This window comes from Bos taurus, chromosome 11, assembly GCF_002263795.3.
Source record: "Bos taurus isolate L1 Dominette 01449 registration number 42190680 breed Hereford chromosome 11, ARS-UCD2.0, whole genome shotgun sequence".
NCBI classification, from domain to species: Eukaryota; Metazoa; Chordata; class Mammalia; order Artiodactyla; family Bovidae; genus Bos; species Bos taurus.
This window is the reverse complement of record NC_037338.1, coordinates 66770442-66842530: the sequence shown is the minus strand read 5'-3', so window position 1 is coordinate 66842530 and position 72089 is coordinate 66770442. Positions and strand designations below refer to the sequence as shown.

At 41.4% G+C, this 72089-nt stretch overlaps 1 protein-coding gene across 2 annotated transcripts; it reads right to left on the bottom strand.

Moving 5' to 3' along the window:
- Positions 1–27641: 27641 nt before the first annotated feature.
- On the bottom strand, positions 27642–54892 carry PLEK (pleckstrin). 2 transcript variants are annotated; one of them, XM_024998661.2, is made up of 9 exons: positions 45595–49801; positions 43540–43695; positions 43117–43298; positions 41196–41287; positions 39072–39256; positions 37305–37409; positions 31596–31679; positions 30694–30763; positions 27642–29360 (listed from the first exon to the last, which is right to left on the bottom strand). In XM_024998661.2, the coding sequence occupies exons 2-9, from the start codon at positions 43687–43689 to the stop codon at positions 29224–29226; spliced, it is 1005 nt and encodes a 334-aa protein (XP_024854429.1). In that variant the 5' UTR covers positions 43690–43695; positions 45595–49801; the 3' UTR covers positions 27642–29223. The 2 variants fall into 2 exon arrangements, with proteins under 2 accessions (XP_024854429.1, NP_001179425.1); NM_001192496.1 differs by lacking the exon at positions 45595–49801 and adding an exon at positions 54800–54892 and having other exon boundaries at positions 29106–29360.
- Between the last annotated feature and the right edge of the window lie 17197 nt (positions 54893–72089).

Genomic DNA, 72089 nt, shown 5'->3' with positions numbered 1-72089 from the left:
AGAGTCAGCAAAGGAGACTGAGAAATGAGGTAGAGGGAAAACTAGGAAGTGAAATGCTCTAAGGAGGCAGGAGAAATCAATGACTGCAGGTGCCACTGATAAGTCAAATAATAGGATGACTAAGACCATTGATTTTAACAATGTAGAGGTCATTTATGTGTACAAAAAGTTAACAAGTACCATTTATTGCATATACAGATTCAATTGGAAATATTGTTGCTCAAGAGTTGAGAAGATGCCTGAGAACTTGTAGGACACATTACAAGGAAATTTTCTAAGTGGTCTCATTTGACCTAGACTCCACAGATGCTTGATCTTACTTTCAGGACCTTTTTGTTCTCCTTCCACTCATACTTTGCCTTTTCTGTACTGGCATCCTTGATGTTCCTCAAGCACACTCCCACCTCAGAGCCTTTGTCCTTTCTGTTCCTTCTGTCTAGAATGCTTCTCCTTCCAGATAGCAACATGGTTCAATCTCTTCCCTTAGGTCTCTGCTCCAATGCCATCTTATGGAAGAGGATTTCCCCAACTCCTTTCACTAAAAGAGCACCACTAGGCACTGACCTTCAATCCTTTATTCCTATTATCTTTTTGTGTAACAATTATCATATAATTTATTTGTTTATCAAGAATATAAACTCAATGAGATTAGCAGCCAAAACAGTGGCTGACAGTGATTATCCAATAAATATTTTGAATGAACATTCATTAAAAAAATGAATGAAAAACAACTGGCCAGGATATTTTCAGAGCAACTAGATGCAACATAATTATTCATTCACCAAGAAGGGTGAAAACCCCAACTTTGGTTAAGGGACATATTTTTAGAGTCCACAAGGCAAATGTCTTGCAAATATCCCCACCCTCACGTTTATGTCTAACAAGATATAAATGGCTACCTGAGAGCATTCTCTTCAAAGCTCTAATGTGGATTCTTTCCTCTTCTCTAAATACCCTCCAGTAACAACAGTTTCTGAAGTTTTTTCATTCAATTTGGAATGAATAAAAAATATATACTGTATAAGCTTTTTTTTTTACACACTAGTTAGTAGAAGAATTATACAGTTCCCTAGTGGCTCAAGTGGCAAAGAATCCACCTGCCAACGCAGGAGACAGGGTTTGATCCCCAGGTCAGAAAATCCCCTGGAGAAGGAAATGACTACCCATTTTTTGCCTGGGGTATTCTTGCCTGGAGAACCCCATGGAGCCTGGCACAGTCCATGGGGTCACAAAGAGTCGGATATGACTTATCAACTGAACAGCACAGCAAATGTATTACTTTAAAGTTTCTTTCTTTATAAATGATAATTTTCTCAAGTTAGCTTTTTAATAAACTACATATACCATATTTTATTTTGAGGCTTCACTTTTTAACTTTAGCTTTATCGATGTTAGAAGTTTCAGGTTTGTTTTTTTTAAAAAAAAAACCTTCAAACTTTGTAAAAGAAAGTACACAAAGCATTCAACCAATTAGCATTTGTATCCAACAGCTTCATGTCCAGATGGAGCAGAAAAGATAAATAGGTGCTTCGTATGTGCACACCATATGCCACATGTACAGACACGGTGGACCTCAGTACAGCATCTCTGGCATTGATGCTTCAGGATCCCACTGAAACAAGTCATACAAAGGGACATTTACATCTTTGCTGACTCATTTGACAAAAGACAAGAAATTCATAGATAAATGCAAATGAAGAGTGAGGATAGAGAGGATATGGGATGGGGTGTGAAAATGTGCAAGAAACAGGATAGTGTTCACAATTTGAATGTGTTTTATTCTTTTGCCTTCCTGAGAATTAAAACCTGACCTAGTCATCTACCTGTGGGCTTCCCCAATGGCTCAGCTATAAAGAATCCACCAGCAATGCAGGAGTCACAGGAGACTCAGGCTCAGTCTGTAGGTTGGTGAAGATCCCCTGGATGAGGAAACGGCAACCCACTCCAATATTCTTGCCTGGAAAAACTCCATGGACAGAGGAGCCTGGAGGGCTACAGTCCATGAGGTCACAGAGTTGGACATGACTGAGTGACTCAGCACTACCTAGAGTCATCAACCTGCATGGGAAGAACAGGATGGAATTAGAACTGCCAATAGGTTGTAATAAAGCCATTAGGAGCTTACCTTTGTTTTATTTTCTCAGGCTTGCTGAGAGCAGCAATCAGCACCTGCTGAAAGACTGAATAAGTAGTACAAAGAAAAATGAACTTTCCATCTCAAGGAAGGAAGGCAAAGACTTATGGGCTTTCTTGCATATTACCCCAAAACAAGAAGAAGTGAAAGAAACAGCAATACAAATTGCATCTTCATTAAGACTACATGAAGATATGGTATGGTTGAGTAGGAAATGGCAACCCACTCCAGTATTCTTGCCTGGAAAATTCCATGGACAGAGGAGCCTGGCAGGCTACAAGAGTCCATGGGATCTCACAAGTCATACACAGCTAAGTGAATTTCACTTTCAAAAGAAAGAATGAGAAAGGAAAAACAATCATCAGCTAACAGTCACATATTCGGTTCTGAAGGACAACTGTTATTTGATACTGTTTTGATTTCTGGAGAAGATCACATTTTTTAGTACTTGCGTATAGGTTTTCTCCCTTCCTTTAATATTAAAGGACAAAGCTGAAAGAGTATTCTATATATCTATGAAAATTAAAGTGCATACAGGATGGGGAACACATGTATACCTGTGGCGGATTCATTTTGATATTTGGCAAAACTAATACAATTATGTAAAGTTTAAAAATAAAATAAAATTAAAAAAAAAAAAAGAAAAAGAAAGATGTGTCAACACTGCTGTGAGGCAGCAGTGCTGCTGTGTTTATGAACCCAGGCATCTATAAAAAGTGCTCTAACCCTAAAAAAAAAAAAAATAATAAAGTGCATACCAAATGAATATTCGATCCCACAAGGATTGATTTATTAGTATTTGCACAGCCTTGTGAAAAGTGCATGATGCACCAGGTCCCTTGGGGGCACATTCAGTTTCATAGAAAAGAGTAGTATTTTAAGGGTCAGGAACTGCGGTTTCATGGGGAGAAGTTCTATAACTGACATCAAAAATATTTTGGAAAACAATTATGTTCAAAATTTAAAAATAAATGGGAAACATATGCCTTAAAAAGACACAAAACCAAAGTCTACAGTCACAACATAAATCTTTGTTTGTGTGCTGTTTTTTCAAACAAATTAATTCAATGATGTGTAATAAAGATTTTCTCAAAGGGAAAAAAAGAAAAACATGGTATGGGAACAGAAAGTAGCTAGAGGAATGTGAAATGCTTTAGCAGAGGAAGAGGAGGAGGGATCTTAAGTGCCTGCAGGGGGAGATACCAGAAAGAATCTGAGTGAGAAGCATAGTGGAAATCCAGAATGGCTCAGAAATTGAAGGTACAATGCCTTAAGGGAGACAAATATAGAATTCCAGGTCAAAAATAAACTCCACTCAGAATTTTGAAGGCATTGATCCATTGTCTTACAGTTTCAATGTTGCTGTTGAGGAATCCAATAACATTCTTATTTCCAGTTCCATCTGTGTGCCCAATTTTTTTTTGTTGTTGTTTCTCTGATGTTCTTGAATTTCACAATGATGGGCCTAGAAAAATTAATACTACACTCTCTGTTTAAAATCTTCCATTTTTATACCATAAGCTCTTTTTTTTTTTTTTTTTTAAGTGTAAGTCAAATCCAAGTTTAGGATTTTTTCAGTATTCATCCCATTGCCTTATTTGTGATGAAACTTCATGTTGATTTTTTTACCTGTAAATTCCAGAGGATTAAAAAATTACCAGAAATTATAGAGGATTACAAAATTAGAGAAATTACGGAGGATTACAAAATTATGAGAAATTACAGAGGATTACAAAATTACCAGGTAGGGGACTTCCCTGGTGATTCAGTGATTAAAACTCCATCTATCCACTGCAGGGGGCAAGAGTTCAAACCCTGATATAAGAACTAAAATCCCACAAACGATATGGCCTGGGCAAAAACAAAACAAAAACAAAATTACCAGGTAGTTTAGCACCATCCACTCCAGCATCATAACTGCAGTGCTTCAACAATGGAATTTAGAGATCTTATGTAGTTAAGAGAATAAGAACTCACCAGTCAATCTTGTTTAAAATTAAAGTCATATAAATCACCTTACTTGATGCCTTGTCCTACCCAGAAAATATATTTTTTCTAAGTACTGTGTAAAATTTTGGAAAACTTTCCATGCATGCTGGATCATTACCACTGAAGAACACTTGCTGGACTGTTTCTCCAGGAGACAGGGGTAACAGGTAAAGTGCAGAACTCTCAGAAAACAAAGGCCCAATCAACACCAACGACAGAGCCAAGTTTCTGGGAGTGGTCAAGGCGGTCACACAGCCTCTGCTCCTTGAGGGGTGAACTGACTTTCGAGCTCCTTGAGAGGGAAGTCACAGCCGATTTTTTTTTTCTTTCTTGATATGTATTTTTCCATGTTTTTCCCCACAGAAACCTGCGTAGCTCATTCTTTACAGCTAAAATTTTTCTGTTATATTTCAAAGAATTGCCAGGACAAGAGATTGGATCATCATGAGGCATGTTATTGACATGGGAGCACTAGAGTCAGAGGACTCTTTTATCCAAGAGTAACTGGTACTGCGGCTGCTGCTAAGTCACTTCAGTCGTGTCCAACTCTGTGCAGCCCCATAGGAAAAGTCTATTTAAGGAGATGCCACTTGAAAATGCGATCAAATATGATAGTGAATAGTTAAGAAACTTTTTTGATTAGGACTTCATCTTGAAAACTTTAATTGTAAAGTAAAGAAGTTTCAGTCAGTTCAGTCAGTTCAGTCACTCAGTCGTGTTCGACTCTTTGCGACCCCATGGACTGCACCACACCAGGCCTCCCTGTCCATCATCAACACCCGGAGTTTACTCAAACTCATGTCCATTGAGTCACTGATGCCATCCAACCATCTCATCCTCTGTCATCCCTTTCTCCTCCCGCCTTCAATCTTTACCAGCATCAGAGTCTTTTCAGACGAGTCAGTTCTTCACATCAGGTGGCCAAAGCATTAGAGTTTCAGGTTCAGCATCAGTCCTTCCAATGAATATTCAGGACTAATTCCTTTAGGATGGACTGGTTTGATCTCCTTGCAGTCCAAAGGACTCTCAAGAGTTTTCTCCAACACAATAGTTTAAAAGCATCGATTTTTTGGCACTCAGCTTCCTTTATAATCCAACTCTCACATCCATACATGACTATTGGAAAAACCATAGCTTTGACTAGATGGACCTTTGTTGGCAAAATAATGTCTCTGCTTTTTAATATGCTGTCTACGTTGGTCATAACTTTTCTTCCAAGGAGCAAGTGTTTTTACTTTCATGGCTGCAGTCACCATCTGCAGTGATTTTGGAGGCCCCCAAAATAAAGTCTGTCACTGTTTCCACTGTTTCCCCATCTATTTGCCATGAAGTGATGGGACAGGATGCCATGATCTTGGTTTTCTGAATGTTGAGTTTTAAGCCAACTTTTCACTCTCCTCTTTCACTTTCATCAAGTGGCTCTTTAGTTCTTCACTTTCTGCCATATGGGTGGTATCATCTGTGTATCTGAGGTTATTGATATTTCTCCCAGCAATCTTAATTTCAGCTTGTGTTTCATCCAGCCCAGCATTTCGCATGATGTACTCTGCAGAGAAGTTTAATAAGCAGGACAACAATACAGCCTTGACGTATTCCTTTCCCAATTTGGAACCAGTCTGTTATTCCATGTCCAGTTCTAATTGTTGCTTCCTGATCTGCATACAGATTTCTCAGGAGGCAGATCAGGTGGTCTGGTATTTCCATCTCTTGAAGAATTTTCCACAGTTTGTTGTGATCCACACAGTAAATGGCTTTAGTGTAGTTAATAAAGCAGAAGTAGAATTTTTCTGGAATTCGCTTGCTTTTTCTATTATCCAATGGATACTGGCAATTTGATCTCTGATTCTTCTGCCTTTTCTAAATCCAGCTTGAACATCAAGAAGTTCATGGTTCACGTCCTGTTGAAGCCTAACTTGGAAAATTTTGAGCATTACTTTGCTAGCATGTGAGATGAGTGCAATTGTGCAGTAGGTTGAACATTTTTTGGCATTGCCCTTCTTTGGGCTGGAATTAAAACTGACCTTCTCCAGTCTTGTGTCCACTGCTGAGTTTTCCAAATTTGCTGGCATATTGACTGCAGCACTCTCAGAGCATCATCTTTTTAGGATTTAAAACAGCTCAACTGAAATTCCATCACCTCCACTAGCTTTGTTCATAATGATGCTTCCTAAGGACCACTTGACTTCACATTCCAGGATGTCTGGCTCTAGGTGAGTGATCAAACCATCGTGATTATCTGGGTCATGAAGATCTTTTTTGTACAGTTCTGTGTATCTTTGCCACCTCTTCTTAATATCTTCTGCTTCTGTTAGGTCTATACCATTTCTGTCCTTTATTGTGCCCATCTTTGCATGAAATGTTCCCTTGGTGTCTCTAATTTTCTTGAAGAGATCTCTAGTCTTTCCCATTCTATTGTTTTCCTCTATTTCTTTGCATTGATCGCTGAGGAAAGCTTTCTCATCTCTCCTTGCTATTCTTTAGAACTATGCATTCAAATGGGTATATCTTTCCTTTTCTCCTTTGCCTTTTGCTTCTCTTCTTTTCACAGATATTTTTAAGGCCTCCTCAGACAGCCATTTTGCCTTTTTGCATTTCTTTTTCTTGGGGATGGTCTTGATCCCTGCCTCCTATATAATGTCATGAATCTTCGTCCGTAGTTCTTCAGGCATTCTGTCTATGAGATCTAATCCCTTGAATCTATTTGTCACTTCCACTGTATAATCGTAAGGGATTTGATTTAGGTCATACCTGAATGGTCTAGTGGTTTTCCCTACTTTCTTCAATTTCAGCCTGACTTTGGCAATAAGGAGTTCATGATCTGAGCCACAGTTAGCTCCCAGTCTTGTTTTGTCAGAGTTCTCACAAAATGTGGTCCACTGGAGAAGGGAATGTCAAACCACTTCAGTATTCTTGCCTTGGGAACCCTATGAACAGTATGAAAAGGTAAAAAGATAGGACACTGAAAGATGAACTCCCCAGGTCGATAGGTGCCCAATATGCTACTGGAGATCAGTGGAGAAATAACTCCAGAAAGAATGAAGAGACGAAGCCAAAGCAAAAACAACATGCAGTTGTGGATGTGACTGGTGATGGAAGTACTGTCTGACGCTGTAAAGAGCAATATTGCATAGGAACCTGGAATGTTAGGTCCATGAATCAAGGCAAATTTGAAGTGGTCAAATAGGAGATGGCAAGACTGAACATTGACATTTTAGGAATCAGTGAACAAAGATCGACTGGAATGGGTGAGTTTAACTCAGATGACCATTATATCTACTACTGTGGGCAAGAATCCCTTAGAAGAAATGGAATAGCCATCATAGCCAACAGAAGATTCCGAAATGCAATACTTGGAGGCAATCTCAAAAATGACAGAATGATCTTTGTTCATTTCCAAGGCAAACCATTCAGTATCACAGTGATTCAAGTCTATCCCCCGACCAGTAATGCTGAAGAAGCTGAAGTTGAATGGTTCTATGAAGACCTGCAAGACCTTCTAGAACTAACACCCAAAAAAAGATGTCCATTTTTTAAATAGGGGACTGGAATGCAAAAGTAGGAAGTCAAGAAATACCTGGAGCAAGAGGCAAATTTGGCCTTGGAATATGGAATGAAGCAGGGCAAAGGCTAATAGAGTTTTGCCAAGAGAACGCACTGGTCATAGCAAACACCCTCTTTCAACAACACAAGGAAGCCTATAGGATAATAATTATGGTAGAATAACAAGCCTCTCAATTACATTCATATCCTATCCCCTGGAACATGTGAGTATATCAGGATACTTGGTAAGAGAGAATGAATGTTGTTAACCAACTGCCTTTGTTTTTCAGGTTTTTTTGCTTGTTTGTTTTGGAGGTTTTGGCAGGTAGTCCATACCACATAGCATGCAGGATCTTAGTTCCTCCATCAGGGATTGAACCTGTGCCCCCAGTGGAAACACAGAGTCTTAGCCACTGGACTACCAGGGAAGTCCCATTAACCAACTGACTTTTTTTTTTTTTTTTTAAACTTTACAATATTGTATAGAAACTCTACTGGATTATTCGAGTGGGCCCAGTGTAATCACAAGGGTATTAAATGGGGGAAGTGGGAGGCAGAAGAGTCAAAAACAAGCAGATGGCATCATATGGCCATTTTTGGCTTTGAAAATGGAGAGAGATTCTGAGCTAGAGAATGTAGGAAGCCTCTAGAAGCTCATAAAGGCAAAATAAAATACAACTCTCCCCGACTAGAGCCTTCAGAGGGGAGCACTGCCCTGCCAACACTGTGATTTTAGCCCAGTAAGGCCCATTTGGACTTCTAACTTTCAGAATTAAAAGATAATAACTGTGTGCTATTTTAAGTCATTAAACTTGTGGTAATTTATTACAACAGCAGGAAATTAATATAATAAATTTTTATTGAAATCCTGCATACAATTAAATTTATAAAGCATCAAAATTTTGTCTTCCACATATTAATACTGTCTGAGCCACCAGGAATGGTAAAGAATCTGCCTAAAATGCAAGAAACCCAGGAAGATCTCCCTGGAGAAGGGAATGTATTCTTGCCTAGAGAATTCCACGAATTCCATGAACACAAGATCATTCTTTTCAGTGTGAACTTAAGTTATTTTGCAGAAATCTTTGTGGCTTTAACATCTTGATCTTCAGATCATGTTCCTTTGAAGTGACTATCTCACATCACCCTGCTGATTTCTGCTTCTTCCTAGATAACCTTTATCATTGGCTTTCATATTCTTGGAGCTGCTATTGAAACACTTGTATTAGTCTCTTAGAATCCCACATCCTTTGGAATTCTTGTAAATTTTTTCACCCTATTACCAGATGTTTATCCCAGACAACATCGTGGCTACCAACAATACACTCATGTGGTGGCAGGACATGGGTATTCGTTTAAGTGGGAGGGATGTTTGAGAGGGGCATAGTTTTTTTTAAACAGTCTGCTTTTCAGTAAAAATGTTTGTGTTGAATTGGTTTTCTATCCAATAGAACCTTCTGGATTTGGTGATTGAAATCATTAGTGTTTGACTAAGGTGGACTCCCTATAGTTCATGAGTGTTCATTAGAGTTTAAGCAAGGGATGGTTAGAGAGGACGGCTGATATTTGTGAAATACATGGGATTAAATCCTCGAGTCCTTCATCCCAGGTGGAGGAGTTTAGAGTTAAAATATTTGACTCTGTACAGAAAATACGTTGAAGGGAGCCAATAATAAGGCAAGAAAAACCAGTTATGAGGTTTTGACAAAAAACAGGCATTCTTTTCCTATGGCTGAGGAGTATTCCATCATGTGTGTGTGCGGACTAAGTCACTTCAGTTGTGTTTGACTCTTTGCAACCCCATGGACAGGCTCCTCTATCCATGAAATTTTCCAGGCAAGAGTACTGGAATGGGTTGCCACGCCTTCCTCCAGAGGATCTTCCTGACCCAGAAATTGAGCTGGTTCCCTTGGTCTCCTGTATTAGCAAGTGGGTTCTTTACCACTAGGACTACTTGGGAAGACCCACATCTTCTTTATCCATTCATCTGCTGATGGACATTTGGGTTGTTTCCATGTAGTTGGCTATTGTAATCAGTGCTGCAAGGAACATTAGGATGCATGTATCTTATTGAATTATGGTTTTCTTCACACACATCTGTATTTCCCACTTCCAAACAGGTATACATTCTTTTTTAAAATCAGAAAAACATCAGATCAGATCAGATCAGTCGCTCAGTCGTGTCCAACTCTTTGCGACCCCATGAATCGCAGCACACCAGGCCTCCCTGTCCATCACCAACTCCCGGAGTTCACTCAGACTCACGTCCATCGAGTCAGTGATGCCATCCAGCCATCTCATCCTCTGTTGTCCCCTTCTCCTCTTGCCCCCAATCCCTCCCAGCATCAGAGTCTTTTCCAATGAGTCAACTCTTCACATGAGGTGGCCAAAGTACTGGAGTTTCAGCTTTAGCATCATTCCTTCCAAAGAAACCCCAGGGCTGATCTCCTTCAGAATGGACTGGTTGGATCTCCTTGCAGTCCAAGGGACTCTCAAGAGTCTTCTCCAACACCACAGTTCAAAAGCATCAATTCTTCGGCGCTCAGCCTTCTTCACAGTCCAACTCTTACATCCATACATGACCACAGGCAGAAAAACATAGATATATTTAAAAGTAAAATATGTTAATCTCTAAGAGATTAACAGATAACCATTACTGTATCTACTACTATGGAAAAGAATTCCTTAGAAGAAATGGAGTAGCCCTCATAGTCAACAAAAGAGTCCAAAATACAGTACTTGGGTGCAATCTCAAAAATGACAGAATGATCTCTGTTCATTTCCAAGGCAAACCATTCAATATCACAGTAATCCAAGTCTATGCCCTGAAGAAGCTAAAGTTGAATGGTTCTATGAAGACCACAAGAACTTCTAGAACTAACACCGAAAAAAGATATCCTTTTCATCATAGGGGACTAGAATGCAAAAGTAGGAAGTCAAGAGTTACCTGGAGTAACAGGCAAATTTGGCCTTGGAGTACAAAATGAAACAGGGCAAAGGCTAACAATTTTTCCAAGAGAATACACTGGTCATAGCAGATACCCTCTTCCAACAACACAAGAGAAGAATCTGCTCATGGACATCATCAGACAGCCAATACCAAAATCAGACTGATTATATTCTTTGCGCCCAAAGATGGGGAAGCTCTGTACAGTCAGCAAAAACAAGGCCGAAAGCTGACTTTGGCCCAGATAATGAACTCCTTATTGCCAAATTCAGACTGAACTAAAAGAAGGTAGGGAAAACCACTAGACTATTCAGGTATGACCTAAATCAAATCCCTTACGATTATACAGTGGAAGTGACAAATAGATTCAAGGGACTAGATCTGATAGACAGAGTGCCTCAAGAACTATGGTTGGAGCTTTGTGACATTGTATAGGAGGCAGGGATCAAGACCATCCCCAAGAAAAAGAAATGCAAAAAGGCAAAATGGCTGTCTGAGGAGGCCTTACAAATAGCTGTGAAAAGAAGAGAAGCAAAAGGCAAAAGGAGAAAAAGGAAAGATATACCCATCTAAATGCAGAGTTCCAAAGAATAGCAAGGAGAAATAAGAAAGCCTCCCTCAGTGATCAATGCAAAGAAATAGAGGAAAACAATAGAATGGGAAAGACTAGAGATCTCTTCAAGAAAATTAGAGATACCAAGGGAATATTTCATGCAAAGATGGGCACAATAAAGGACAGAAATGGTATAGACCTAACAGAAGCAGAAAATATTAAGAAGAGGTGGCAAGAATACACAGAACTATATATACAAGATCTTCACAACCCAGGTAACCACGATGGTGTGATCACTCACCTAGAGCCAGACATCCTGGAATGCAAAGTCAAGTGGTTCTTAGGAAGCATCACTATGAACAAAGCTAGTGGAGGTGATAGAATTCCAGTTTAGCTATTTCAAATCCTAAAAGATACTGCTGTGAAAGTGCTGCAGTCAATATGCCAGCAAATTTGGAAAACTCAGCAGTGGCCACAGGACTAGAAAAAGTCAGTTTTCATTCCAGCCCAAAGAAGGGCAATGCCAAAGAATGTTCAAACTACTGCACAATTGCACTTATCTCACACGCTAGCAAAGTAATGCTCAAAATTCTGCAAGTTCAACAGGACATGAACCATGAACTTCCAGATGTTCAAATTAGATTTATAAAAGGCAGAAGAACCAGAGATCAAATTGCCAATATCCATTGGATCATAGAAAAAGCAAGAGAATTCCAGAAAAACATCTACTTCTGTTTATTGACTATGCCAAAGCCTTTGACTGTGTGGATCACAACAAACTGTGGAAAATTCTTCAAGAGATGGGAATACCAGACCACCTGACCTGCCTCCTGAGAAATCTGTATACAGGTCAGGAAGTAACAGAACTGGACATGGAACACCAGACTGGTTCCAAATCGGGAAAGGAGTATGTTAAGGCTGTATATTGTCACCCTGCTTATTAAACTTCTCTGCAGAGTACATCATGCGAAATGCTGGGCTGGATGAAGCACAAGTTGAAATTAAGATTGCTGGGAGAAATATCAATAACCTCAGATACACAGATGATACCACCCTTATGGCAGAAAGTGAAGAGAAACTAAAGAGCCTCTTGATGAAAGTGAAAGAGGAAAGTGAAAAGACTGGCTTAAAACTCAACATTCAAAAAACAAAGATCATGGCATCCAGTCCCACCACTTCATGACAAGTAGATGGGAAAACAATGGAAACAGTGAGAGACTTTATTTTATTGGGCTCTAAAATCACTCCAGATGGTGACTGAAGCTTGCTCCTTGGAAGACAAGCTATGACCAACCTAGACAGCATATTAAAAAGCAGAGACATTATTTGCTGACAAAGATCCATCTAGTCAAAGCTATGGTTTTTCCAGTAGTCATGTATGGATGTGAGAGTTGGACTATAAAGAAAGCTGAATGCTGAAGAATTGATGCTTTTGAACTTTGGTTTTGGAGAAGACTCTTGAAAGTCCCTTAGACTGCAAGGATATCAAACCAGTCAATCCTAAAGAAAACCAGTCCTGAATATTCATTTGAAGAACTGATGTTGAAGCTGAAACTTCAGTACTTTGGCCACGTGATGGGAAGAACTGACTCACTGGAAAAGACCCTGATGCTGGGAAAGACTGAAGGCATAGAAGAAGGGAATGGTAGAGGATGAGATGGTTGGACGGCATCACCGACTCAATGGACATGAGTTTGAGTAAGCTCCGAGAGTTGGTGATGGACAGGGGATCCTGGTGAGCTGCAGTCCATGGGGTTGCAAAGAGTCGGACACGACTGAATGACTGAACCTAAGAGAGATCTTCTGATCTTCAGCAGAAACACACAGGTCTTATTTTTAAAGATATTTAACCTTTGCAAGCTCATTCCCCAGAGCAGCTTATTACCAATTGTAATATGCATAGGACATCATCTGATGAATCTAGTTAAAACTCATGCTCTGACTCAGAGATTTGACTGGAACTCCAGCTTCTGTGTTTCTAAGAGACTTCCAGGAGGTGCTAAGGCTGCCAGTCTGTGGACCACTCTTATAGCCATACTTTCACATCTCTGTCCCACAGTGAACTCACTCCATGTTGGCCTACATCATGAACCTAACCGGTTCCTCACCCCATCTCAGCACATATGGCTTTTCTGGTTACTCCAGACCCCCTGCTCAGATCCCATGCATGCCCTTCATCTAGTCTACCAACATGTGCTTGACCTCCTGCTAGTAACTCACCCAACCTGTGTGCCCAGGTTCATTTCCATTGGATTCCTCATTCTTACTTTAGGATCTTAGTGACAGAACTCCTGAAAGAGGTCAAAAAGACTTTCTTCATCCTTGCACTACATAGAGATGGATGCTCTTTATTCTCAACCAAGTCTCCAAAACATCTGTTCCAAACCATTCTCCTCAAGCTCCCCAAGAATTCCTCTCACTCAAACTCCCTTTGCAGTGACTTCTTCTCTTGCTTTAGAGAGATGTCAAGGGCAATCAGCATAACCTCTTCCCTCGTTCTTCCTCTCAACTTCTAAAGAAATCTATTTCTACGTCTGTCTCTATTTCCTTGTTCATGTTAGTGGTATCACTCCTGTTTCTCATGAAAATGTTCTGTCTGGCCCCATGATACAACCCTTCATCACCACCTCCATAACCTTCCTTCCTCATTTCATCCTTTCTTATCGTCTCCAACGTATTCCTATCCTCAGCCTACAATTTACAAAGATTCAGTGTTCCACTTAGAAACAAAAATCTTTCACTTGTTTTTGACCAGTCCTCTGGACCCCAGCTCTACTTGGATGACTCAGAACAGGCCACTGTGAGCAAAACAAAACCCCTGATGCTAACATCCTACCACACCCCACATCTGTACTTCCCCCAGGCTCCTCATATCAGCAAATGCTCTACCATTTGTCCAGTCACTCAGGTCAAAAACCTAGGAGTCATCCTTCATTTGTCTTTTCCTTTTATCCCAACTTGTTTAGCAGATCCTAATTGATCATTCTACCACTAAAACATATCCTCATTCTAACTCTTTCTCTCCATTTTCAGTGCTACCAGTCTGGATAAATCAACCTTACCCTTTGCCTGAATGAGTCAGCAACTTCCCATGTTCCCAAGATTTAATTCTTTCCTTCATAGTCCATTCTTGAGGAAGCCAAGGAGAATTTGAAAGCTGTCAATCTGAACATGTCACTTCCTTAAAATCCATCAATGATGTCCTCTTGCACTGAGAATATAACCCAAGTTCCTTCCTTGTCTCTCTGATCTCTCCTATCACTTTCCCCCTAGTTTATCAAGCATCAGATACAATGGGCCTGTTTTTGTTCCTTGATCATGCAACACTCAATCCTGCCTCCAGATCTGTGCATTTTCTCTTTCCACAGACTAGTATGTACTTATTTCTTGCCTTGTTTTATTTTCATCAAAAGCACTTTCAGTATCTGAAATTGTCTTGACTGTTTACATACTATTCCTCTACACTAGAATGAAAACTCCCTAATCCTGGGGATCTTACCTGCCTTACTCACCTAGCAGTGAACAAGCACTCATAGACTCTAATTAATGTGGGTTCATTGAACAAATAATGAATGAGTTAATGTGAGTTAGTATACTTCTGGAAGCTACAGCCCAACTGTCTACCTTATAACGCAATGTAACAAAGTTCTAGAATGAATCATCTGCAACCACTGCTTCCCTTTTTTATTAATACTACCCACCCCATTTTCACTCTGTTGTGACTTTTCCCCTCACCATCCTTTTGAAACTTCACCACTGTGTGCTTTCATGACCACACCCAACTGGCTTCTAGAGGCCTCAGCCTTCTTACCCACCAGGCACCCACCATGCCTTTGACACTATTGACCACTTACGTTTTCTTGCAGAATCGTGCTTCTCCCAAGGCTTCTGAAAGCCTTCTTCTGTTGACCGCATCTTGACCAACCCCTTTGCTGGATCCTCTTCCTGCTCCTGAACTCCATCTATAGGTAGTTCCAGTTCTTCAACATAAACCTGTGTTCATATCTTAATTCTACACGTTCTCCTTTGGGGAACCCATCTCCTAAGACTGCAACCCTTCTTTGCCTATAAGTCTAAGTAGACCCCTACATCTCCACTCTCTTTACAGCAAATTCATGTCCCAAACCCACCCTCATGCTATGATTTTCCTTTTTCTACTAAAGAGCTGCTGTTCTCAGAGGATTAAAATACTACAGTTCTAAGTACTTCTCAACTCTCACCACTTTATTCAGTCTGTACTACCTGTGGATCCTTCCTCTGAAATGGTTATCTTCATCCTTATTTCTACTGCCTACACTCTTAATACCAGCAATTCAAATAAACAAAAGTTCACTACCTAATTTCCTAGTCCGTGAGTCACCTTCTCCCAAGTTACCTCCATCCAGGACCCCTTGAACTCCCCATTGCCTCCAAAGAAAGATGGAAAGCTCAAATTCCTTACTTACTAATTCAGTATAAATAGAGCCACAAGCCAATTTTCTAGATTTTTCTTGATATGTCTGCTTTCTTACTTTTTATGGTATTAAGTTCAACTGTGGTCTCATCACAGGGATCATCTATACAGTGCACTCATGTTTAGCTTTATAAACAGACACTATGCCCCAGAGGGCATGATTGGGTCTTGACTTTTGTGCCTCTGTGAAGAGCCGGACACAACTGAACGACTTCACTGTCACTTTTCACTTTCATGCATTGGAGGAGGAAATGGCAAGCCATTCCAGTATTCTTGCCTAGAGAATCCCAGGGACGGCGGAGCCTGGTGGGCTGCCTCTATGGGGTTGCACAGAATTGGACACGACTGAAGCGACTTAGCAGCAGCAGCAGCAGCATGAGACCTAGCTCAGGAGTTGGTCAATTAAAGGTGGTCCAGCCAGTTTCTTTTGAAGCAGAAGTCTTCTGTGCCCATGTGCAAAACAGAAGAATCAGAAAAAGCATAGATGTAAATGAATTAATTACAATCATTAATAAAGGTTATTGGAATCTCTGCACATTTAACAGTATTAACACCTACGTGTACAATCAATTAAAATTTTTAAGTTATATTCTCTCACTGGCAAAAAATTTTTTCAAGTGTAGGTTATATTCAACTTTTCAACTCCATAAAGTCTATCTCATCCTTAAAGAGTGTTCTCTTGGTTTTCTCTCCCATCCCTAATTATCAGCTATTCATCTATTTCTCTACACTATCAAGAACCTTGAAAGAAGAGTCTAAACTCTTGTTTGTCATTAAAACACTGACCCAGATTGATCTCACAGTTCTTCAGTTACCACACAGTGGGCACACAGTAAATGTTGAATATATGAGTGAATGAATACATGGACTCATGTTCTCCCTTATTACTACAGCTTCAAATGCCCACAGACAAGTTCATGACTCCAAAACCTCAAACTCCACTTTGACCCTTCTTCTTTGCTCCAGTCCTGTAGATTCCTAATTCCTACTAAGCAGTCACTCCTAGATTCCTAACTAGGACTTTAAGTTCAATATTTTTCCATCTAAATGCAATATCCTTTTCAGGAACTAGGCTGCAGATTTTTGTATTTCTTACACTCATCAACAAAATGGTCATCAGAATTCCAGGTTGCTATGTCAGAAACTGGAAATCATATTAGATTTCTTAACGAAAAGATTGAGTCTTTCTCCTAAAAGTATCTGTCAAATCTGTCTCCTACACTCTTTGCCTTGGTAAATCTTATCCATCTTTCAAGGTTTCACTCAGTTATCACCACCTCCAGGAATTCTACCCTAAACAGCCCATTTTCCCTTCTTAATCTGCCCATCAGAACACTCAGCAGTCACAGGGTATTGAAATCATTAGTTCATGAGCTCTTTGAGGGCAGAGAGTAAGGTGTAGGTACTTCTCTTTCTAGCACAGATCCAGACATAAGATGCACCTTCCATAGATATTTATTCAACTGTTGACTGAAATGGACTCTCACCTGCCTCACCTTGATGGCTGTGATTCTGTTACCTTTCACCTGGATTACAGTAATGAGCCTTACTGCCACTATTCTCCCAAAGATGCTCAGTCAGCTCCAGATACTCACACTGTGGTCAGAATGACCTTGTAAAATGCTAATGCAAACCATTCACAGAGAGGCCTAGAGAGCCAGAGGAACAGGAAGGAAGGCATAAGAGAAAGAGCAACTGTTTATCCAACTGGATCACTCACTGTGGCAGGAAGCAAGTGACCAAACTGGGTCACTTGTCTTCCGTTTTTATGTTGACTCATTTACTAATCCAAAGACAACTGGAAAGTTATCTTCCCATGTGTCAAGATACTGCCAAAAAAGGAAAATCCACAGTGATGTTGGATCTGCTGTTCTCCTTTTGAATGACTACTAGAACAAAACGTAATGCAGTTTACTGTACAGCAGAAATTAACACAACACAGTAAATCAACTATTCTTCAATAAAATAAATTTTAAAAAACATAAAGCAAGTAGTATGTACATTTAAAATTTTCTCATAGTCATATTTTAAATAGTAAAAAGAGACAGATGAGATTAAGAATGTTTTCATTCAACCCACTGCATTCAAAATAGTATCTTTTCAACAAGTAATAAATGTAAGAATTTAGTGAGATATTTACAAGGATTGGGGAGTACTGAGTCCTTGAAATCTGATGTGTCTTTTACACTTATACCTCAGTTTAGCCTAGCCACTTTTGAGTGCTCAGGGGCTCCATGTGACTACACAGTGGCTACAGGGTGGATCTGGACACTGATAAGGGAAAAGAGAACCCTTAAAAGGCTTATACCACGTTGAAATGCTTAACCCAGAACCTGCCACATGACAACACCCAACCCTGAGGGACTGAAAAGTACAGTCCTTCCAGGTTTCCGGAAGAGAGAGAGTTGAACCGATAGAGTGAGCAGCCTTCAGGACTGCCACATATGCCTTCCAGGAATAACGTCTTCCTGTCATAACCATAGCTACTGTAACCATTATGTTGGAAAGCTGGTCTCCTAGGAGGCAATCATGATAAGCCCCAGTCCCATAACCCATTTAAATCAGTTCTCTGGGACTACATCTTTCTCCACTCTTGATGGACTATCAGGCAGATTCCATCATATTTTCAGTCTCCAGGGTAATGAAAAATCCTCCAGATACTTCAAGTCACAAAACCATCTCAACTGGGTAATTAAAATGCAGTGTTCCATACAGTACTCCAAAACTCATCTCGAAGTAAGGAGGCTGCCTTCACAGATCAGTCCTGGGGGCTTGAGAACTCTGCAGGAGAAAGGGTGATGGTGGATGAAGTCCTCTCCCTTTCCTTGCCCTGTACCCCTGGCCCTGCTTCCTCCAGCTCCTCCAGAAGTAAAAAGGGTTGGGGAAGGAAGGAAGCAAGGGAAGGAAAGGTTTCGCATTCTGGTTACCAATCTTATCTTGTGTTACTCTCCTCTCAACTTGTACAAGTTCAAAGCTGCCTCTTCAGGGAGGTTTTGGTGGGTTCCCAAAGACACTGCCCTCATAGACACCCCCAGCAACATTAAGATGAACTTTTCATGAGGCCTGCCACATGTGTTCCCATGGCTGTCTGCCTACATTTCTCCTTTTGCCCATGAGAATCCGATGGCCTATTCCAATTGTTGAGGTCATGTTCTTTCCATTCAGGCAGTCCTCTCTGGCAGAATTTTATAAAGCTCCACATGGCCTTCTCCTACCTGTGGCCCACACTGGGTAAGTTCTGTTCAGTTCAGTTCAGTCGCTCAGTCGTGTCCGACTCTTTGCCACCCCATGAATCCCAGCACGCCAGGCCTCCCTGTCCATCACCAACTCCCAGAGTTCACCCAGACTCACGTCCCTCGAGTCAGTGATGCCATCCAGCCATCTCATCCTCTGTCGTCCCCTTCTCCTCCTGCCCCCAATCCCTCCCAGCATCAGAGTCTTTTCCAATGAGTCAACTCTTCGCATGAGGTGGTCAAAGTACTGGAGTTTCAGCTTTAGCATCATTCCTTCCAAAGAAACCCCAGGGCTGATCTCCTTCAGAATGGACTGGTTGGATCTCCTTGCACACTGGGACACACTCATTCAAATAGCCAGTGCCCCAGCAATCCAGGAGCAGAGCCCAATTCCAGTGTAACCTTTGCTCCTTGCTTCTGCCACCAGGACACACCAGTCACAGCCTCTGGCCTTAGGCTATTTCCAGGTGTGATCTGCCATCAACTTCTGGGCTACACAGATTCCACCAGATTCAGGTCAAGGTGAGAGTCTTCTCAAAGCCTTTCACGGTCTACTTGGGGTGAAGGGAAGTACCCTCATGGAGTGAAAAAGAAAACTTCCATTGCACTGCAAGTGCTTTCCCCAAAGAAACAGTCTCCCTGATTTCCAAATGATATTTTAAAATTCTTCCTATTTAGATCTCTTAGATGGGAGAAGGACAAAGAGTCCTACATCTGGCTTTTGTCTATCTTTTGCAAGTCTAGCGTCGTTCTGACATGGGAGTACAATACCAGGACGTTTTAAGGGCATCACCCAAATAGAAAAAAAAGGATCCTATTTTAACATGTTGCTAAACTACTATATATTGACCATTCATGCCCACATAAGTCATTTCACTTCCATGGTCTTATTTAATTGTCATGTGAATGGTGCAACGTCAGTGTCAACCTCTCCACATTACAGATGTATATGCAAGGCTCAGAGAGGTTAGTATTTGGTGAAGGAAGTCTGGCATTTGATCTGCCTACTGACTATGGGTAAAATCCCTTTTTGTAGTAGGGGTAGAAAAATTCACAATTATTTAAAATTATTCAACTTCAGTGGGTTGATCTATTAGATGTGTGCTGTTGGGAGGAACTTCAGGCTTCCTTGTCTGATCATGAAGCCAAACACACTTCAATTTTAATGTGTGCTCACCAGCTAACTCAACATTTCTCTGTCATTCTGGCCTTTCTTGGGAGTGTGTTCAGCTTCAAGATTTGTGCACATCAGACAATCTATTTCCTCTGAACTGCCATTCAAAGGGAACTTGATTATTGAAATTACAGGAAAAATTGACTGAACAAAACCCAACTGACCAGAACTTCAAACTAACAGGAACTCTCTTCTATATTCCAATCTAAAATAAAGCAGCAAGCCACAAGACAGCAGGTCAGTGTGAGAGATCAGGTGCAGAGCAGGGGCAGGGGTACTTAAGAGAGTTTCCTAGTAGTTGCAGTGTGCGGGCTTTTCATTGCCGTGGCTCCTACTGTTGCAGAGTACAGTCTGGAAGTGCACAGGCTTCAGCAGTTTTAGCACGCGAGCTCAGAAGGAGTAGCTCATGGGCCCTAAAGTGTTTGGGCTTCAGTAGTTGCATCACAAGGGCTCAGTAGCTGTGGCTCATGGGCTTAGTTGCTCCACAGCATGTGGAATCTTCCCAGACCAGAGGTTGAGCCTGTATCCCCTGCATTGGTAGGTGGGTTCCTAACCACTGGACCATCAGAGGAGTCCAGTAGGTACACTTTTTTGTCTGGCTTTTTTCACTCACCACAATTTATTTTTACATTCACCCCATGTTGAATGTCATGGCTTCCCTCATAGCTCGGTCAATAAAGAATCTGCCTGCAATGCAGGAGACCTGGGTTCAATTCCTTGGTCAGGAAGAATCCCCCGGAGAAGGAAATGGAAACCCACTCCAGTATTCTTGCCTGGAGAATCCCATGGACAGAGGAGTCTGGCAGGCTACAGTCCTTGGGGTCACAAGAGTCAGACACAACTTAGCAACTAAACCAACACCACCATGTTGAATATTCATTTCTTTTTATTGCTGAGTAATATTCCCTGGTATGCTGCTGCTGCTGCTGCTAAGTCGCTTCAGTCGTGTCCGACTCTGTGCGACCCCATGGACTGCAGCCTACCAGGCTTCTCCGTCCATGGGATTCTCCAGGCAAGAACACTGGAGTGGGTTGCCATTTCCTTCTCCAATGCATGAAAGTGGAAAGTGAAAATGAAGTCGCTCAGTCGTGTCTAACTCTTAGTGACCCCATGGACTGCAGCCTACCAGGCTCCTCCATCCATGGGATTTTCCAGGCAAGAGTTCTGGAGTGGGGTGCCATTGCCTTCTCCCATTCCCTGGTATAAGTATACATAATTTGTCTCTCTATGAACCTTTTACTGTGTATTTGGGTTGTTTCCAGTTTTCGATTATTACAAGTAAAGCTGTTATGAACATTCATATGTAAATTTTGTATAGTCATATGCGTTCATTTCTCTTAAAATATATCCAGGAGTGGAATGGCTGGTGCATGTTCAAGTTTTTTTAGGAGCTCTCAAACTGTTCTCCAAAATGGTTGTAATAATTTTACTATCCCACCAGCAGCATATGAGAGTTTCAGTTCCTCTGCACTTTGCACACACTTGGAGTGATCAGTCTTTGTAATTCTGGACTTTCTACTAGAAATGCCTTGGCATCTCATTGCAGTTTTAATTTGCATTTCCCTAATGATGGTAAGCATCTTTTCATGTGCTTATTTGCCAACCATACATCTTCAGCACAATGTCCCCCCTTTTATTATATTTTGAAACTGCAAGTCAGTCAGTCGTGTCCAACTCTTTCCGACCCCATGGACTATACAGTCCCTGGAATTCTCTGGGCCAGAATACTGGAGTGGGTAGCCCTTCCCTTCTCCAGGGGATCTTCCCAACCCAGGGATTGAACACAGGGCTCCCACATTGCAGGCAGATTCTTTACCAGCTGAGCCACAAGGAAAGCCCAAGAACTGGAGTGACTAACCTATCCCTTCTTCAGTGGATCTTCCGGACCCAGGAATCAAACTGGGGTCACCTGCACTGTAGGCGGATTCTTTACCAACTGAGTTATGTTTTAATTTCTTATTATTGGCAAAACATGGCTTTTGACCACATAGCAATTTTTCATGTGCATCCACCCAGTGATATCAGTAGTTAGGTTTAAAAACTTTAAATAGGCACATAAGCATACAAATAAATATATATACTGCATATGTGTCCATATATAGGCGCATACACAGTAATCAACTCGGGAAATGTTTTGCCACATGTAACATTAAGAATACAATCCTCAAAAGCCTCAAAACCAGTATCAGGAGGGCAGAGCTATTTGCATAGCTGTATCTAACTGTAGAGGTTTTCCTTAAGAAAAGCCTAGAAGGTAGCCGTGGCCTGACAGGAAACGTGGGCTGCAGCTGATAGGGCAGGCGGATGGGTGGAGTAAGCCAGGTGTTCCCTTGGCAACAAGATAAAGAGCCGAAAGGCAGTGAGAGTGAGATCTATCCACTACAGAACAGAGCACTTCAGCACGGGGATTCAGAAGCCAGGCTGATCTGTGTTTGAATCTCCTTGGGCGACCAGCTTGGGGCCCTTCCCCAGTATGACTATACTCATTTCCTTCATTTGCAAACTGGGGACGCAACCCAATAAATACCTAACCCATTTCCAATCATCCCTCCACTCTGTGCCACAGGGAACACTTCTAGACCATGCAACTTCTCTCTTCTTTCCAAAGGAATGTCTTCCCTTACTTGTAGATTGAGTATAAAGAAGCTAATTTTTTTTGATAGCTTATCAGAGCAGTTTGAAAAAGATGATGCAAAATAGCATTCACTTAGAAAAAGGCAGACAGGGAGTCACAACATGCTTGGGTTAATTCAAAGTGTGGCCATTCTACCATAAACTGCTTTTAACTACAGTGAAATGATGCAAGTTAAAATCAAAACCTGGACTCAAATATATCTCCGAATTTTAGAAAAAAATGAATTGTACAAATTAAGTGGAAAACTCGTGTGGTATGTAGCCAAGTTCCTAGCATTCATAGTCAGCGCTAATTAAACTCCAGCTCTTATGAAGGGGAAATTAAAAGTAGGGGTTAAAAGCATGAACTCTGGGGTCAGCCCAACCTGGCTAGAATTTCAACTTGGACAATTCCTAGCTGTGTGTCCTTGGACAATCTCGTCACCATTCCAGGCACAATTTTCTCATCCATAAAATGGGAATAATATGAGATAAACCTCCTAGATTTATTATGAATATCAGCTGAGTTCATGTGTGCAAAGTCTTTAGAAAGGCGGTAGCAAACAGGAAACATTTGCTGTTACAGCTGCAGTGATCTCTCTAAGCTCAAGACAGTGTATCTGGAGCCTCCTAATTGTGACTAGTAATTCATTCATTCACATTACTTAACTACCAGCTATTTATAGTGCACCTTCTACACAAGTGTTAGGAAGGATTGAAAGAGTTGTAAGACACAGGTACTTTCTCTGACCCCAAAGAACACAAACCCTAAAACAGGAAGCAGAGTTAGTAACTTCAGCCAACACAGTATGCAACTGTTCATAAATGCCTGATGCAAGCAGATAACGGAGAAGTTCAGAGGTGTAAGGTCGACCACAGCTGTGGGGAGAGGAATATGAGAGAAGGGTGAGGCGCTAAGGAATCCAGCTGGACCCTGAGGATGAAGAAGAATGAGAGGGCCAAAGAGACAGGGAGCAAAGAGTGTTCTGGGCCTCAAGGGTCCCATGGTGGTGCTGGTCTCTCAGAATCAGAGAGAGGGCAGGTGTCCGGAGTTGGGGGCAAAGGAGCAATTACTTAGGAAAGGTACTGGGGGCCAGCTCTTGAAAAGTCATTAAAAGTCTTTAGTCTAAAAAGTCTTTAAAGCTAGCTACACTAGAAGCAGCGGGGATTCAAGCACTTTATTGCTAGTTTTTAACTTTAATGTTGATTAAAATTACCAGTCTTGTTTTTGTTAAAAAGCAGAAATGCAAACCTATAGATCCCACTGCACACTTAAGAAATCAGAATTCCTGACACAGAGGCTCAGGGAAAGAATTCCACAGGCTGTTTTGATAGAAACCAGAAGTTGAAATCCATTGCTACAAAGCCTTAAAAACTTGGATTATCATGACAATTTCTCTGGCAGAGGGGTCAGGAGGAAGAAAACTAGGATTTGCTGAGAGCCCACACATGCCAGGGGACTGACAGATATTTTTCCATTGAGTCCTAACAACAGTCCATTGGGGGGGTACTTTCTGATTCTCATGTTAGGGATAAAGAAGTCAGAACTCAGATGTGTAAATCACAGAAGTGAAGTGAAAGTCGCTCAGTCGTGTCTGACTCTTTGCTAACCTATGAACTATACAGTCCATGGAGTTCCCCAGGTCAGAAAACTGGAGTGGGTAGCCACAACCTTCTCCAGGGGATCTTCCCAACCCAGGGGTGGAACCCAGGTCTCCCACATTGCATACGGATTCTTTACCAGCTGAGCCACAAGGGAAGCCTATAAGTCACAATGAGGGTTTTCAAAGTCAAGTCCCAGGAGTCAGAATGACTATACTTTGTTCCGTACCACCCGATTGCCCCAGAAACGCCCGTCATCCTTCCCCTGTATCTTAGTGCAGTTCAAAGCCCAGTAGCAAAAGTGGCATCATAATCACTCACCCCCATCCCCATTTCTCTCCTCCAGTGAAATCTGAGTTTACCTTCCCTTTGCCCTGAAGCTGAGCCAAAATCACTGAGGGCCATCATTTCAAGTGGAGTTTATTTTTATAGAAGAGACAGAAGTCACTCAGTTGTGTCCGACTCTTTGCGACCCCATGGACTGTAGCCCACCAGGCTCTGTGGTCCATGGGATTTTCCTGGCATGAATACTAGAGTGGGTTGCCATTTCTATAATCAAGTTTATTCCAACTTTCTTTTTCTTCCACCCTCTTCTCTGTGACACCTCCTAATCTATTCTATGCAGTTTTGTTTTGTAAAGTTTCTGGTGTACAGCGTTATAGTTCAACATCTATATACACTACAGAATAATCACCATGAATCTAGTTACCATCCATTACCATCCAGCTGACCCTCTTCACCCATTTTATCCAACCCATGACCCACTTCCCCTGTGGTGACCACTAATCTGACCTCTGTATGTAAGAGATTTTGTTGTATTTTGCTTTTTGTATTTTAGATTCCACATACGAGTAATATCAGACTGTATTTGTCTTTCTCTGACTTATTTCAATCAGTGTAATACCCTTAATGTCTATTCATGTTATTGCAAATGACAAGATTTCACTCCTTTTTATGACAGAGTAGCATTTCATTGTACATATACATCATATCCTCTTTATCTATTCATCAATCAGTGGACACTGAGGCTGCTTCCAGATCTTGGTTTTTGTAAATAATACTGCAGTGTACATGGGAAAGCACCCTATGCAGTCACAAAACTTCTTATTCAGAGCAAGACACAAACGGAACATAAAATCTTAAATAATTCTTTTCGTGGTTTTCTTTTTACCCTAAGGGTAACATGGGTGGTAGCTGGGGATCGGAGGGGGTTTGTCCAGAGGGGACTTCACCTGAAATCCACAGGAAATGATATGGATGCGCTGTTTAGCTCTCTCACATGTCTACCAGCAAGCACTGGGAAACTGGTTGTTATTTTAATCTAAGCCTGTTCCTCATTCTGGTTTTGAAAGACAACTCCTGTTGGTAGGATTTTAGCCACTCTGTGTGTGCCTATGTGTCTGCAAGAGACACTTAACATCCTTCCTTAAATTAGTCTTGGGTTTTCCACCTGCGTGTAAGATTCTCACCTCACAAACTAAAAGTCTCTCAGTTGTGTCAGACTCTTTGTGACCCCACGGACTGTAGCCTGCCAGGCTCCTCTGTCTGTGGAATTCTCCAGGCAAGAATACTGGAGTGGGTAAGCTGTTTCCTTCTCCAGGGGACCTTCCCAACCCAAGGACTGAACCCAGGTCTCCTGCATTGCTGGCAGATTCTTTACCAGCTGAGCCACCAGGGAAGCCCAAGAATACAGGAGTGGGTAGCCTATCCCTTCTCCAGGGGATCTTCTGACCCAGCAATCAAACTGGGGTCTCCTGCATTGCAGGCAAATTCTTTACCAGCTGAGCCACCAGGGAAGCCCTCACCTTACAAGTTCTCCTTCTATTTTTTGTTTCCCAGAAGGGTGTTAGATTTAGCAGACTTAATGTTTTATTTTTCTGACTTGCTGTCAGTTACATGATGTGAGAATCCATTTTCCCCCTTTATATATATTCTCCTAATTCTCTTATAAATTATTCTTTTCCGATTTTTTTTTTCTCCCCACTCTAAATTGGAATCCTGGATAAATGCTGAGCAGCCCTTTCCTAGCTTCTAATGTCCTTCAAATGGAATGACAGGTAGTACACTCCTTCACCCACATCACTGAGGGCAATATTCATCACTGGGGCTCTGCCCTGTGTAGTTTGCTTATTTCTGCACTGAAAGGCCGATTGTTTACTACTAGTAAAGAATATGTCTTCCAATGCAAGAGATGCAAGAGACTCAGGTTGGATCCCTGGGTCTCTACTCCAGGGATCAGGAAGATCCCCTGGAGTAGGAAATGTCAACTCTCTCCAGTATTCTTGTCTGGAAAGTTCCATGGACAGAGGAGCCTGGCAGGCTACAGTTCATGGGATTACAAAGAGTCAGACACAACTGAGCCACTAAGCATGCTCACACAGATGATTTCTAAGCCAAAGCAATTCAGACATAATATCTATGCATGCTCAGTCACTCAGTTGTGTCTGACTCTTTGCGACCCCATGGGCTGTAGCCCACCAGGCTCCTCTGTCCGTGGGATTTCCCAGTCAAGGATACTGGAGTGGATTGCCATTTCCTACTCCGGGATAATATCTATACCTATACTCTAAATATCTACTTTGGCAAGTGATACCTTCATTCCAGTTGCCCCCATTAGGAAGCCATAATGATGCTTTGAATTCTTTGCAGACCACAATATTCAAACATGTAATGCAAATTGTATAATGCAGATTCCAAGGGATGACAATCGCCCGGATACAGAGTGAACAAGGCCCCCTGAAGTTGAGCAGTGCACATCCTGCTCAACCATACTGAGCAGCCTTTCAGTGAGAAACTTCTTTCCCCCTAATGTAAGCAGTTTTCAGCATTCTTAATAGGTAATGGCCATGTATGGACTCTTTTGCTTGCCTAAACATTATAAGTTCTCATAAGTTAAAAATTACTGGGACTTTGCTAGTGGTCCTGTGGTTAAGAATCTGCCTTGCAATGCAGGGGACATTTGTTCAATCCCTGGTTGGGGAACTAAAATCCTACATGCTGAGCAGCAACTAAGGCCACAGCTAGAGTCTGAATGCTACAATGAAAGATCCTGTATGAGGCAATGAAGATCCCACATGCCACAACTAAGACCCGATGCAGCCAAATAAATAAAAAAAGAAAAGAAAAAAGTGTATAATGCAAGTAACTCATTTTTTTAATCACTGATAAAGGTTTAGGGAACAGAAAGTTATGCTGTCCATATATCTTTCTATTCCCTAAGCCTTATCTTTATTTTCCCTATAATCTTGCTCCTTAGAATACACGGACTTTGTTTTTAAAACAATTTTAAAACCATTGGGATGACTTCATAGATGACAGATGGTGTGGAAATCAGTAAGGGAATGTAGGTGGTAGAAAAGCAGAGTCACTAGCGACAGGCAAAACGTCAGTCATCACACCAAGATGACACACAACATGGTAACATTTATTTCAAAACTTAAAATTCACTCCACATTAATAAATACTTCTAACACTGAATGTAGAAAAAGTACTGTGCATGTTCTAATACAGTTTACTAAAGAATCACAGAAAAGTAGTCTTTCACCTCTTGGCCAATGAAAAAACAATCTGGGGGTAAGAGTAGCCTCAAGGATATTGTGTGGAATTGGGGGAGGGGAAAGGAGCTGCTAAAATCAAGAAGAACTTTCTACTCTTCTTTTCTCACTAGGGCCTTAAAATTAAAAATCGAAAGTTGGAAAATACACCTTCGCAAACATATTTAATTTCTTTCTCAATTTTGGTTTAGAATCATTAGTTGGCAGACAGGATAAAAAAAAAAAAAAACAAAAAACTGAAAACCAGTACACAATCTGAATCTAGATCAGACCCCTCTGAATGATGATGGGCCCATGAGGCCCCTTGTTGGCCAAGCAGGAGATCGGACAGCTTGTGCTTAAAGCACATGCTTTAAGGTGTGACCACAATCTCAACAACTCGAGCACTGAAGGCACAGTGTGATGTGACGGCCACATCCATTTGCAAGCTAAACGTTAAGTCCTTTCAGAGCTGTCTTTGTATAAACTCATTATCCCATCAGCCGGCCCGTGATCTAAGTCCTCCACCCTCTGGAGCTGGGGTGGGGGGTGGAGGAGGGGACATTTGAATCAGGCAGCTGTCCAGCCCCCTCACCCAAGCAGAGACCTCATAGAGAAAACCCCTCTGGCCACTTTTCTCTGTAAACAGTCAAATGAAACAGAATCTCACAAATTTGGAGTTCCTGCTCCTAATTAGAAATGCTCTCTGGAAAGAGGCAAAGATAGCTTCTTGTCTGACCAGCCCCCAGTAGAGTGCAACACGCCTGCTCTGGGAGGCCTCGGGAAGAGGAGAGGACCCTCAGCTACCCCTGGCTTCCTCGGGTCTTTTTCTCTGAAGACAAAACTTTCCAGACTGAAGTCACAAGGCTTCAAGCTAAAAACCACGACTGCAGTATACTGGCTGTCAGGAAGTTTCTGGCGAGGGCAAAGAAGGAAGAAGAGGGCTCTCTTTGGTGTTGATACATGAACTTGTGCCAAGAGCAGGGGAAGGCAGCAAAGGGGAACAAAAGAGGTTTGTGCTAGTGCTCTTAGTACAGATGGGCAATGGCTTTAACAGGAACAGTTGTCTCAGGTTCTGAAGGCCAAGACCTGGTCATGGAGGGACTTCAGCTGCCCTGCCATGGGTATTAGATTGGCAGGCTTTTGAAGCTAGGGAGGACAGTTCTCCTCTAGTTCAACTCCTTCATTTTCCAGAGGAGGAACCTGAGGTCTGAGAGGGTAAGCAATGTCCCCAGGCCACACAGCTTGGCATGTCTGCCCAGGGAACACAGAGAGTGGCAGAGAGGCTTCAGCGACTGATGTGGTCAGTGTGGGCGAACATCACACGGCATGAGGTTAGTTACATTCAGGACCCCCGAGGATGACAATATCCCACCCCTGGGCCTTCTGTTGCAGAAGTGGCCAGGCCCTGGACTGAGCTTATCCATGTGGTTCCCTTGGAAGGGAGTGTCTTCACTTTCCTGTCCGGGAGGCCACCTGGATGGCTTTGATCCACTCAATGCGCTCCTTGGGGGTGGCTGCTTGCAGGAAATAGTGAACTTCATCAGCCGTGATGATCTCAAAGAGGTTCTCTTCTTCACTCTTCTTGCCTGGTGAGAAAGAAATTGATGACAGTGAGCGTGGGCACCAGAAAGGCCACCTAGCTTGCCCTCCTTCTGCAAGCAATTTTCCAAGTGTTCTAAGGAAATTAAATGCGATTTTCAAACTTACCATTATTGTATGCTTATACATTTATATATGTATGATTAATATATATATATATAGTACTTATACAGACAGGTGTGCAGTATGATTGTGTTTGTGTGTTTAAGAAGTAAGTTAAAAACAGTCAAGGAAAAACATTTTCTTTTGTAAGCAAACTACATTTCTCATTTTTGCATACAGTGTATAATGAGTAATCTGTAATAGTGTCCAGTGAGTGAAAGGTACTCCACTCACAATATAAATCAAAAGCTGGCCTCAATATTAGTTTTCTTAAAAAAGAAATTAAAAAAAAAAAAGATGTGCCACCAGTACCATCGGTGCAGTCTAAACTAGTTTTTATCAAGCGCTAAGTGAGCATCTCTACTGAAAGATCAGAAGGCAGAAAACTGGCCAATACTGTGACAAGGCTCAAAACACATCCATCGCAGATCAAAAAGAAGCACACTGTCCACCCTGACAGTGAAGGATGACTCTAAGGGGAGAGGGGAGGGAGCAGATCCAGGAATAGTTAAAATCTAGGCACTTGCAGCTGCAGCATTTCCAGTCCACCTCTATAGCATCACTAGCCCAAATGACAAGAGAAACCAGGGTCTGGGGGTCTGAACCACATCTTCCTGCTGACACTACTCACTCATTCCTACACCTGAGAAGATGGTCATTTCATCACCGAATCATAGAGTTGTGATCAGGACCCAAGGGTCAGCTGGTAGGACTCCATCATTCTCAGAGAAGGAACCAAAACCCAGGTTAGGCAACTCACTCAAAGTTGTGCCCCTAACTAAGGAACCTAGACCTAACATAACCCCAGAGCACTTCCTGTTCCCCACACTGCCTCCCGGCACAAATGTTCCTCTTGTTGTGGGACGTTTCCTATTTTGTAAAGGTGCACGTTGAGGAATGTTGGGCTCCATCACAGGCATCAGGAGGTAAAAAGTCTCCCCACCCATGCCGGTTCTGAGGTGATGGGTTTTTCTCAGCATTGTGCTAGGATTTATTCAAGGCATCCACAAAACCACTACAGCTCCCCAAGACCCAGACAGCCAGGACAGCAGTTGAGAGAGAACAGCTTTGGGTCTCTCTGAAGTTTTCAGACAGTGAACTTATTCATGCCTGAGTAAGGGAGTGAGTGAGGGAGTGATTGCTGTTGGCTCAGGGTGCACAGGTGTGGGAAGGGAGCCCGGGGAGACACACCTCTCTCCCCCCAAAATTCATTCTTACCATCTGGGTGGCTCTCCACTGAGGTCACCACACAGCCTCTCAAGCGAATCGCTCCCAAGGGATCTTCCCCCTAAAGGAGAAAGGAGTCCTTCATTATGTTTCCAAAGTAAAACATAGGCGTATACTTGATCCTCTTGGTGCAAAAGCCACACAGACTCACTGTGGTTTAGAGAAGAGCTGAAGGAGATTAAAGGGAACCCGTTCTGGATCCTCCACCCCTCTTCCCACTTCACACAGAGGGGAGGTGGGGAGCTGGATGAGGAGACGCAAGTCAACCTGAGCTTCACGTCTGGAAGAAAGTGACAGCTGGGGGAGGTAGGGAGGCCGAATCATCTCCCCACGGGAGAATGGCCAGGTGTTTCCAGAGTCCTTTGGCCCCAAGCAACAGACATAGTAGTAGAACCCTCATAGGAGGGAATCAAGAGAGCCCTGCAGAAGCTGAGGACCCAACCCAGATAGACATGACTCAACTTATTAAGGAAAAAGCCCTCTTCTGAATAGTCAACAGCCTAAACGGTTGGGCTCAAAAGATGCTCTCATTCAAATAGGCCTAGAAGAGGGATTATCACTTTTTTGCACATTAAACCAAGAGCACGGTGCTAGGTTGGTTGAGTTCCTCTGAAAATATCAGCTTGGAATAAATAATAAAAAGTTGTGTTGTGTTGATCAAATAAATGGCCATATAATGATATTTTCTTCCATCCCCTGAGATTCCGCTGGCCTCAAAGCCTAAGGTCTCAGATCTTTGCAGTAAGAAGGGGTTGGAAAAGGTAGAGGAGGGTGAGGAAAAAGAAGAGGGAGGGTGAAGATGAAGGGAGCAGAGCAGGAAGGGCCCAGGCAGCCCCGTGATTAGGAGCAGCGCAAGCTTCTACTGGGAGGGTTTCTGGAGCACAGTTTCTCACCCCAGCAGGGTCATAGTAGTGCAAATAGGCAGGGTCTTCTCTCAGAATGAACTTCCTCACTTTCCAGTTCTTCCGCCTATGGCCCTATATCCAGGATGAACATAGAAAAAGGAAGGATGAGTTTTTAGTCTCACTCAGTACACATAGTCCCTACAGGATAAATCTTGTTGAATTGAAAGAAGAAAAAAATAAAGATGATATTCTATCTCCAGAAGAATTCAGGCCACAACCCAGGCCTTGTCAGAGATAGCACTAGAACCAACGAACAATTTAGATGTTATTAAATTGTGGGTTAAATTATTTCTAAGATCATCTCGCAGCTTTAGCATCATATAAGACAGCACTATGTATAACATACTATGTTAGGTAATGTGGGGCTATCAAGAGATTTAAGACATGGCCCTGCTCTTCAAAGAGTCTATAATCTATGTGGAAATATAAAATAGCAAATGTCCAAATCAAATAATCTCTATAGATAAGGGTTTTTCAAAGGATTTTTCATTTTATTTTACATATGATAATGTAAATTTCCATGGTACCCTGTCCATACATCTCACCCTCTCCTCCCCTCTCCCCATGTCCACAAGTCTATTCTCTATGTCTGTTTCTCCACTGCTGCCCAGCAAATAAATTCTTCAGTACCATTTTTCTAGATTCCATATATACAGATTCAAAGGATTTTTTTTTAATTTACTATTTATTATTTGGAAACTTCATTTGAGATTTTTTTTTTTTTCATTGAAATATAGTTGATTTAGTGTTGTGTTAGTTTCCGGTATACAGCAAAGTGATTCACTTATACACACACACACACGTATATTATTCTTTTTTAGATACTTTTCCATTATAGGTTATTACAAGATATTGAGTATAGTTCCCTGTGCTATTCAGTAGGTCCAGTTTCAAAGGATTTAAATGAAAGATATATAACTGTGGTTTGGCATGTCAAAGAGAGCCTCATAAAAACCTTCACTTATCCATGTGGGACACACAGGAGTTAGACGGGTGAGAAAGAGGTGGGTGGGAAGACCATTGACAACAAAAAAACCGTGGTGGGAATGTCTAAGGCATATTCAGACCCTGATGAGTAAGACCATCAGGCTAGAAGGCAGGTATAGCAGAGGCAAGTTTGGAAAAGTGGAAGGAGACAGTAAAAATAAGACACAGGGGTTGTTGTCACTCACAGCTTTTGAGTTGGAAGCAAAAAGATTACTGTAACACTTTAGGAAGATTAATATGGGGACAACATACAGGATGGATCAGCTAGGGATTAAAGATAAAGCCAGGGGAAATATAATAAGGTAGAAAGAAGACCATCAAGAAATGATTACAACAATCCCAGCATAAAATTAGTAGGAACTAACAACAGGGAGCCGGAGAAGGCAATGGCAACCCACTCCAGTACTCTTGCCTGGAAAATCCCATGGACGGAGGAGCCTGGTGGGCTGCCGTCTATGGGGTCACACAGAGTCGGACACGACTGAAGTGACAGCAGCAGCAGCAGCAACAACAGGGAGCAGCAATGGAAATTGGAAGCAGTAGTGGTTGTGACAGACACGATGAGGAAGAACAGGACTTGGCCCTTCCCTAGAGAACCATTGACTCTTCCAATGTCAAACACTGCCATTGTCTAGACTGTGGGTTTTGAAGCAGGATTTGTGTCTGTTTCTCTTTGTTCCTCCCAAGCCCAGCACTGCGCCTGGCCTGTGGGAGCCACTTCGTATGTTTGTAATTGCCTTGAATTGCCCAGTTATTTCCATTAGCTGATAGTAGTTGTTTAAAATGTTGTGCTAAACCTGATTCTATGATTTCCTACAGTAAATTCAAGTGACTTTTAACTCCAGAAGTTAAAAACCTTAGATTAGAAAATATATAGTTTCCATGTTGCCAACATGAAGAATATTATGTGTTATTTCTGAAGCAGCATGTATTAAGAGGCACATACAGAAAGCTTCCAAAGTTTTTCTCTGTGTTTGTATAGAAAGCAATGGAACGTCTGCGATTTTAGCAAACGATGTCTCCTTCATAAAGCCAGGTCAGGGCACTTTCAAGAATGGGTTTAAGTTATTTGGCAGAGCATTTGGTCAAGGAGCTCATCTCCAAAGAACACTTTCCTTGCCTGAAGGATGGAGCCAAGAACACTGCAGAGTCATACGGGAGAAAACAGAATATTTCTATCTGCAATATTATATGGCTTTTGTAAAGCATCAACTTCTAAAATTCTTGTCAGGAGTCCCTGTTCTTTGCCTTAATTGACGTTACCCATAGGCCAAGAGGACTTCCCTGGTGGCTCAGACGGTAAATTGTCTGTCTACAATGCGAGAGACCTGGGTTCGATCCCTGGGTTGGGAAGGTTCCCTGCAGAAGGAAACGGCAACCCACTCTAGTACTCTTGCCTTGAAAATCCCACGGACAGAGGAGCCTGGTGCAGGCTACTGTCCATGGGGTCGCAAAGGGTGCTGCCCCACACCATTTTCTCCAGATCTACAGGCACACAAATCATGTTCTCGTACACAGTCAGTGGGTGAGTATCAAGTACTCAGGAGTCAATGGAAGAGGAAGGCACAGGAGGATGTGAAATCAGCCAGCCCTGGCCAACTACCACATTGTCTTGAGGTCCTCACTGGCACACGATGTGAGGCGCTGAAGAGTTGTCTTTCACTGAATGAGTGTTTCCTGAGGCACTTTAAGGAATGCATGCACAGCTGGGGTTTCCAAGAAGTGTTGCTGCTCTGTCAACATCTATGTGCTACATCATTTTATATAAGGGATTTGAGCATCCATAGATTTTGGTATCCATAGCAGGTCCTAGAACCAATCCTCTGTGGGTACTGAGGAACGGGTGTACCTACATTCAACTTAATTCACTCTAAAAATGTTTATTGTCTATTACAGACTAAGAAGGATGCTGAACTCTGCAGCAGATACAAGAAAAATATGTATAACACATTGTCCTTTCTCATCAAAGAATCTACATGTGGTTGAGAAATGAGGTATTTTATTCATCATAGTCACGGAGAAGGCAATGGCACCCCACTCCAGTACTCTTGCCTGGAAAATCCCATGGACGGAGGAGCCTGGTAGGCTACAGTCCATGGGGTCGCTAAGAGTCGGACACGACTGAGCAACTTCACTTTCACTTTTCACTTTCATGCATTGGAGAAGGAAATGGCAACCCACTCCAGTGTTCTTGCCTGGAGAATCTCAGGGACAGAGGAGCCTGGTGGGCTTCCGTCTATGGAATCGCACAGAGTCGGACACAACTGATGTGACTTAGCAGCAGCAGCAGCAGTAGTCACAGAATGAATTATATAAAAAGGATTATGTTGAATATAATCCAGTATCATTCATCCTCAAACTGGCTATGTCCCCCAAACTGAATTAATGCCTCTGGAACCAGTGAATGGGGTAGAATGAGGGTAAGGACTGACCCCCAAGTGGATCCATCTACTTCCCACCTATGAAGTGTGGAGCACAGGTACCCTTTTTTGAAATAAGGCTTCTGCCAGGTAACCCGGGCTAACTCACAACAGAAGACATAGGGTTGATTAGTTTTTTTGGTACTTAAAAAGATTTTCAAAAATCTCTCAGATGATCCTGCTATGAGCTAGGATTATACACGACTGAGATAAGGGACAGGAAACATTAAAGGGGGACTATCAATTCAAGTAGAAGAGGTTTTTCTTCCCTCTCCCTCCCCTAGAAATTAGAGATGGGGGGAATATTAAAAAAGAACAAAATTCCTGAATGAAAAAAAATTGTTTTCTTCATGTTAAAAGGAGGTTTATGACTATTTAAACAGTGATATTTTGATAATAGGATAAACTAACTTTTAAGAAAATGGTTAGCTCTGTAATTCTTTACATTGGCCACATACCAGAATCTCTTGGGGACCTGTAACATATAGAGACTCTGATTTAACTGGCCTGGGGTGCAATTTTAACAGATCCCTGGAGGGTTCAAATGTACACCACCTGAGCTATTGAAGGCTGACCTGTACCTATCAAAGGCCACGTAAAGAAGATGAAGAAAAATGGAAGGGGAAGCCTACATCTAGTCCCACTACTTTCAACACACACTCACACCACAACCCTCAGCTGACTTTTGAACATCCAGCATCTCCATTGCATCCGTTGCCCAGACCTCACTCCAGTCCAGCCTGGACTTCATCTATCCCTATTCAACCTTCACGTTCAGTCGGATCAACTCACTCAAGAAAAGACATTCATGGCTGATAGTAACATAGAATTATAGAAGATATCATAAGGAAATAATGGAACTCCTTTCCAAGTGACTCCTGCCTTAACAGCCTGTGATCAGAGCCATATACATACAAACATTTGCCAGAACCAAAGAGGAAGCAGGTGATATGCAAACTCTGCCTATGGGCAACCTCCAGAACCTACCCTGTGTAAGGCTGACCCTGCTCCTTTGCTCATTCTTTAATCTAGTCAGTGGGCATACAAGTTATTAGAATAGTCTGGAATTCTTTCTTTCTTTTTTTTTCTAATTTTATTTTATTTTTAAACTTTACATAATTGCATTAGTTTTGCCAAATATCAGAATGAATCCGCCACAGGTATACATGTGTTCCCCATCCTCTTAGGACCCTGTTCTCTCAAAATATAATGGGAAGGTAAGTTTTCCGCATTAATGCTCTACTTCTAATGAAACTAAAAAATGTCTATCTATACTTAGTCAACCCAAAGTTCTCCTTTTTAAATGTAAATATATGCTCAACTTTGGTTCTTCCCTCTTTACCCAGAAGTTCAGGCTTCTATCATGAGATAAGTCAAATCTCTCAGTCCCATGAGATCTATACACAATGCACAGAAATCTTGCAGCAGCCAGATCCTCTCTTTTATTAACAGGTACAGAGCAGTGCCTTTGAGACAGCTCATGACGCAATCACAAGGGGCAAGACCTTGGCCTCATAAAGCAGCTTAGGCTTCTATGACAACATATACCAGCATCAGTTGTTTCACTCTGAATATTCCTGTTTTCCAGTTGCTTCTTCTCTACCAGGTGCTGACCCTGGCTTCCTCACTCAGCTCCAGCCCTCGGGTTCTCTTACCTCTTGGTGTCCCATGCCTTTGCACTTGGTAACTGACCAGAGCTCTTCAGCTCACCCCAGCCCCTGTCTCCCAGACTGACAGTGGCCAGTACCTGATGATACCTGATAATGACTGAGTCTATGCCCTCTGACCGGATTTGACCTTCATCTGTTGCTGCTCCTGCAGAGCTGGCCTGGGTATGGTCTCATTGTGACCTACCCACAGTCTGCAATGGTACTTCCTTGCTCTCAGTGGTTTATGATGCTCCTCTTCTGGGTGCAGCTTGTTTCTATTTCCTGGTTACTTTGTAAGGAGGAAGGATAGGCCAATGGAAGAACTTTCATTGTGAAACATCTCTGTCTTTTGGATGGCATCTCTTGGCCAACTGATATCCTCCAACTAATGAAAAGTTCAGCATTTTCCTGAAACACTGATAGAAATTTCCCTATTTTTAGGTCCTTCTGCCCTGCCTGCCTCAGTCCTCCTGACCTAATGCCACTTTGATCATCTACTTAACTATTTGTCTCTCTTTCACTAGGTCAGTTTCATTCTCTAGTTGACTATTCACCAAACAAACAAAACACCATTTGATCCTATAGAATACAAAGGGCCTGGTTAGGGAGAAAGCCTAGGGTAGAATATAGTGACCACTCACCTGCTTCAGTAAACATCCCTGCTTGATAATGACTCCTCTGAATTCTTCTTTCAAAATCACATCATCATCACTGGAATTCTCTTCACAGAAGAACCCACTGTCTGGCTGTTGGGGAACCAAAGAACCAGTTTATTTTTCCAGTCTTAGGCATAGTGCTAATTATACCACCTTCCTCTCCCCTCTTCCCTCTAGCCACTCCTTCTCCCTGTGATTCGCATCCCAACCTGAACGTTAAAGGTTATCCTTGGTTAGCTTGTTCCCCCTCCGCACTGTTCTTGTTTCTAGATGCTTATTTCTTCTTCTTTTTTTGTTTTGTTTTGTTTTGGCTGCACCATGCAGCATGTGGGATCTTAGTTTCCCGACAAGGGATCAAACCAGAACCCCCTGCAGTGGAAGCATAGAGTCTTGACCACTGGACCACCAGGGAAGTCCCATCTAGATGTTTATTGCTTGTTGCTGGATGCTCCCTTGTCTCCATGCAATTATGATCTTGTCCATATACTTTCATTTTCCTGGGTTCCCCAAGCTGTATTGGATGTCTAGCTCAGCACATCTCTCCCTTCAAAGCCTTCCTTCTCTAGGGACCTCATGGCCACATTGCTGAAAGCGAGCTGGCTGGTTTATAAGACACTGTCCATAAAACATAACCTCCATATGCCCCCTGCTCCTCGGCTCCCCCACTTTAAGAAACCAAGAGCCCAGGTCCAGCCACATCCTTTGAGTTCAGGCAGGAACTGGGCCTTGCTCAGCTAAACGAGACCAGTGAATCACACAAGCCACTGTGCTCGGTATTTTTAGACCTACATTTTTTTTTTAGAGTCCTACATTTAAATAGCTATAAACAACCAGGTTAAAATTCTGAAAAGAAAAAAATATTCTGGTAGAGGAAATTCCCCAAAGTGAAATGAAACTCTCTTTGGTACATTCACTTCATTTATATAAGTAGCTTCCTTACTTTTGTGTTCTGACCCCAAATAGAAACAAAATTGCCAGAATCCCCCTAGAAATCCACTGTTGCCAGATGTTCATGTGACCCAAGATTTAAGTCCATGTTGTACCATACAGTGTTTCCCAGCCTGTGGGAAGCATGCCACTGGAGGTACCCATGATGACAGAGGGAAGGAATAAGGATGAACATACTTGGTAATGAGTCACATATTTCAATGTATATTTGGACTCCCGGGGGCCATAATTTTGCTGGTTATTTTTCCTTCCACTACTGGATCTACTTTGACTAAATGGGTGCCTGGCATGTGCTCAGTCCCTAAGTCACATCCAACTCTTCGTGACCCCATGGACTGTAGCTTGCCAGGCTCCTCTGTCCTTGGGATTTCCCAGGCAAGAATACTAGAGTGGGTTGCCATTTCCTTCTCCAGGGAATCTTCTCGACCCAGGGATGAACCCTCATCTCCTGCATTGGCAGGCAGATCCTTTACCACTGAGCCACCAGGGAAGCCCCACTTGGCATGTACTGGGGCCTAATAAGCTTTTACAAAAGAAATTCTTGCTTAAAATAGAAATAAATATAGCAAATTTTTAAACAAAAATAAAGAAAACTATTCAAGTAAACAGTATTTTCCTTTAGACTAACTTACTGGATGTGATAGGCATTATGGAGAGGGACAGCTGTCAAGTCAAGGACATGGACCAAAGCTGTAGGGATAGGTGCTTTCTTTCACATCAGCAGATATTAACTGAAATCAACCTAGAACGCACCCAGGTCAACCCCCATGCCCGGAGGAGTAGATGGGTAGCTCCCTCACTCACAAAGTAATAGAAGGCATCAGGGTTGTCCAAGAAAGGGTTTTCAGCAGTTCCATCCACCGCGTTCTTGGAGAGGTCTCCAGCGGGCTGCAGGTACCCTTCGTTGAGCAAGGAGGAGGCGATCACAAGGCCTTCCTGGCGGTTCCGAACAGACTTATTGGAAACAAGCCAATCAATGACACAGTTACCTGGATGGGACCATCAGAAAGAAGGTTAATTCTCTTTTTCAAAGAACAAGGCACAGACAGTTGCCCCTAGAGAGCTGCAGAGCACCCAGCTTTCTTACTTGTTTCATCTTCCCTGTTACTCCAAGAAGGAAAAATGAAATTATTGAGATAGATACCTGGAAACAAAAGGAACCATGTAAACGGTTTAAAAAAAACACCTACATGCTCCTTAAGCAGCAATGCATGCGTCTTCCATTAATGACCCAGAACTTCTGCTGAGAACTAAGTTCAGTAATGGCTATTGGGGAGGCCCCCCGGGGGGAGTCTAAAAGGAAGATCTGGGTAATGAGTAAGTGTTGTAACAAGTGCCTTGCTGTGGGGTCAGCACAGTGGAGCTGCTGGGTCAAATCTGTAGGAAGGTGTGGAGGGGTGGCTGGGGCAATGGGTACTGTTTCACAGAGGAAGTGACAATGTTTATCAAGCATTTACCTAGGCAGAGGCCGAAGGAGAAGCAGGATCTGAGGGAGCAGCAGTGTGAACAGACTCAAACAGGCATGACGGATCCCTTCCGGGTGCTGATGGGAGAGGGGCCGGTGGAAAGAAGACAAAAGAAGACAAGAGAGAGAGGAAGTCATGGGGTGGGTGGGGAGAGCTTTGATGGTACATTAAGAATTTGGCAATGAGGAGCTGTTGCAAGTTTTTAAGCAGAAAACAACATGTGCTAGTATGTGTATGTCCTAATTTAGAATTTTATGCCATCCCTTACATCGAATGTCACACCACTGCAGGATCTAGCAGGGACCTTGAGAAGTCATTCAATCAGTCTTCTGAATCAAGGGAAGACTGTGAGGAGAATAAAATGAAATTGACCCACCAACTGGATTATTAGCAGGCTACAATGAAGCTCTGTATTAAAAATATTTTGTACAACCAACAAGGACCTATTGTATAGCACAGGGGACTATACTCAGTATTTTGTAAAAATGTATAAGGGAAAAGAATCTGAAAAAGAATATATATATGTATGTGTGTGTATGCATAACTGAATCACTGCACTATACACCTAAAATTAACACAATATTGTAAATCAACCATACTTCAATAAAAGTAAATAAAACAAATTTCTTTCAAACATTTATATATATGTATAAATTTATGTTATTAAATATACATTATTACAAAATACTGAGTATAGTTCCCTGTGCTCTACAATATATACTGTACAAATATAGCCAACCAAAGAGCCAACTTAACAGGCCCCAGGTCATCAAAGCAGTAAGGTATACCATCTTTGAAACAAGAGTGAAAGCAGTTAGTTGATAAGAGCACCTTTCATGAATTTCATATACAAAAGGCTTTGCCCAGTTTTCTTTCTCTGAAAAGAAAAACTAATTAATACTGCATTTCTGCTTTTAATCCTTGCAGTGATCCTGTAAAAGAGGTAGGGAGGTAAGTACAGACCTCTTTTAAGAATGACTAAATGGACATGAATCTGAGCGAACTCTGGGAGATAGTGAAGGACAGGGGAGCCTGGCATGTTATAGTCCATGGGGTCACAGAGAGTCAGACACAACTTAGTAACTGAACAGCAACAAAACACTATGCAGCCTCAGACATCCCTAATTTGTCACTTAAGTCTAACATTAGGTGTCTTGATTCTTATTTATCATCTTGCTCAACTCTGTGTCTATTTCAACATCCTGCCATTTTCTGGCAAAAAATGACCCTTTGATTGATATAGCTAGAACTTCTAAGATTTTACCTTGAACCACAAAGTATGGGCCTACCTTTCTTTCTCTTTCCATGCTGGGGAAGTCCAATGATCATGTCCATCGGTCTGTGTTCCATGAGACCAAACCCCCCACCTCGCTCCACATCCCCCTACACACACTCAAGGCTGAGCAAGACCTCCATATTGCCTGCCCCAGAAGCCCCACATCAGACCCACAAGGCCTTTTACCTGTGAAGCAGTGATTGAAAATCTTCTTGTCCTTCTCTAGGTTCAGTTCTTTTACTCCTTTTTCAGTGTCTTTCATGGACAAATACAAGGCACTGCAGAGATGAAAACACATGGATGAGCAGGAGCGGTTCAGTATAGCTCGTCCTCTCTGGGACTCGCTGGCTTGGAGGGGCTGGCCCTGAGCACAAGCTTCCCCCTCCCCAGGTGAAACCTGAGCCTAATCTCTCCACTGGATCATAAGTAGGTCATTAGAAGGCAGAGCTCATACTTGAACTCTGCGGCCTGCACAGCATTCAGCAAAATGTACTGGGAAGGTATTTAATAGCCCTTAAATTCACTAAATTTTGTTGATTTAACTTTTAGTATCTGAGATGGAGAGTTGTCTCCAGTTAGGTGTCAAAAGATTAAAAGTTCTCAGGCCTCAATACTCATGTCCCAGTTCTTTGTGCCCTTTAAGAGACCATCTGGTGTAGACATTTGACTCCAAGAAAGTGAATGTGTTTTGGTGGGGTGGGCTGCCGTCTATGGGGTCGCAGAGTCAGACACAACTGAAGCGACTTAGCAGCAGCAGCAGCAGCAGAGGGGAGTTGCAAGGGGTTAGAGTTTTTTGGTTTGTTTTTTTTTTAATGTGGACCATTTTTAAAGTCTTTATTGAATTTGTTACAATATTGCTTCTTTTTTTAACATGTGGGTTTTTCGGCTGCAAGGCATGTGGTATCTTAGCTCCACAACCAGGGATCAAACTCACACCCCTGATATTGGAAGGTGAAGTCTTAACCACCAGGCCATCACAGAAGTCCCAAGAAAGTGAATGTTTTGACTAAACTTATCCTTTATCCTAAAATTTATAAGAGATAAAACAAAATAGTGAGATGTTCTCATTTTTATCCTTGAATAATAAAGATAGCCTTATCAGAAAAATTGCAAGCAGCAATTTTGTGTGTCTTGTGGCTCCATGTAGCACAAACATCATTCCCACTTAGCTCTGACAGTTGTGGCCAGAAATGCAGTCACTGGACCACCCACCCAGCAGCTACAGCTGGACTAGGCAACTCCTCTTGGGTCTTTACCAGAAAGCTTTCTTAGTGAGAAAAAGCGCTCATTCTCTCTAAGCTCAATGTGCAAACTTCATGAAACTCCTATGACCTGCCAAATCCTGCATTAGGTGTGCATGGGGCTTTTTCTATTCTCTTCCTAGGGACTTCCTGCATTTGGTAAACAGAATCCTGGATAGATGCTGTAAGTAGTCAATATGAAATTCTTCCTGATAGAGCTCCTGTTACAGGGTATGTGCCACATAAAAGCAAAAACCAGTAAAAAATAAAGACACTCCTAAAGAAAGGGACTTAAGTGATATCAATCTTTAGGCAACAACTATCACCTGTCAACTATCACCAGTCAACATTAGAGGTCACTAAGCTAGGTCGGGGCACAAATGGTTTCTGCCTAGGAGAGATATTCACTCTTGCTGAATATGTGAACTTGAACTTGAAAAACCTTACCTGCATGAACACATAGTTCCTATCTTTTCCTACCTATGTATAGATCCCAAAGCTTTCTTTTAAGAGTAATTTACTATAGCTACTTTATAAATGCAATGATGTATTATCTCTTTCTCTCTTCCCTCCTTTTTCTCTATCTCTCCTTCTCCCCGTCCGTCCCTCTGCAAAGATTACGCAGACATGAGGGAACTCCCATGCCTCCTCTCCTCAGCTGTTAGGCTTTGGAGATGCCATGACCACTCCTTCAGAGCCAGGTAAACATCTTAGTACATCAAGTGAAAGTACTAAGGACTGGTAAGGGTGTGTACAGCCTTCAGAGGTGCCCAAAGCAGGCCTTGGAGTAGGGTCTGCTGTGGGATTGCCTCAAGGAGTGGGGTGGAAGGAAGAAAGAGTGAAGGAAAGTAGACATAGAAAGTCACCTTAAGTCAATCGTTTCTGGTAGTCGAATGGACCTCCTGGTGGATTTTCTTGCAAACTTCTGGCCTCCTTCAATGCATTTAGTGGCCTTCTTGATGTCTCGAACCCAGGCATCTCTCTCCTCCAGGAAGGCTGCCTGGAAGAAGTGGTCCTGCTGTTTGGTCGTAGTGATCTTAAACACAAACTGAAATCAAAACACATCCCATTAGGAACGACTCCTTTCAAGGGGGTGAGGGCTTTTATGAAGCACAGGAGTTGAGCCAACCCTGTTCTGGAAATGCTTAGCCAATAAAGACCCAAACGCCCAGGGTTCAGGATGAGTGGTGGGCAGAGGGACTGGCCCAGGGAGCTCCATTCACATTAGTAGGCTATGCAAAGGTCAGCACCTGAGAAGATGTTCATCACAGTTAATGACATCAACTCACCATCCTTTTTCCAAAGTCCTGACAAGGGCTGGTCAGAGCGCTTCCTTTCAAGGGAATCATTCCTTTGGGGCTGTTGTCACTCTTCTTCTTATAGAATTCAATTCCGTCTTCTAACAATACAACCCACATGGGTTTCCAAGAGTTGAACATGCTCCCCTGTGATGCCAACAGAAAGATTCGGGTAAGGATGTTTTCTAAAGCTCTTCTGTAGATGCCGCAGGGCTCGGTAAACAGCCTACCTTTGGCCAGCGTGGATGCAGGAGACCCACATTTGTGTGACCAGGGGAGAAGGGCAATGCCATTCTTCTGGAACTTCTTTAAAAATTTTAATATAAAATGTATACACATCTATCAGTAGCCCATAAGCCTCTCCTGGGCCATTACCAAGGGAATATGGTATGGATCTCAACTCTCCTTCTTGTGCATTTCAGACTGACTTTCTGCAGCATATTTTCTGCTCCTAACCCTGCCCGTTGTTTTCAGTTCAACTTAAGTAAGGATGGCAAAAGAATCTACCTCAAGTGCCAACTCAGACTGCATAGTAGCTGGTGCTTGAAGCTGGACTCCCTGGAAAAGTGCCATTAATGGCAGCATGGAAGCTCCACTTACTTCCATCCTTTGGTCTAATCAGATTTTATCTGGGTATGAATGTCAAGAAGAGACTCAGAGCACAGCCTTGTGTATAGGCATGGCTAGGAGGGATGAAAACCACGTTCAGAATGGTCTCTGATGCCAGCATGGTGCTATCATGTCAGTTCTTACTTTAAAAGTTTTCAGTTTGGGTTGATGCCAACTGTGCCTTTAGTAACAGATAACCATTCTGACTAGGAAGTCTTTCTTTCTTGTCTGTACTTTATGAGGACTTTGGAAAAAGAAGAGAATAGCGTTCTTTGCCTCTCATCTTTGAACTCCTGATTGTCACCCTGTCATGATTACCACAAAAATGGAATTATCAACCAGTTCCTAGAAGATCCTTCTGCTTATCTTAAAATACCAAGAGCCTCTATATAAAGGTCCAGTTGCCCAAAAGGAAGACTATTTATGCATTGAAGATAAATACTCATGGAACTATCATTTTGCTGGTCCAAGTGTTTCCTTTGTTTTAGTTACTGAAAAAAAAAGTTTCTAATTAAAACACACTGTCTCTTTTCTGTACAGGCAGAATAACTATTCATGCTAACACTGGATTATTTCCCTTTTTTTAAAAAAATGGGCAAGGTCGGACACTATGCCAACACATGAAATAATTTCAATCAAATGTCTTTCTGTTTTACATCTACTCAGAATATAAAACACTCCTGCAAATCAATAAGAAAAAATACAAATTATCTATTTTTTTAACGAGCAAAAAACTGGAAGAGGCATTTCATTAGAGATGGTATCCAAAAAGACTCTGAAAATATGTTCAATATCACAATCCATCAGGGAAACTCAGATTAAAACCACAATGAAATACCTCTGCACACACACTAGAGCAGCTAAAATTCTGAAAGATTGAGAAAAGCAAGACTTCACAAAGACAGTAACTGGAACTCCCATACATGGCTGGCAGGAGAGCAATATGGTACATTCAATTAGGAAAACTGTGGAGAATGTTCTAATTCTCAGAATATATATGTTGATACACTTAGACACAAGGGAGCAAGATGTCTGAAACTTATTGTCAAATATCTCAGCAAAAAAATATGTGTATATATTTATATAGTAATATGGAGTGATATGCAAATGTAGCCATGAATTAACAATTAATAAATCTAGGGAAAGAGTATATAGCTAATTGCACTATTTTTTCCAGTTCTCTATGAGTTTGAAATTTTTCTAAATAATTGGGGAAAAGTAATAAATAAATTAACAATATGACACTAATTAAAACACACTATCTCTTTTCTGTACAGGCAGAATAACTATTCATGCTAACACTGGATTATTTCCCTTTTTTAAAAGAAATGAGCAAGGTCAGACACTACATATTGAAATTTGGGATGTACTTTTAAGGAAATATACAGACAAGTCTAAAAAAATCAAGTATCTGAAACAAGTAAAAGATCTACTCACAGAGCTAGGAGTAGAAGCTGGACTAGATGACTGCTGAAATGCCTGTCAAGGCTCAAATTTTAGATTCTACTTCATGCCTATCAAAGGTTTATAAATGCCAGAGTCACTCAGGGCTTTTGACCTTGGAACTGGCATAAAATGAGAAGTCAGCCAACACTGCATTCCTTCTGTAGACAGTTTAAATAAAACTACTATGCAGCCAACTGTTCAAAATGAGCTTGTGCTCTCCTAATTCAAATGTAGCCTCAGGGTCTGTCTGCTCACTCAGAGGAGGGTGTCATTTGGGATTCGGGGCCTTTGTGTTCATTGAGGAGGCTGATATTGGTAAAAGCAAGAGAAATCCCGAGAGCTTATAAAGTGGGGACTTTCTTCCAGGCTTGGTGGTGGTTAGTTAGGTTGCTGCTGCTGCTGCTGCTAAGTCGCTTCAGTCGTGTCCGACTCTGCGCGACCCCTGAGACGGCAGCCCACCAGGCTCCCCCGTCCCTGGGATTCTCCAGACAAGAACACTGTTAGTTAGGTTAGGATGATGGAATTCTGGGTCATCACTCTCTGCATCTGCCAGCTTCTCCCTGGAGTAACCTGAAAGCACCTCCCTCCACCATCCCTGTATTTACCCTTCTCTGTCCTTAACTCTCTTGGTGCTCACACAAGAGCAAACCCTGAAGTGTGATCACAGAGTGTCCATGCTAGAAGGACATTTAGTATCATCTACCATCACCCTCATCACACAAGCAAGAAAGTTGAAGCTCGTTTAAGTAACTGGGGCTAGTATACTCGACCAGTTAATGTGAGACCAAAATTAGAACCCAGGTCTACTGATACCCAACTTTATGTTCTTTCTACTTCCTCTTAGATGCCATCTCCATTCTGGGTCTCACATAAACTTCAGTCATATTGGAATCTAAATCAATTTTTAGGTCACTTAGCCAGCTATATATATGTGTGTATGTGTATAAAATCGTGTGTGTGTGTGTACTTAGTCATGTCTGACTCTTTATGACTCCATCAATCATAAAACATATCTAAATCATAAATCATGTCATAGCATGATCATATATAAAAGCTATGTTTTATGATACTGTACATATATAAGGTTTATACACATAAATAAATATATATGTGGCACATGTCTGCTTTCTTCCATTATAGGCCAAAATCTATACAATTACGTGTCAGAACCAGCAAGTTTTAGGTACTAAATCAAATTTAAAGTTTCCAAGTGAGTCACTGTACATCACCATGGAAACAGCTAGTTTCGTGCATAAAAGTCTGACACTGAATGACACGAAAAGAAGAAAACTTAAAGGTCAAGATACTTGACCATATAAAAAAATTGAATTTCTGTACAGTAAGAAAGCAAATGAACAAACAGCAACAATAACAACAAAAATGCTGAACAACTGAAAAACAAATTAAAAGGTGTGGATATTTATAACAAATTATCATATAATTAAAGATTAATATCCTTAATATATTTTTAACCCTTTAGAATCAATAAGATATATACAAACCCTATCAATTTTTTAGATGGGCAACCGATATAAGCAGGCAATTTTCAAGAGAAGAAACATCTGGGTCCAATAAATGTAAAAATGCACTGCTTCAACAGCATTCAAACACATGCAAATTAAATAAAATATAGTCTTGTTTTTTAATATGTTTTTTTAAAAGATTTATAAAATATATGAAGATTTGGGGAAATTGGCATGTGGAGGACAACAAAGAAGCTCTATGAGTCAGCACTTTGATGTGGGATGTCAAAATGAGTGAAGTCATTTGTGGGCTGTATAAATAGAAGCATAGGAAAGTAAGAAAGGTTCTAACTTTAAATGGAGCCTAACCAGTAGTGACCATGGAGATAGGTGGCCCAAACTCAAATCCCAGCTCTGCCTCATTCTAGGAATGTGACCTTGAGGAATGTTTAAACCTCATTTGCTATGTCTGGCAAATGCAAATAATGCTACTACATATTTCTTAGGATGATTGGGAGATTAACTAAAATAATCCATGTAAATTGCTAAGGGCAATATCCAGAACATAATAAGCACCCAATAAAACCTACCTAGTCTCTGTAATTCTGTGTTTATAGATATACCAATAAAACCTACCTAGTCTCTGTAATTCTGTGTTTATAGATATACCTCAGGGCTTTCCTGATGGTTCAGTGGGTAAAGAATTCACCTGACATCAGAGACACTAGTTCGAACCCTTGGTTGGGAAGATCCCCTGGAGAAGGAAATAGCAACTCACTCTAGTATTCTTGCTTAGGAAATCCTATGGACAGAGGAGCCTGGAGAGCTACAGTCCATGGGGTCACAAAAGAGTCGGACACGACTGATTGACTAACCATATAGATATAACTGGAGAATGAAACTGAGTTCAGGAAGCCTCGAAGTTGCAGATGAAGTGAAGCCTGTTCTATAAGCCAATGAAAAATTTTTTTAAAAAAGAGAAAAAATGGCATCTCTCTTGGGAAATTATTGGAACTCACAAATTTGGGCTCAAAAGGGGACAGACAGAGTAAATGAGGGCTGTCTTCAGAGGTGTGAAACACTAAATTGTTTTGAAGTCCCAGCAGGTGAAAGTTTCAGGAAAAAAAAACAGTTTGTTGCATAACTTATGGGAGAAAGTCAAGTTAGTGAGTTCCCTGGCACAAGAGGTCTTCTAGCATGTTTGTGAACAGATTAGTAAAAGAAATGCAGGCCACAGATGAGAAGTTCAATTAAATACTTCACATTCCTTTCAATCCTCAGATTCTACACATCTGTTCCAAAAACCTGTTGTCCCTATTGTGCCTTTAGTCTCCTAATTCCTTATCCTCATCTGAACACTTGGGCCTCATCTGCAAGAAAAACAATGAAAAAAAAAACCCCACAAAACCCACAAAAACCTGCTTAACATGAATGTCTAAAAATGACTTCAATAGAAATTTTTTAAGTTACTATAATATGAACCCCTGACATTTTGGTTTCTCTACAGTTTAGTTCAGTTCAGTCACTCAGTCATGTCCTATTCTTTGTGACCCCATGGACTTCAGCACACCAGCCTTCCCTGTCCATCACCAACTCCCAGAGCCTACTCAAACTCATGTCCATTGAGTTGGTGATGCCATCCAACCATCTCATCCTCTGTTGTCCCCTTCTCCTGCCTTCAATCTTTTCCAGCATCAGGCTCTTTTGAAAATGAGTCAGTTCTTCACATCAGCTGGCCAAAGTATCAGAGTTTCAGGTTCAGCCATCAGTCCTTCCAATGAATACTCAGGATTGATTTCCTTTAAGATGGACGGGTCGGATCTCCTTGCTGTCCAAGGAATTCCCAAGAGTCTTTTCCAACACCGCAGTTCAAAAGCATCAATTCTTCGGGGCTCAGCTTTCTTTATAGTCCAACTCTCACATCCATACATGACTACTGGAAAAATCATAGCTTTAACTAGACTGACCTTTGTTGGCAAAGTAATGTCTCTGCTTTTTCACATGTTGTCTAGGTTGGTCATAACTTTTCTTCCCAGGAGCAAGCATCTTTCAATTTCACGGCTGCAGGCACCATCTGCAGTGATTTTGGAGGCCAAAAAAATAAAGTCTGTCATTGTTTCCATTGTTTCCCCATCTATTTGCCATGAAGTGATGGGACCAGATGCCATGATCTTCGTTTTCTGAATGTTGAATTTTAAGCCAGCTTTTCACTCTCCTCTTTCACTTTCATCAAGAGGCTCTTTAGTTCTTTGCTTTCTGCCCCAATTCCTAGTCCCAACTATTTTTCTCCGGATGTTGGCCGGTGTTGACGATCTGATTTCTGGTTCCTCTGCCTTTTCTAAATCCAGCTTGAACTTCTGGAAGTTTATAGTTCACATCCTGTTGAAGCCTAACTTGGAGAATTTTGAGCATTACTTTGCTAGCATGTGAGATGAGTGCAATTATGCAGTAGTTTGAGCATTGTTTGGCATTGCCTTTCTTAAGGATTGGAATGAAAACTGACCTTTTCCAGTCCTGTGGCCACTGCTGAGTTTTCCAAATTTGCTGACATATTGAGTGCAACACTTTCACAGCATCATCTTTTAGGATTTGAAATAGCTCAACTGGAATTCCATCACCTCCACTAGCTTTGTTCATAGTGATGTTTCCTAGGGCCCACTTGACTTCACATTCCAAGATGTCTGGTTCTAGGTGAGTGATCACACCATTGTAATTATCTGGGTCATGAAGATCTTTTTTATATAGTTCTTTGTGTATTCTTGCCACCTCTTCTTAATATCTTCTGCTTCTGTTAGGTTCATACAATTTCTGTCCTTTATTGAGGCTATCTTTGCATAAAATGTTCCCTTGGTATCTCTAATTTTCTTGAAGCGATCTCTAGTCTTCCCATTCTATTGTTTCCTCTATTTCTTTGCATTGATCACTGAGGAAGGCTTTCTTATCTCTCCTTGCTATTCTTTGGAACTCTTCATTCAAATGGGTTTATCTTTCCTTTTCTCCTTTGCCTTTCCTTTCTCTTCTATTCAATTTGAGCTGGTGGCTCAGAGGTTAAAGCATCTGCCTGCAATCCGGGAGACCTGGGTTCAATCCCTGGGTTGGGAAGATCCCCTGGAGAAGGAAATGGCAACCCATTCCAGTATTCTTGCCTGGAGAATCCCATGGATGGAGGAGCCTGGTGGGCTACAGTCCATGGGGTCGCAAAGAGTCGGACACAGCTGAGCAACTTCACTTTCACTTTCTCTTCTATTCACAGCTATTTGTAAGGCCTCCTCAGACAACCATTTTGCCTTTTGCATTTCTTTTTCTTGGGCGTGGTCTTGATCCCTGCCTCCTATACAATGTCATGAACCTCTCTATCCATAGTTCTTCGGGCACTTTGTCTATCAGATCTAGTCCTTTGAATCTATTTGTTACTTCCACTATATAATCGTAAGGGATTTGATTTAGGTCCTACCTGAATGGTCTAGAGGTTTTCCCTACTTTCTTCACTTTAAGTCTGAATTTGGCAAGAAGGAGTTCATGATCTGAGCCACAGTCGGCTCCCGGTCTTGTTTTTGCTACTGTATAGAGCTTCTCCATCTTTGGCTGCAAAGAATATAATCAATCTGATTTCGGTGTTGACCATCTGGTGATGTCCATGTGTAGCGTCTTTTCTTGTGTTGTTGGAAGAGGGTGTTTACTATGACCAGTGTATTCTCTTGGCAAAACTCTATTAGCCTTTGCCCTGCTAACTGGTTTCTCTACAAATGATGATAAAGCAGCCTGCACATTTCAGACGTTTGCCTTTGTACTGCGGTAAAAAAATAAACAAAATGCTATCTTTACTCTCAAAATGCTCATAGTCTAACCGGGGAGAGAGTGACCTTGACCTGAAACTCCAGGTCAGAGTGATAATGCACAAACTGAGAGAAGCCTTCCTACACATGGGCAGTTTCACAGAAAGAAGTCATGACTCATTGCTGAAGGTGGAGAAGCTTGATTTTGTGTGGAACCCCCTCCCAGACACCTCCCTTCACTTCTCCTTTTCCTCAAACTTCTCTTTTCCCATGTTGACATACAGCTAGAATTCAAAGGAAAACTATTTGATGGTCAAAACTACGTATTGAACTAAAGCAGAATTGTGAGTCAGTATCATCTATTCTCCCATGCTTGTGGGAAATGTTATTTTAAGTTTGGTGTTACAGTCAATGAAGTCCTTATTTCTGCTACATCCTAGATTGCATCATTTAGTCAACCAGTCTGATCCATGACATCACGGGTATAACATCCCAGATCCATGGTCATTTTGTTCCTGTTTGAATACTTTGAAGGCAAGGAAACTAATTTGTTCAGCAGTGTATTTTTTTATATAAATATAAACTTTTCCAGGTTGGACAATTTCTCAATGAAAACATATTATGTTAGCAATAGAGAGATGACACAAATGTTTAACAGTATGGTTTCTGGGGTCTTAGGGATTTAGGTTCAAATTTCAAGTTTGTCTCTTCCGGGTTCCATGACCATAGGCAAGTTACTTCATTTTTTCCAAACCTTAGTCTCCTCACTTGTAAAATGAAAATAATATAGTACCAATTTCCCATTACTACAATGATTAAATGAGATAATACACTTTAAGGGCTGATAACTTACATCTAGCTTATAGTAGATGCTCAAAAAATGGTAACCATATAGGCAGATAAGATAGCACAGTTTTGTAGGCAGTACTGTGAAGTCATTCTGGCCTAAGGTTCTCCTGGGTACCACCCGTCACAACAACAGCTCTTTGGAAAAGAAAAATCACTGCAGTCTGGGCCCATGAGGGCCACATAAAACATGGCTAGGCATGGCTTTCTGTGACACTGGATCACACTGCTGGGTTCCAGTCCAGATCTGCCACTTAATAGCTGCGTGACCTTAGGCAAGGCCCTTTACCTCTCTGTACCTTACTTTCTGGTGGCTCAGTGGTAATGAATCTGCCTGTTTATGCAGAAGATGTGGGTTCAATTCCTGGATCAGGAAGGTCCCCTGGAGAAGGAAATGGCAACCCACTCCAGTATTCTTGCCTGGGAAATCTCATGAACAGAGGAGCGTGGCGGGCTACAATCCATGAAAGTCAGATCTTACTTTCCTCTTCCATAAAGTAAAGGTAATAGTTGTACCCATTATATGTACATAAAGTGCATTAAATGGTTAGATCTGTTACTGCTACAAAGTAAGGGCCACATATACTGGCTACTCTGACAATGATAATTCAATGGGTGCAGATCATAGGGGATTATTTCATGGCATCTGGAAGACAAGGTTTGGAAGAATTGTTGGGCGGAGACCACCGAGTCCTGCTCTCTGTTTTGCCCCAGGCTTTTCTCCTTCTGCTTCCGTCTTTTGCAGCCATTTTCTTTCCTTAAAAATCCCTTGTCCTCTCTCTCACCACTCCTATTCTTGTGCTTTCCCCAGCCTCTCAGGCCACCTAAATTCCGAATACACTCTTTGGATCAGTCCTGCCATTCAACATGATGGTGGAATGGTTGTCATAGAAACAACAGCTGATTCCATAAGTTGTGTAGAAATGAGGTTAGTTTGGGAGGTGACTTGGTGGAGTCTAAGTTATTGGTTGCATATAACCTGCTTCTCTCTCTTCTTTTAAGCTATTATTACAAACATATTCAAATCAGTGGTCTGCTTTCAAGGACCTCCAAAATATGTTTATGCTTATTGTCTGAAGTAACCCCCTAATCAGAGACAAAGAGAGGTTGAGGTCACTGCACACACTCTTACCCACAGTCCAGTTTGTCCAGACCCCACTCTGGCTCTGCAAAGTTCATCTCACCTCCCTTTAGCTGGCTGGGGAAACCTGCCTTTCAGAAGGCTGCCTGGGATCAACAAGATGGTGGTAGGCTTTGCAGTTAGGCAAGCCTGGGTTTTAATCCCAGGTTGTCCTCTTATCAGTTGTTGGATATGGGCAAGTCACTTATTCTCTCTGATAAACTAATTTATAGAGTTAAAAATACAAGTATACAATATAAGAGCAATTTTAATTACAAGATGCTTAAATTGTTTTTAAAACAAACAGAAAACCTTTGCAGAAAATGTTTCCATTCATCTGCTCTTGTCAGGATACTAGCCTAAGCAAGCAGGAAAGAAATAGCAACATTAATTATTACTGGTTCTCAAAGAGATTATTAGGGCCTACTGCAAAGTATCTACATACACCTCTGTGTGTATATGTGCATCTTTTCCAAAGGATGTTTCAAAATATGGCTAATGAGAGAGAATACCTGCTGAGGGTTCATTTATTCTCTGGCACCTACTTGTAACTCTCACAACCACAGACACATTGCTGCTGCTGCTGCTAAGTCGCTTTAGCCGTGTCCGACTCTGTGCGACCCCACAGACGGCAGCCCACTAGGCTCCCCCATCCCTGGGATTCTCCAGGCAAGAACACTGGAGTGGGTTGCCATTTCCTTCTCCAATGCATGAAAGTGAAAAGTCAAAGTGAAGTCGCTCAGTCGTGTCTGACTCTTAGCGACCCCATGGACTGCAGCCTACCAGGCTCCTCCGTCCATGGGATTTTCCAGGCAAGAGTACTGGAGTGGGGTGCCATTACACATTACAAACCCTAATTTAGGGTTTACTCTGAAATTTACTCTGAAAATCCCAGTGTACTGGAGACAGGCAGTGCCAGGAGACAGGGAGTAAGTTTCTGATCCCAACACTGTCACAGCCATGTGACTTTGAGCAGTCACCAGCTTCTGGGTCTCAGCTTACTCTTGTGGAAATGAGGGAATGAGGTCAGATGGTCTAAGGTCCCTTCTAGATTTAAATCAAAACAGAATCAGGCAGCAATGTGAGCAGTTTGACCCCCTCTTAGTAGAACACTTCAGGCTAAAATTCAGGTTAAACCATGAATGGTCTAAACAAAGTCCCACTATGCACTCCATCAATTAAAAAACGGGGCCTCTAAAGGAATGTACTGAATCCAGTTCACTTCTAACACCCTGAGCTCACTTGGGTCAGTGTGAGTTACTTGCTCATAAAAGTGTCGTCCACAGGATGCTAACAAGCCTATGTGAGAACTCACCCTCCTGGGAAGATTCACAGTGGCGCGGCACACACCCACCATCAGAAGATAAACCAGCAGTGCTAATGAAATTCAGTTTCCTGATGCCTAACCAGTCAAACTGAGCTTTTTTGAGTAAACTCCTGTCTCTATTTTCTAACCTTTAAAATGGTGTATCTACCTACCATCTTAACAGCATGTTATACAAATTCACTAAGAACTACAAATAAAGAGATTTCAGTCCAGTAAAAAAAGATAAATAAGCTACCATTACTGTATCACTATATCAGCTCATCTTTAATCATTTGCTTCTTCTTCCTTTCCAAAAAAGTAAAAAGGGGAGGAAGAATTTAACTAACAAATGAGTAGTTTCTCCTAATAACCTCTATAGCAGGAGTTTGAGTCTTCTGGCATAACACACACGCATACTCTTGAAAAGGATGCTCTAAATCATGAAGGATTTCCAGACCCCGCATTCTGGAATTCTCAGTCCCACATAATCAAGCTATGCTGACACCTGAGGTGGAACCTTCCACCTTTAAGAACCAGAAGGCAGTGGAATACATACTGGCTTCTCCCCACAACCTTCCACAACCTGCAGTACTCTCCTATTTCAGCGGTAGAGAGTGCAAAGCTGGACCCCAATCCTACCCCACCCTATGCCCAGGGTCACCGATGCAGGTGACTCTTTGCTTACCTTCTTCACTAGATAGCCCTCCCTGATCCGCTTTGGTTCCATGTCGGATGGACAGACAGCCGGGGGCCCTCACAGATGAGTCGTCTCGGAAGCTCAGCCTCCTCTGAGAGGTGGGGCAGTTGTGGGCTGCTTTTCTAGAGTGAGGTCTCTTTCACAATTTCCCCTCTGCGGGCAATCTCGTGATCACATCCTCTTCTCCTCACTGGGGTGGAAGATCAGAATAAGGAACTGCAGCTTGAAACAACCCATTCTTTGCTAATGTTGGAGACTTACCATAAGTACAGTTGGGTTGAATATTTACCTGAGGGTCAATTTTTATTACCAAAAACGAAAGCGTTCTCCTAAAGGGAGAAAAATGGGGAAAGGAAGGTGAAAGTGAAAAAGAAAACCCTACTCATGGAAATTGTCCTGGCTTAGGAATTATTCCTGAGAGCCTCAAAATGCTTAATAAAAATGCCAAGAAATTCAAAACTGGTGAACATAAAGGCAACCAGTATTAAGTGAAGGTCTGTCCCAGGTATTCTCCGAGGTGTGTTTCGGCCGGCCTCATTTAATGTAGCTGTTACAAGAAACCCATAGGGGACAGTATACTGTTCCTTCTGTAAAACTCAAGATGTAAGGACACTTGTGCTTAGAGAAGAAAAGAGTTGTCTTGAGGATACACAGCAGGTAAGGGCCAGAAGAGTAGGGAGCGTCCTTACCAGGGCGCTGGGTCTCCTATCTGGCGCGAGATGCGTGTGTCACACAGAACGTTAATCCCACAGTAAAAAGAAGCCAGTATTCAAACATGTTTGAGAAGCTGTACAAATTAAAGACCGCCCCCCCCCCCCCCCCCCCGCAACACACACACACCCACAAGTACTACAGCCAAGAATCCTGCTGTCATGGTGTTTAAAATGTGTTTTTCAAATTCATTTGACCACAGAATTCTTTTTTGAGCAATTTCTATCAACATTCTTGTTATAAGTTGAATTGAAAAAAAAAACTCAAAAACATATTTAACATGAATATCTAAAAATGACCCTCAACCGCAAAAAAAAGTCCTAACCCCCAGTACTTTAGAATGCGACCTTATTTGGCAATAGTGTTATTGAAGATGTAATTGGTTAGGATGAGGTCATACTGGAGTAGGTTGGGCCTTAATCCAATATAACTGGTTCCCTTAAATAAGAAGAGTAAGGGGACTTCCCAGGTCACCCAATGATTAAGACTTCACCCTCCAATGCAGTGGGTACAGTTTTGATCTCTGGTCAGGAAGCTAAGATCCCACATGCCTTGTGGTCAAAAAACCAAAACATAAAACAGAATAGTGTTACAAACTCAATAAAGACTCTTAAAATAGCCACATCAAAAAAAAAAAAAAAAAAAGGAAGAGGAGTGAGACACAGAAAGAAAGCAGTTATGTGAGAGCAAAGGCAGAATTGGAGTGATATCTCTACATGCCAAAGAATGTCAAGGACTGTCAGCAAATATCAAAAGCTGGAAGAAGCAGGCAAATTTCTCTTCTACAGCAGTCATAGAGAACATGGCCCTGCCAGTTGATTTCAGACTTCTAACCTCCAGGATTGTGAAATGATCAATCTCTGATGTTTTATGTCTGCTGCAGCCAGCACAGCAGGTAGGGATCAAAAGTAATTGACGCACAGTTTGGGAAAAAGAAACTAGAGACAGAATTAAAGTTTTAAAAGATGGGACCGGGAGACTCAAGACCTCTTGAGTCAAGAGCCCCGTTCCTCAGAGCCACATCACTTTTACTGAGTGTCTTGGCAAGCAGAAAGTATCTGTTGTGCTACAATGAAGTCATCAGCCTCCTGTGTCCCCGGTCACGTCTCCAATTTTATTGGTTACTTTAAACCATCTTTGTTATTTTCTTGTACATAGACCTGCATATGCCTTGGGAAAACATCTTAGGGTGTACACAAGCAGTGTTCTGAACTTATGCTGACCTGGCATTCCAAGGTCCTCACTATGTTTTTCCTTAGCTTAACAGGGCATGACAACCCCAACTGATCAACCCAATGTACTTTTATTTGGGTTATGTTGTATTGCTATATTTTGCTTTTATTCTTTTCCCATGGTGATTTTCTCATGGCTTGGCCAGAACAACAGGTGGCTTGACTATTAACCCCTGCATACACCCTTTTTTGTTTTTGTAGCTGAAGATATGTTGCTCTTGCAATTTCTTTCTTCATTGGTTCTCAGAGGGATTTTTGCATGTATCTGAGGACTAAACAGAAGATTATAGCTAAAACAACAAACAGCAAAACAAGGCTAGTGTTTCAATGAGACCACCTCCAATGCCTTTGATCCATCGAGAGGACTCAATGAGTTAAGGCTCTCTTCTATTCCTTGAAGTTTACCTATATCTGTTAATAGTCTAAGAGAACCATGCTGCATGCCAATGATTTTTGCTTGTAGCTTTTTAATATCTAGAGGAAGGTTTGTCATCTGTATGGCCCTGCAAGTGCCATCTAACTTTTTCCCAGGAGTGTTCAGATTGGTTATATTCCTGGGGGGTTACACAAAAAGTAGTAATGTTCCAATCACACTTTAAACATATTTATAATTTACGACATTGTACTTCATCTTCTAAGAGTAGCATTGCATTTTTTTATATCCACCAACCTGTTGTTAATCTCATCTATATGAGTTTGGGCTCCCCAGTATACTCTGAGATTTTTGTATATGTCTGGAGACAGTCTTTTTTACCTTGATGAGGCTGTTCAGAACTCATGTGTATTCAATTTCTGGAGGGATGAGGCAGAGAGAAAAGAAAAATGTTTTAATTTTACCCACAGGTGTAAATCACTAAATTGTTTTAAACCATCAGTGACTTGAGGAGAAAAGATTTTTATATCTGAAAACAAAGATTAGAAGCCAGTAATGCATCAGACTAAAAGTCATGAAAATAGTATTTATATTTAGCAGTCTGTTTAATCTCATGTAACCAGTTCCTTTGTTCTGTGGTCCTTGCTTGACAACAAAGGACATCAGTGAAAGTGATGGTCTCCAAGAAGCTCATGAAATTTTTGCCAGTGTCTGTATGACCTGACCAGCAAAGTGGGTGCTCCGATCACTGGAGATTGCAGAAAATGTATTTTAACCATTTTTTTTTTCATTGTGAGATTATTAACCCCACAGCCAAGAAAGGCTTCATCCTATCAAATAAAAGTAAGGTTGTTCAGGGAGCAGGGAAAAGCCAAGCAGCTATCTTGGATTTCCCATAGCCCTGACTGTTTGGTTTATAGCCATTGTTTATCCATTTTAAATTTCCTGATGAGGGGTTAATTTTGTAGAAGCAGAATGAGCTTTGTCTATGCGTGTCACAGTCTTCATAGATCATTGTGAAATAACACTCATTCACTTTATCAAAGTAACAAAAGATTTTAAAAGCAAATATGACTCACTTAAAGACAAAGAAATTTACATAGTCTGTTATCAAAAGCCATATTCCAAGAAGACTTTGTTTTTTTTTAACAAGAAAAGAAAATCAAATTCCAGATTGATACCAGCTTAAATTCATTGTGAAACAATAGTTATTCATTTAGTCATAGTAACAGTAAAAGATTTCAAAGGCAGTTTAACGTCTTAAGAAACTTGTATCATGCACAAAACTCTCTTTCACTTGCCACACATCTTTTTTACACTTCTATATTCATCACTCTATTTGCCCATTCAGAAAACAGCCACCTGCAAGTTCAGATGTACTTCCTTTTTCGTTAATAGAATGTAATTCCATTCCTTATACCTTTTTATTAAAAACACAGCTTACTTTCCTTTAGCAACCATGAACTGTACCTTATATCATCATTCTGTAGATTGGTAAATATAAACCACTCAAAGCTATGTCATTTGCAAAAGTATCTTCACAGAGTCAATAAATAAACATTAATACCAGGTATCAAATCAATAGTGAATATTTCCCAGTTTACACAAGTCTGAAATTCATTTTAGTTTAATTTTTTTGAATTTAGAATTGATTTGTAAGCACTTATTTCTCTTTAGGCCAATTAAATAGAGCTCATTGACCAATCAGCCTTTAGCAATTTTGTCCAAGGACAAAGACACACACTGAGACTCATAAATTTTGATAGCCATATAGACAGAGATCTCATAGTTTTCTGCTTGATATTTAAAATGTCTCTTTTTCCTATTCGATATTTAAAATGTCTCTTTGCCCCTTCTCTTTTTCTTGGTTTGAGTTCTACCAATTTGTTCATGGCTGGAGTCCCAGATAGAGTGGGCTGTGCATCCCAAGCACATGATAAGACTTAACTTTAGGTTTTTGCCTAGGCCTGTTTTTGTTTCTCAGGTAGAATTTGAGCTCCAAAAAAGTATTTTAACAAGCCAACATTTTTATTTTAATTACATGTGCAAGAAGAACCAGTTTTGCAATTTCAAAAGGCTTCATTTTAACCCGTTTTCTCTGGAGTCTAAAGAATATTATGGCCATTCAGTATCAAAAATTTCATCTTTCTTTTTGTAGTCATAGTTTCATAGTTAAAAATCACACCAGAGAATGTTCAAATTGGCTCTGATGACAGGACTGGACAGACTAATAAGAAGTTGTCCCAGCAGAGATTGTCTCTCTGGGCAGATGAGGTCTTCTCTTAAAGTAAAGAAAGCCTGTCCTTTAACCTCTATTTTCTCCCAGGCTCTTATGCAGTATCACCTCACCTGTTCTATAGCCTGATCTTCCATAAGCACTTGATCTTGAGTTTCCCCCCAATTTCCACTGCCTATCAATTGATCTAAAGTGATGGGGATTAGCAAGAAAACACAAACTTTAAATGATACAATGGACCAATCAGACCTAATTGATACCTAAAGGACATTTCACCCCAAAACAATGAATTTCACCTTTTTCTCAAGTGCACACAGAACATTCTCCAGGATAGATCACATCCTGTGCCATAAATCCAGCTTTGGTAAATTCAAAAACATTGAAATAATTTCAAGCATCTTTTCTGATCACACTGTGGTAAGATTAGATGTCAACTACAGGGAAAGAAACTATTAAAAATATAAACATATGGAGGCTAAGTAACATGCCTCTGAATAACCAACAAATCACAGAAGAAATAAAAAAAGAAATCAAAATATGTATAGAAACAAATGAAAATAAGACAACCCAAAACCTATGGGATTCAGTAAAAGCAGTACTAAGGGGAAGGTTCCTGGCAATACAAGCTTACCTCAAGAAACAAGAGAAAAATCAAATAAATAACCTAACTTTACACCTAAAACAACTAGAAAAAGAAGAAATGAAGAACCCCAGGGTTAGTAGAAGGAAAGAAATCATAAAAATTAGGGCAGAAATAAATGAAAAAGAAACAAAGGAGACTATAGCAAAAATCAACAAAACTAAAAGCTGGTTCTTTGAGAAGATAAATAAAATAGACAAACCATTAGCCAGACTCATCAAATAAAAAAGGGAGAAGAATCAAATCAACAAAATTAGAAATGAAAATAGAGAAATCACAACAGACATCACAGAAATACAAAGAATCATAAGAGACTATTATCAACAACTATATGACAATAAAATGGACAACTTGAAAGAAATGGATGAATTCTTAGAAATGTATAACCTTCCAAAACTGAGCCAGGAAGAAACAGAAAATCTTAACAGACTTATCACAAGCACAGAAATTGAAACTGTAATCAAAAATCTTCCAACAAACAAAAGCCCAGGACCAGGTGGCTTCACAGCTGAATTCTACTGAAAATTTAGAGAAGAGCTAACGGAAGCAACAGTTAGAACTGGACATGGAACAACAGACTGGTTCCAAATAGGAAAAAGAGTCCATCAAGGCTGTATATTGTCACCCTGCTTGTTTAACTTATAAGCAGAGTACATCATGAGAAACGCTGGGCTGGAAGAAGCACAATCTGGAATCAAAATTGCTGGGAGAAATATCAATAACCTCAGATATGCAGATGACACCACACTAAAGTGAAGAGGAACTGAAGAGCCTCTTGACGAAAGTGAAAGAGGAGAGTGAGAGAGTTGGCTTAAAGCTCAACATTCAGAAAACGAAGATCATGGCATCTGGTCCCATCACTTCATGGGAAATAGATGCGGAAACAGTGTCAGACTTTTTTTTGGCCTCCAAAATCACTGCAGATGGTGATTGAAGCCATGAAATTTAAAGACACTTACTCCTTGGAAGGAAAGTTATGACCAAGCTAGATAGCATATTCAAAAGCAGAGACATTACTTTGCCAACAAAGGTCCGTCTAGTCAAGGCTATGGTTTTTCCTGTGGTCATGTATGGATGTGAGAGTTGGACTGTGAAGAAAGCTGAGAACCGAAGAATTGATGTTTTTGAACTGTGGTGTTGGAGAAGACTCTTGAGAGTCCCTTGGAGTTGCAAGGAGATCCAACCAGTCCATTCTAAAGGAGATCAGTCCAGGTGTTCTTTGGAAGGAATGATGCTAAAGCTGAAACTCCAGTACTTTGGCCGCCTCATGTGAAGAGTTGATTCATTGGAAAAGACTCTGATGCTGAGAGGGATTGGGGGCAGGAGGAGAAGGGGACGACAGAGGATGAGATGGCTGGATGGCATCACCGACTCGATGGACGTGAGTTTGAGTGAACTCCGTGAGTTGGTGATGGACAGGGAGGCCTGGCGTGCTGCAATTCATGGGGTCGCAAAGAGTCGGACATGACTGAGTGACTGAACTGAACTGAACCGAATGCACATCCTACTCAAACTCTTCCAGAAAATTGCAGAGGAAGGTAAACTGCCAAACTCATTCTATGAGACCACCATCACCCTAATACCAAAACCAGACAAAGATGCCACAAAAAAAGAAAGCTTTTTTTTTTGAACATAGATGCAAAAATCCTCAACAAAATTCTAGCAAACAGAATTCAACAACATATTAAAAAGATCATACATCATGATCAAGTGGGCTTTATCCCAGGGATGCAAGGATTCTTCAATATTTGTAAATCAATCAATGTGATACACCACATTAACAAATTTAAAGATAAAAACCATATGATTATCTCAATAGATGCAGAGAAAGCCTTTGACAAAATTCAACATCCACTTATGATAAAAACCCTCCAGAAAGCAGGAATAGAAGGAACATACCTCAACATAATAAAAGCCACATATGATAAACCCACAGCAACATTATCCTCAATGGTGAAAAACTGAAAACATTTCCCCTAAAGTCAGGAACAGGGGTGCTCACTCTCACCACTACTATTCAACATAGTTTTGGAAGTTTTAGCCACAGCAATCAGAGAAGAACAAGAAATAAAAGGAATCCATATTTGAAAAGAAGAAGTAAAACTCTCACTGTTTGCAGATGACATGATCCTCTACATAGAAAACCCTAAAGACTCCACCAGAAAATTACTAGAGCTAATCAGTGAATATAGTAAAGTTGCAGGATATAAAATTAACACACAGAAATCCCTTGCAGTCCTATACACTGAGAAAACAGAAAGGGAAATTAAGGAAACAATTCCATTCACCATTGCAATGAAAAGAATAAAATACTTAGGAATAAATCTACCTAAAGAAACAAAAGACCTATATATAGAAAACTATAAAACACTGATGAAAGAAATCAAAGAGGACACAAATAGATGGAGAAATATAACATGTTCATGGATTGGAAGAATCAGTATAGTGAAAATGAGTATACTACCCAAAGCAATCTATAGATTCAATGCAATCCCTGTCAAGCTACCAACAGTCTTTTTCACAGAACTAGAACAAATAATTTCACAATTTGTATAGAAATACAAAAAACCTCGAATAGCCAAAGCAATCTTGAGAAAGAAGAATGGAATTGGAGGACTCGATCTGCCTGACTTCAGACTATACTACAAAGCTACAGTCATCAAAACAGTATGGTACTGGCACAAAGACAGGAATATAGATCAATGGAACAAAATAGCACAGAGATAAATCCACGCACCTATGGACACCTTATTTTTGACAAAGGAGGCAAGAATATGCAATGGAGAAAAGACAATCTCTTTAACAAGTGGTGCTGGGAAAACTGGTCAACCACTTGTAAAAGAATGAAACTAGAACACTTTCTAACACCATACACAAAAATAAACTTGAAATGGATTAAAGATCTAAATGTAAGACCAGAAACTATAAAACTCCTAGAGGAAAACACAGGCAAAACACTCTCTGACATAAATCACAGCAGGATCCCCTATGACCCATCTCCCAGAATAATGGAAATAGAAGCAAAAATAAACAAATAGGACCTAATTAAACTTAAAAGCTTTTGCACAATGAAGGAAACTATAAGCAAGGTGAAAAGGCAGCCTTCAGAATGGGAGAAAATAATAGCAAATGAAGCAACTGACAGAGAATTAATCTCAAAAATATACAAGCAGATCATACAGCTCAATACCAGAAAAATAAATGACCCAATCAAAAAATGGGCCAAAGAACCAAACAGACATTTCTCCAAAGAAGACGTACAGATGGCTAACAAACACATGAAAAGATATTCAACATCACTCATTTTAGAGAAATGCATATCAAAACCACAATGAAGTACCATCTCATGCCATTCAATGGCTGCTATCAAAAAGTCTACAAACAATAAATGCTAGAGAGGGTGCAGAGAAAAGGGAACCCTTTTACACTGTTGGTGGGAACGCAAACTAGTTCAGCCACTATAGAGAACAGTGTGGAGATTCCTTTAAAAACTGGAAATAGAACTGCCATATGTCCCAGCAATCCCACTGCTGGGCATACACACTGAGGAAACCAGAATTGAAAGAGACACGTGTACCCCAATATTCATCACAGCACTGTTTTCAACAGCTAGGACATGGAAGCAACCTAGATGTCCATCGGCAGACAAATGGATTAGAAAGTTGTGGTACATATACACAATGGAATTTAGTTCAGTTCAGTCTCTCAGTAGTGTCTGACTCTGCGACCCCATGAACAGCAGCATGCCAGGCCTCCCTATCCATCACCAACTGCCGTAGTCTACCCAAACCCGTGTCCAGTGAGTCGGTGATGCCATCCAACCATCTCATCCTCTGTCGTCCCCTTCTCCTCTTGCCCTCAATCTTTCCCAGCATCAGGGTCTTTTACTCAGCTATTAAAAAGAACGCATTTGAATCAGTTCTAAAGAGGTGGGTAAAACTGGAGCCTATTATAGAGTGAAGTAAGTCAGAAAGAAAAACACCAATAAAGTATCTTAATGCATATACATGGAATTTAGAAAGATGGTAACAATGACCCTATATGTGAGACAGCAAAAGACACACAGAGATAAAGAACAGATTTTTGGACTCTGTGGGAGAAGGCGAGGGTGGGATGATATGAGAGAATAGCATTGAAACATGTATATTACCATATGTGAAGTAGATCACCAGTACATGTTCAGTCATGAGACAGGGAGCTCAGGGCCAGTGCACTGGGATGACACTGAAGGATGGGATCGGGAAGGAGGTTGGAGGGGGGTTCAGGATGGGGGACACGTGTACACCCGTGGCTGATTCATGTCGATGTAAGGCAAAAGCCACTACAACATTGTAAAGTAATTAGCCTCCAATTAAAATAAATTAATTTTTTAAAAACCAAAAAAAAAAAATTAAAAGAGATGGGTATCTGTCTGGCTTGGTCATGAGCCACCATAATCAAATGGGAACCCTCAGCTAGTCCCTGCACTATTTTCAAAGTAAAAGGAAAATTTACTCCGTAATTTTGAACAGCTTTCTTAAGTTCCTTTAGTATTTTGAAGGGAATCTGTTTATGTACAGCCTAAAACACTCCATTAGGATTATTAGGATCTTTCCCAGGAGCTATCTGTTCATGTATTGTCACTAGAAATGCCATAGACATGGCGTCCAAGTCACCCTCACGTCGAGCCCACCAAATACCTTTCTGGAGGGGTGACAGAAAGAGGGGTCTGTGGCAAGGAAGGAAAAGTTTGAGTCACTCCAGCAGTTAAGACAGGAAGGGGAGGAAGAGGAGGTAAAGCAAATTCATCCTCCCCAAACAAATGTGCAGAAGGAACTGTAGCCTTAAGAGCCTCCTGCGTTTTTTCTTCTATCCCCTCGGCCTTTGCATTTTCACATTCTCCCTTTGATGGGTTTTCACCGTCATCCTCCCCCTTCCTTCTGAGCTTTCTGGGGTCTGAAGAGGTTCTAAAATAGATTTTATCAGTGTCCAAATTGACCAGCTAGATACAGGCAAGGGTACTCCCTTGTAAAGAAGTTTCTCTAATTCGTTATCTACCTTCTCCCACGTTCCTAAATCTAAAGTAAGGAGAGAAAGGAACCATGAGCAATGTTTCTCAATGGTTTGTAAAAGCTCCAATAGCCGGTGCTCACTTATTTTTGTTCACCCTGCTTTCACTGCCTTAAGAGGCTTATTAAACTGAACTGAAGTGAAGAGGCATATACATGGTCAGGGTTGTTCCGAGCTCTCTGAATTTCCCATATTTAACTTCACTTTCACTTTTCACTGTCATGCATTGGAGAAGGAAATGGCAACCCACTCCAGTGTTCTTGTCTGGAGAATCCCAGGAACGGGGGAGCCTGCTGGGCTGCCGTCTATGGGGTGGCACAGAGTCGGACACGACTGAAGCGACTTAGCAGCAGCAGCAACTCCGGTTTCAGTGCTGAGAGAGGGTTATTTACCGCAAAGGAGGATTTTCAGAGGCCTCACCCCACTCTTACTCAGGGTCATGCGCGGATATTTCAACTTCAGTTTCGTTCTCCTTCACATTCGAGCCCCACGTTGGGTGCCACGTGCTGCGGCCAGCACAGCAGGTAGGGATCGAATGTGGTCAATGCACAGTTTGGGAAAAAGAAACTAGAGACAGAATTAAAGTTTTAAAGATGGGACCGGGGCACTCAAGACCTCTTGGATCAAGAGCCCTGTTCCTTGGAACCACATCACTTTTATTTAGTGTCTTGGCAAGCAGAAAGTATCTGTTGTGTTACGATGAAGTCAGCCTCCTGTGTCCCCAGTCTCCCATTTTATTGATTACTTTAAACTAATATTTGTTATTTTCTTGTACAAAGGCTATCACCTAGCTGGAGGTCATAGACCCGCATATGCCTTGGGAAAGCATCTTAGTGTGTGCACAAGCAGTGCACTTGTGCTGACTGGGCATTCCAAGGTCTACCCCTGTGTTTTTCCTTAGCTTAGCAGGGCATGACTCAACTGATCGACCCAGTGTACTTTTATTTGGGTTATGTTGTATTGCTACATTTTGCTTTTATTCTTTTCCCATAGTGATTTTCTCATGGCTTAGCCAGAGTGACAGGCGGCTGACTGTTAACCCCTGCATATGTCTCCTTGTTTCTGGTGTTTTGTTTCAGTGCCCTAGGAAACTAATACACTCTGGAAAACTAATATTCTGTAAAACCAACTTTGAGAATGTTAATCTGGCTATGTGAAAATGATCACATTGGATTAATCACCTATGCCTCAGTTTTGTCATGGGTAGGATGGGAATAATAACATTTATTCAATGGGACCATTCTTATGTAAGCATTCTTTTTTTATCTAAGTATTCTTAAATAAGAATACTTGTAAATGATTAGAAAAGTGTCTGGAACATAATAGGTGCCCATAAATGTTAGCAATGCCTCATTTTCAAGGAGTCTCCATTTCTTTACGGCTAGTCCTTTTCAATGATAAATTCAGCTCAGATTATAGAAGTAACACAGGACTAAATTTTTGACTAGTTCACTTTCCCTATTACATCAGTTAGCATTTTTTGGCTGCAGTCACACAGAAACCAACTCTGGCTTATATAGGCAAATAGGAACTTTCTAGAAGAGTGTGGGGTGGCTCATGGACTTGAAGAAATAAAGACTCCAGTTTTTGAAAGGACATAAAACTGGACAGCTGTGAGATTCTAAGAAGCAAGAGGTAATGGGACAGTCTCATTGAACCACAAAACTGAAAGAACTTGTGGTTTTCAGGCTCTGCAAGAGTTTCCAGGGCCCCTCACGCTTGGTTGGCCTAGCTTGACTTGGTGCTGACCCTTCAGTCATCTGAGCAGCCCCATCAGGACAGTGCCTTGGGAAAGGGACTCATCCCCAGGGTAAAATCAATATTAACCTATTATTAACAGTAGAATAGTGAAGGGCCCCTAGGCAGGCAAATCTGATAAATGTCCACAGAAGGCATGTGAGGAGCCAGGAAAGTGAAGGGCAGGAAGAATATCTGTTCTTGGGGTTTCCTAAGGGCTTCCTGATTGCCTCTTCTCCTCACCAGCAGTCATTGTTCCTCTAACTTCACTTTTCATTTTACCCTAATCAGTTCCCTAAAATTATAGGTGACTTGCCATCAGTTTCTCACTGCACCAAAATTAGTTTTAAAAAAAATTAGTAGAAAGGTTTTATGGGGGGATAGGAGAGGAAGAGTTGGCATTTGATGACATCTAAGCAAAACAGAAACAAATAAAAGGATGACTTGCCACATCTGCATTGAAACAAGTATTTTGCTGCTTAGGTGTTTATACAGGCAACACATCATAGATTTATCAAGTCAAATTTCATGGCTAAATGTATCTATTTTTGCTTAATTAACCCACTGATACCTAATTTATAATGTTTTCTCTCTTTGTCCTAATATCACCAGAGGTCTTAAAGAATCCTTTCTCCAAAATCTGTCTCTTGAATGCCTACAGTGTAAAAACATCCCCTGCACTCCAAGTAATTCCTTTAAAGGACTATGTATTGAATGCTTACCATGTGTGCCAGGCCCTGGACTAGGTAAAACTGTCTTGCCACCAAGGAGCATCCCAAGCTTGTTCATCAGCTGAACATTACCAGGCTGTATTAGATACCACCACCCTGGCTTCTCCTCCTCCTGCCAGGGGTCCTTATGCTTGCTTAGCTACCCCTAGTGGTCAATAGAGTGAACTGTCTGGATCAATGACATCCTAGGACTTCTCTAGCCAGAATATTTAGCAAATCTTCTATTCTGGTAATTCTTGCCTAGAGAATCCCATGGACAGAGGAGCCCGGCGGGCTACAGTCCATGGGGTCATAAAGAGTCAGACACGACTGAAGTGACTCAGCACGCACATGCCGGCTACTCTGTAGATGCCATTCCCAGATCACACAATTAGAACCTTTTCTATTAAAATCTTTTTTATGTGTATGTGTCTAGACTTAAGTCTCTTTCTGTATTCTTTTTGGACTTCCCCTGTGGCAAAGTGGTAAAAAAAAAACAAAAAAAAAACCGCCTGCAATGCAGGAGATATGGGTTCAATCCCAGGGTTGGGAAGTTCCCTTTGAAGAGGGTATAGCAACCCACCCCAGTATTCTTGTCTGGAGAATCCCAAGGACAGAGGAACCTGGCAGGCTACAGTCCATAGGGTCACACAGAGTCAGACATGAGTGAACCATATTCCTTTTAATTCTCCCACACTGGATCAGTACCTTGGAAACAATTCTTCTAGTATATTTTATTGGTGTAAGGAAATTTTAAGACTTTGGAATAAACAAAAAAGATTATCGTGTGTCTCCACTGGAAAACTAGGCATCATTTATGGCACAACTTTGCACATTCTCTAATTCTATGAAGTTTGTACTTTTCCTTGTATTTGAATTATTTCACAACCCTATAAATTGTGGATAACTGATAGCAATGCAAACAATTCTTGTCTATGAACATGTAAATGAATTGTGATGGAGTTTCAACCCCGCTCCACTCCCCAGGGAAAAAGCCAACTTTCTGTCCATTTGTAAATTGACTTTCCCACTCCTTTCCTCAATATGAATTTGTCTCTGACTTCTTCTTTGAACCAGTTGTGATATCTGGCTGGTTCCCACTTTAATTCATGAGCTAAATAAAGTTTTTACTTTATTACACGTGAGTCATGATTTCACCTTGATATTTTAATTTTTTTAATTTAAATTTCTAATAACTTATTCTTCAGCATGGGTAACTCCAAAAAAGCCTTACATGTGGCTGAAAAGTATCAGAATACTGCTAGTACTCAACCTAAATGGAGGTGTCAAAACCAGGGAAGAGTCTGAGGTTTACCTACGTGCAAGTTTACAAGTTTGTCTCCGCAGTTTGGTGGAAGCTGACATCAGATACCAGACTTTCAGACCTTAGGATGGAACAAAGGACGTTATTACTCACAGCACAGCAGGAAGGATAAGCTTCGTGTCTGTGTTGTTCTTCTTACCCCTGTGAGGACTGTGAGGGGTGAGGCAAGGACTGTGAGGCAAGATGGAGTGGCCCAAATGGATGCTGCAACATGCAGGAGGTTTGCATCACAGCTGAGAACTCAAGCTTAGGGAACCCGAATCTTTGATCACGGGCTGCAAGCAAACCTGCCCAAACATTGCCTCAGAGGGAGACATTGTCTTTATTATTGCTATTGTTGTTGTTCAGTTGCCAAGTCGGGGCTGACTCTTTGCAATCCCATGAACTGCAACATGCCAGGTTTCCCTGTCCTTCACTATCAACTGGAGTTTGCTCAAATTCAAGTCCATTGAGTCAGTGATGCCATCGGATAATCTCAACCTCTGTCGCCCCCTTCTCCCCCTGCCTTCGATCTTTCCCAGCTTCAGGGTCTTTTCCATGAGTCGGCTCTTTACATCAGGTGGTCAGAGTATTGGCGCTTCAGCTTCAGCATCAGTCCTCCCAATGAATAGTCAGGGTCAATTTCCTTTAGGATTGATTGGTTTGATCTCCTTTATGTCCAAGGGACCCTCAAGAGTCTTCTCCAACACCACAGTTCGAAAGCATCAACTCTTCAGTGCTCAGTCTTCTTTAAGGGCCAACTCTTGCATCCATACCTGACTACTTGAAAAACAATTTTGACTAGACAGACCTTTGTTGGAAAAGTGATGTCTCTGCTTTTTAAATACACTGTCTAGGTTTGTCATAGCCTTTCTTCGAAGGAGCAGCATCTTTTAATTTCATTTCTGTAGTCACCATCCACAGTGATTTTGGAGCCCAAGAAAATAAAACCTGTCACTGTTTCCATTCCCCTCCATCTACTTGCTATGAAGTGATGGGACCAGATGCCATGATCTTTGTTTTTTGAATGTTGAGTTTTAAGCCATCTTTCTCACTCTCTTCTTTCACCCTCATCAAGAGGTTCTTTAGTTCCTCTTTGCTTTCTGCCATTAGAATGGTATCATCTGCATATCTGGGGTTGTTAATATTTCTCCCACCAATCTTAATTCCAGCTTATGCTTCATCCAACCTGGCATTTCACATGAGGTACTCTATATATAAGCTAAATAAGCAGAATGATAATATACAGGCTTGACTTAATCTTTTCCCAATTTTGAACCAGTCTGTTGTTCAAGTCTGGTTCTAACTGTTGCTTCTTGACCTGCAAACAGTTTTCTCAGGAGGCAGACAAAGTGATCTGGTGTTCTCATCTCTTGAAGAATTTTCCACAGTTTTTGTGATCCACACAGTCAAAGGCTTTAGCATTGTCAATGAAGCAGAAGTAGAGGTTTTTCTGGAATTCCTTCACTTTTTCTATGATCCAGTAGATGTTGGCAATTTGATCTCTGATTCCTCTGTGTTTTCTAAATCCAGCTTGTACATCTGGAAGTTCTTGGTTCACATACTGTTGAAGCCTAGCTTGAAGGACACTGAACATTACCTTGCTAGCATGTGAAATGATATTGGACAGTAAAACAAATCTGCCCTTGCTCTGGAGAGACACCCTCTCTCTACCTTCCAAGGTTGTTTTTCACTATACAAACATCCATGAAAAGACAGTGCCTCTGCTTGCAAATTGTAGAGAAACACAAGAGATCCATGGAGAAGTGTCTCCCAACAAAAGGAAAACTTTAAATTATTAATTTATTTAAACCCATTAGAGAATATCTAGTCTCTGCCCAGTGGGCCTCCAGCGCAAAATACGTAACCAAGCACCCATCAGTTCAGTTCAGTTGCTCAGTCATGTCTTACTCTTTGTGATCCCATGGACTGCAGCGCGCCAGGCTTCCTTGTCCATCACCAACTCCTGGAGCTTGCTCAAACTCATGCCCATCAAGTTGGTGATGCCATCCAACCATCTTATCCTCTGTCATCCCTTTCTCCTCCTGCCTTCAATCTTTCCCAGAATCAGGGTCTTTTCCAATGAGTCAGTTCCAATGAACCACGTATGCGTATTAAACAGCAATTCCTCCCAACAGGAGTTGGTGATGGACAGGGAAGCCTGGTGTGCTGCAGTCCATGGGGTCGCAAAGAGTTGGACATGACTGAGCAACTGAACTGAAATGAGCCTCCCAACAGACACAGAGACACAAAATTCATGTAGAAATGATCAAAGAAATATAAAAGTTATCTATGCATATACCCATTTCCTTCAATGAAAGCATTTCCACACATATATCTTCTAGCTTTGCTAGCTGAGGGCGAAGAAGCAACAACACCCTGGTAGCAACAGCCACAATACTATGGACTTTATGTTTATGTCCCTCCAAAATTCATATGTCAAAATTCTAACCCCCAATGTGATGGTATTAGAAGATGGAGCCTTTGGAAGGTAATTAGGCCATAAGGGTGGAGCCCACATGAATGGGATTAGTGCCCTAATACAAAGACACAAGATAGCTTGCTTTCTCTCTCTCTGCTTTTTTGCTACATGGGGATACCACAAGAAGATGGCAGTCTGCAATAGAGAAGAAAGCCCTTACCAGAACCCAAGTACACTGGCACCCTGATCTTGGATATCTGGTTTCCAGGACTGTAAAAAATCAATTTCTGTTGTTTATCAGACAGTCTATGGTAGTTTGTCATAGCAGCCTTCCCAGGGCTTCTCTGGTGGCTCAGACAGTAAAGAATCAGCCTGTAATGCAAGAGACCCAGGCTTGAACCCTGGTGTCAGGAAGATCCCCTGGAGAAGGGAATGGTTACCCACTCCAGTACTCTTGCCTGGAGAATTCCATGGACAGAGGAGCCTGGCAGGCTACAGTCTATGGGGTCGCAAAGAGCTGGACACGACTGAGTAACTCACACACACCCTGTGGTAGTCTGTCACAGCAGCCTAAACTGACTAAGACACACACGCCTACTGCCCAGATCTTGATGCACTATCTCCAGTAAAAGAAATGAGGGCTCCATGGAGAAATAGATGATTCTCAGACTACGGCACGAAACACACAAGATGAGCCTGGAGCATCTTGTAGTGTCAGAAAGTAAGGAAGTGCTAAAAATTGCTAAAATAAGTAAAACCGCAATGATGGGTTATGTCAAAGGGACACAGGAGCCAACTGAAAGAAATCCCAATGGCCAGAGCTGGAACAATTTGAACTACAAAATACATAAAGCAGTACTGGACT

Excerpts from the sequence above, each read along its gene's own strand:
- PLEK (NM_001192496.1), bottom strand. The coding sequence starts at position 54,841 with ATGGAACCAAAGCGGATCAGGGAGGGCTATCTAGTGAAGAAG. Across the intron at positions 39,257-41,195 it reads TTTCAATCACTGCTTCACAG|GTAACTGTGTCATTGATTGG; the intron begins GTAAAAGGCCTT and ends GGTCCCATCCAG. Across the intron at positions 31,680-37,304 it reads AGGGATGTTTACTGAAGCAG|GGCCATAGGCGGAAGAACTG; the intron begins GTGAGTGGTCAC and ends TCCTGGATATAG.